This window comes from Phoca vitulina, unplaced genomic scaffold (genome assembly GCF_004348235.1).
Source record: "Phoca vitulina isolate PV1807 unplaced genomic scaffold, GSC_HSeal_1.0 scaffold27, whole genome shotgun sequence".
NCBI classification, from domain to species: domain Eukaryota; kingdom Metazoa; phylum Chordata; class Mammalia; order Carnivora; family Phocidae; genus Phoca; species Phoca vitulina.
This window is the reverse complement of record NW_022589730.1, coordinates 23,366,588-23,432,747: the sequence shown is the minus strand read 5'-3', so window position 1 is coordinate 23,432,747 and position 66,160 is coordinate 23,366,588. Positions and strand designations below refer to the sequence as shown.

At 44.4% G+C, this 66,160-nt stretch overlaps 1 protein-coding gene across 3 annotated transcripts; it reads right to left on the bottom strand.

The window, feature by feature from the left end:
- Positions 1 to 17,037: 17,037 nt before the first annotated feature.
- Positions 17,038 to 48,830, bottom strand: MRO (maestro). Of its 3 annotated transcripts, XM_032422810.1 has the most exons (9): positions 48,714 to 48,830; positions 39,405 to 39,536; positions 34,917 to 35,026; positions 28,272 to 28,374; positions 26,315 to 26,461; positions 25,077 to 25,259; positions 22,435 to 22,590; positions 21,514 to 21,621; positions 19,954 to 21,154 (listed from the first exon to the last, which is right to left on the bottom strand). In XM_032422810.1, exons 4-9 carry the CDS (start codon positions 28,368 to 28,370, stop codon positions 21,101 to 21,103), a joined length of 747 nt encoding a protein of 248 aa, XP_032278701.1. In that variant the 5' UTR covers positions 28,371 to 28,374; positions 34,917 to 35,026; positions 39,405 to 39,536; positions 48,714 to 48,830; the 3' UTR covers positions 19,954 to 21,100. The 3 variants fall into 3 exon arrangements, with proteins under 3 accessions (XP_032278702.1, XP_032278701.1, XP_032278700.1); XM_032422811.1 differs by lacking the exons at positions 19,954 to 21,154; positions 39,405 to 39,536; positions 48,714 to 48,830 and adding exons at positions 17,038 to 18,941; positions 35,304 to 35,441; XM_032422809.1 differs by lacking the exons at positions 39,405 to 39,536; positions 48,714 to 48,830 and adding an exon at positions 35,304 to 35,441.
- Between the last annotated feature and the right edge of the window lie 17,330 nt (positions 48,831 to 66,160).

The following is a 66,160-nucleotide window of genomic DNA, read 5'->3' as shown; positions in this document are numbered from 1 at the left end:
AAGAAAGAAAGAAAGAAAGAAAGAAAGAAAGAAAGAAAGAAAGAAAGAAAGAAAGAAAGAAAGAAAGAAAGAAAAAGAGAACAGAATATCCCAGGACGTGGGACACCCACAGAAGGTGCAGTATTTCCCGGCCACAGCAACTCAAAGGGGAAAGAGAAGTTCCTGGAGACAGAAATACTTGTTGAACAGTACTAATGACCTTTTGCAGGAGGTTAATTTTTAAAAACAATCTGCATGGGTCGCCTGGGTGCCTCAGTCAGTTAAGCAGCTGCCTTCGGCTCAGGTCATGATCCCAGGGTCCTGGGATCGAGCCCCACGTTGGGGGTTCCTTGCTCAGTGGGGAGTCTGCTTCTCCCTCTCCCTCTGCCCTATCCCCTGCTCATGTTCTCTCTCTCTCTCTCTCTCATTCTTGCTCTCTATCTCAAATAAATAAACAAAATCTTAAAAAAATAAAAATAAAAACAATCTGCATGTCCCAAAATGTCTTTCTTGAATTTCATAATCAATAGTGTCTGGGCCCAGAACTCCGGGTTGGAAACAATTTTCTCCCAGAATTTTGAGGGGAAAGTTCTCGAGTGTCCTGCAGCTTCAAGCTTCAGAGAAGGTTCAGGCTAGTCGACGCTCTGCAGCTGGCCTGTTGTTGCTGGGTTTTTTTCTCCTTCTTTCACTGGTAGTTTATAGGATTTTCTTTTATCCCTGCTGTTATAATATTTTACAGTGGCATGCCTTCATATGGATCCCCCCTCCCCCATTGATCATCTAGGCTCTTGCTGAGCACTTTTAATCTGACACTTACTTACTCCCCTTCTGGTCAATATTATTGCACTATTGGATAAGTCCCTTCTTCCTGTTCTCTCGGATCTCTCTTTCTAGAGTGGCTATTAGATGTCAGCCTCCTGGAAGGGTCCTTTATTTTATCTTTACTTCCTCATTGCTCTTTTGTTGCCGTACTTTCTAGGACACTTTCCAACTTCATCATCCCATCATTTGACATAATTTTAGTTTTATTTCCAAGATTTTTTTCTTAACTGATTCTTCCCATAATGTTGCATTCTGTGCCATTCTGTGCCATTCTGTATGCAGATTTTTCCTTAGGCTCTCTCTTCTTTCTGGGACCTCGCCCTCCAATGTGTCTTGGTAAATCACCTCATGACAATGCCATTTTCCCATTGTGCTCCAGGGGAATTGGGTGCCTGGTTATTAGTTACACTCACCCCACCTCTGTGAGGACAAAGTTACAGCATCTCTTCTCTTATCTCCTACACCCCATTATTCCAGCCTTTTAGGCTGTTCCACACTCAAGAGAATTGGAGCCAGAACCCCACTCAGCCAAAATTCCTGATCACTGCATTGAGAACAGAAAGATCAGTCAATTAACCAATCAATATTTTAAAAAAACAGAACAAAAAATAACTCTTTAAAATGCACACTCTTTTTCTTTCCTTGTGTGTCTTGAAAAAATTCAATGTTCCTGGGGCGCCTGGCTGGCTCAGCTGGAAGAGCATGTGACACTTGATCTCGGGGTCATGAGTTCAAGCCCCACATTGACTGTAGAGATTACTTAAATAAATAAAACCTCAAAAAATTCAGTTTCCCTAACCGTAGATTAAATCATTCAAGTATTTATTGAACATCAGGCCCTTGTTTGGGTACCCAAGATACAACATTGAAAAAAAGTGACAAAGTCTCTGTCCTCCATTCTAAGGAGGGGAGATAGACAATAAACAGTGTAATATGCAGAAGATGGCAAATATTAGACAAAAATAAAGAAGGCAGTGAGGCTCGAAAGTGCTGGCAACTGGAGATAGGAGGTGCTGTTTTACTTTAAGTGGTCTGTCTTCCTAATCAGGTCATCTTGAGGAAGAGAAGGTGCAGCTCCGTGGGAAGGTGGGGCACAGTATTCCAGGCCGAGGGGACAGCAAGTACAAAAGCCCCAAGGTAGCAGTGTGCTAAGCATTCAAGGACACGCAGTGGGTCTATAAGCCCAGGGATGTGCTCCAGTGTCTGGAAAGCCATGCCAAATTATCTGTTACTAGAAGGGACCAGGTTCTAGTTATAATAGTCACGAACACTTTCAGCCTCCAAAAGATGGTGCAAGATATTTCTTTATCACTCCCATTAACTCACCTCTCAGTCCAAAGGGATAATCTTAGACAGAGGAAGGGGCAGGATGGGGAAAGAGAGGAGTGGCGGACAGGTAAGGTAGTGCCTTGACATGGTTTTATGAAGACTAGGTTATAAAGAATTTGGAAGAACCACTGTGAAGGGGCGCCTGGGTGGCTCAGTCGTTAAGTGTCTGCCTTTGGCTCAGGTCATGATCCAGGGGTCCTGGGATCGAGCCCCGCATCGGGCTCCCTGCTCTTCGGGAAGCCTGCTTCTCCCTCTCCCACTCCCCCTGCTTGTGTTCCTTCTCTCGCTGTATCTCTTTGTCAAATAAATAAATAAATAAATAAAATCTTTAAAAAGAAAAAAAAAGAACCACTGTGAAAACAAGGTTGTGAGATATTTGGTGATGAGTGGCACTCGTTCTCACCTATCTCCAACAACCAAGGTGAGAGTTCTACCCCTCAGCCAAGGGCCCTCACTCAGACCCCCACCAGCTTGTTCTTAATTAAAGTAGAGCCTGACTAGGAACACCTGGGTGGCTCAGTTGGTTGAGCGTCCTATTCTTTGTTTTGGCTCAGGTCATGACCTCAGGGTCATGGGATTGAGCCCTGTGGGCTCTGTACTCAGTGGGCAGTCTGCTTGAGATTCTCTCCCTCTCCCTCTGCCCATCCCCCCAGTCATGCTCACTCGCTCTCTCTAAAATAAATAAATTAAAAAAATTTTTTTAAATATTTTATTTATTTATTTGACAGTGAGAGAAAGCACAAGTAGGCAGAGTGGCAGGCAGAGGGAGAGAGAGAAGCAGGCTCTCCACTGAGCAGAGAGCCTAATGCGGGGCTCCATCCCAGGACCCTGGCCGAAGGCAGCCGCTTAACCAACTGACCCACCCAGGCGCCCCAATAAATAAATCTTGAAAAAAAAAAAAAAGTAGAACCTATGTCTCTAGAAAGAGCAAATCTCACCTTAGTACTATCTTCTCTGTATTGGAGTTCTAACCAATCCCTTGACCTCTTGGGCCCTGTGTGGCCCTGCCTGCTTCAGTTGACTTCCTTAGACTTACCTGTTGCCTATAAAACCACTTACATTGCCCTTCCAGCTTTGTCGGTTTTCTGAAATCCTGGACTTTCCTCCCAGACCTGTGGTAGCAGCCAGACCTCTCGTGCCAATGAGGATGTTTTTTGTTGCAAATAACTGAAAATGCAATGCACATTCTCTTAAACTCTAGGGGAATTTATAAGCTTCTATAACTAGAACACCCCAAGGTAGAAGGATTTCAGACGTGGTTTGATCAGGATTAGGCTCTAATTATCTGTTACTCTCTTAGCCATGTTCGCCTTGATGTGTCAGTTTCATTGCAGACTGGCTTCTTTCATGAAAACAAGATGGCAGCCACCATTTTGGGCTTCAGATATGTATACCACATTGTGGAAAGCAAAAAGATCATCAAAGTCCAGACTCTCCACAGAAGTCCCAAGAAGCATTCTGATGAGAGTGACTTCCCCAGTCAAAACCAATTCCTCTGGCCAGTGGGGAGGAACGTTCAGAAGAGTTCAGAAGAGCTTAGCCCAGAACCATCTGGATCCTCAGTGGAAATTGAGACTATTGGGAAGAGTGAAGGAGGACCTAGAAGCCAGAGAGACAACCAGAAATGTTCCAGTATAGTTCACTCCTTGGCTACCTGATCTCAGTTTATGTCTTTCTTCTCATAAGCATACTTTCTGATAAGCTCAGGTCATATGCTGTATGCTCAGTCCCTCCCCAAAAGAATGAGCCAGTTGCTTCATCCACCTCCAAATCCAGGATGTCTGAGAGATAAACAATCCTCCAAGAGACCTCGGTGGAGGGTCAATGAACAAAGGCCAAAGAATAAGCAACCTACCCCAGCATGGCCAAAACCCAGTGGTGAATGAGAACAGGATAACTGCCATACAAACTCCCATGTGGAAAAGGGAGAAAGGTAAACCACACATGGGGCCCACTGGAATAGAAATAGCAGGGACTCCCTAGCAGCCCACTGTGGCTGCCCTCAGTTCTGCTTCCTGAAGATTTCCCTTGAAGCTTGTCTTTCATGCCCACCTGAGAAGTGGTCATGGGATTCTTTGGCGATAAAACTTCCTTAAAATGTAACAGACCTCCGGCCCATTTCTAGTCAATCCCATATGCTCATAACTCAAAACCAGAGTTCTTGGCTAGTTTTAATATTATGATCTAGAATTGGGCCTGGAGTTGGCCTGGATGTTCTGTTCATCCACATGGCCCTAGGTTTAAAAAAAGCCCACCTTTCCAGAAACAAATGTAACATTGTGGGTCAACTATACTTCAATACAAACAAATAAATAAAATGATAAAAATAAAGGCAGCCCACTTTTGTAAGTCAAACCTGTAAGCTGGGGCGACCAGGCTAGGAAATTATAATTCTTCCCTGCAGCCTGCTTCTGAGCTTATATTTTCACGATAATGGAGACTTTACCCTTTGTCTGGTGGAAAGCCATTAACAGGAGTTGCCTATATGAAGTCTGTGGAATCAGCATAAATAAGTCTCTATTTTAGAAAGAGGAATATAAAATCAGAAGCCTAGGTATCTTTAAAATGAGATAAGCTTTTCATTAAAAGAGAAACGTGAAACGCATCGTTTGAATCCAAAAGTTCTTTGTTATTTCGTGTAATAAATCCCTTCTGGAAAAAGGAGTTAGAAGATAGAGAATATTTACAGCCCAGGGAGCCAGAAGAAAAAACAATTTGCTTGCTAATCAGATCGACACAAGGTCTCAAGAAAGACAATTGAATTATGCTCTGTTCAAATGACACACATTTCTTTTTGTGTTTTCCTATAATTCAAAACAAAAAGAAAAGAACTCTGGCTAGCGAACTGTTTTATTCCAGGATCATTGTTTACCCATCTGAAACATAAGTCTAACATTTGCATCAATGTCAAGATTTGTAAAACACAATTTAGGTAATTATAGAGAATCAAAATACGGCTCATGCAAAGCATAGTGCTAATAGTTTTCTATAGCTGCAAAACAAATACACCAAAACTCAATACCTTAAAACATCATCCATTTATTACCTCCCAATTTCTATGGGTCAGAAGTCCAGACACAGCTTAATGGGATCCTCTGCTTGGGGTCACAAGGCTGTAATCAATGCATTAACTGGGCTGCATTCTCATAGAGGCTCAGTTGGGGCAGAATTTGTTTGCACGTTCATTCTGCTGTTGAGCTATATGACTGAAGACCCAGACTTTTGCTTGCTGTCCACTGGAGGCCACCCTCATATGCTAGAGGCCTTCTGCAATTCCTTGCCTCTCCAACATGGCCTCATACTTCATCAAGCCAGCAACGAGAGTCTCTCAACACCTTTGCCACGTTCTATTGGCTAAAAGCAAATCACATGTCCTGCCCACACTCAAGGAAAGTACACATTAGATTGACAGACTATGGAGCATTAGGAGTCAGGAAAACCAGGTTGAAAGCCCAGCCATACCACTTTCTAGCTCTGTGTTCTTGGACAAATAGTTGAATCTCTCTTAACCTCAGCTTACTTATGTATAAAATGGGCTAATTATATTCATACACGAGTAAGGATGTTCTCCATTGCAGGCAAGAGAAGACCAATTAAAAGTAATAAACAAGTATTTATTTTCTTACAACAAGAACTCTAGAGATGAGGCAGTTTCAGGGTTAATCTTACCTTTCAACATCTTCAGACAAAATTTTTTTTTCTGTTGAGATTTTTTTTTTTTTAAGTAGGCTCCACGCCCAAAGTGGAGCAGACACAGAGCTTAAACACCACCCTGAGATCAAGACCCGAGCTGAAGTCAAGAGTCTGACACTTAACCAACTGAGCCACCCAGGTGCCCTGCTGTTGAGATTTTTAAATTTTTTTAATTGAACTGTTTCTTTCTTTTTTTTTTTTAAAGATTTTATTTATTTATTTTGACAGAAACAGACACAGCGAGAGAGGGAACACAAGCAGCGGGAGTGGGAGAGGGAGAAGCAGGCTTCCCACAGAGCAGGGAGCCTTCCCAGGACCCTGGGATCATGACCTGAGCCGAAGGCAGACGCTTAACGCCACCCAGGCTCCCCTAATTGAACTATTTCTTAGAGCAGTTTTAAGTTTACAAAAGAACTGAAGTTCCCACATACTCCCTTTTCTCCCCTTCAGTCTCTCCCATTATTAAACTCCTACGGTATACAAATGAAACCAGCACGTGAAATAATGCTCACCACCAGTTGTCATTAGGGAAATATAATCAGAGCCACAACAGAATGCCACTTCACCCCCACTAGGACAGATATAATAATAATATTACCGATAATAACAATAATAATACAAAAAGGACAAATGTTGATGAAGATATGGAGAAATTGAGACTCTCATATATTGTTGGTAAGAATGTAAAATGGTAAGAATGTAAAATGGTAAGCCGCTATGGAAAATAGCTGGGCAATTCCTCCAAAAGTTAAACAGAGAATTACCGGGTTAACTCAGCAACTGCACTCCTAGGTATATACCCAAAAGATTGAAAGCAGGGACTCAGATACTTGTACACCAACGTTCATCGCAGCATTATTCACAAGGGCCAAAAGATGGAAACAACCTAAATATTCATCAACAGATGAATGGGTAAACCAACTATGGTACTCCCATGCAATGGAATACTATCCAGCCATAAAAAAGAATGAAGCCCTAGTGCAGGCTTGTTGAGAGTTTAGCTAAACCACGCCACGGTATTGCAGCCTTGACACGCATTTTGTTTGGCCAGGCATCCTTCGGGGACCTCAGACCGACACTAGCCCCTTCATGCAAGCCCATGCAGTTGATAGCCTGCGGAGACACGAGAACATGAAAGTTCCCGATAGGATTTCTGCAATAGGCTTTGGGATCAGCAGTCTCTCCTGCCTCCGAGTGCCCATGTGCCTTATGCAGCTCTTAGATGAGATCCCCATGGGGCTCACCAAAACCATGCTTTGGGGGGTTAAACTGAGCAATCCAGCCCTAGCTTAGGAACCCCAAAGCCCTCCACCCATAGACCCTAACAGAGGCTCAGGTCATGCCCTTCTCTGCACTCTGCCTTGACCTCCTCGCGTGGCCCCTGGAGGCATGCTGTGTACTTCCTCCAGGACCTGTGAGTAATAAACTGCTCTACTTCAGTTTCTCCTGTGGTGTCGAAATAGGGCTCACCATGGGCATCCTGGGCTCCACTTAACAGATGTTAACTTCACAAAATCGTAACAGTGCTACAGCATTGATGAACCTCAAAAACACTATGCTGAGCAGAAGAAGCCAGACACAAAAGACCATATGTGTGTGTGTGTGTGTATATATATATATATGGCACGATTCTATTTATATAAAATGTCCAATTAGGTAAATCCATAGAGACAGAAAATAGATTAGTGGTTGCCCAGGGCTGAGAGGGAGGGGAAATGGGAGTGGCTGCTTAAATGGTATAAGGCTCTCCATCACCGGGATGAAAGTTCTGGAGCTAGATAGTGGGGGTGATTATATAACGTGGTGCATGTACTGAATGTCACAGGACTGTACACTTGGAAATGATCTCAACGGTGAGTTCCATGTTATATGAGTATTACCACTAAAAAACCAACAAAGGGAAAGGGGCTCTGCCGACAGAGGGAAAGCAGCCAGCCCCAGAAAACAGGGAGAGGTGCTTTCCGGGGGGGCGGTCCAGGTCTAGGGGGGAGGGTGCGCGCACAGGGCAGGGGTACCCATCAGTCCTGAGGTGCACCTGTGGCTCCCACATAACAAGGCAGAGTGACCCTCAGACAGTTACCAACCAAGCACATCAACAGCCTTCAAAAGAGTCTTCTTGAAAGTCTGGAGACATGAAAGAAAGACATTTCCTGCCGGTGCTGTGAAGAGCGATACCTCCCCCGCCCCCACCCCCCCAACTGCGGCAGAAGAACAAAACCTTTCAAATAGCCTGGAAATCCTAAACCATTCTTTGCCCTGATGGAAGAATGGCTCTTACAGGGTCAAAGGCAGGATGTTGTCGCCCTCCTCTGGTCACTGAGCAGCTTTGGTTTCCTCCCCCTGCCTAAGGGGGGGCGGGCCACCGCTGGCTGGAGCGGAGCGGGCTGGGCAGCCTCCCCTTGCTGTGTGTGCAGAGCTGGGTCCTGAGATGTTCTGGGAGCTGAACTACCAGGGGCCGTGAAGGTAGCACTCCCCCTTGCTGTCCTCCCCCCACTTCACACACACACTGGTGTTCCTATACCCTCCGTCCTCCCACGCAGCAGGCTCCTGGGTCTCAGCCTGCCCCCCTCTCCCACATGACCCCGCAGACACCCATGTTCCTCTGCTCACTGCTTGAAAGACAAGTTCATGCCCTTTTCCATGTGTATTGCTGGTCTCTTCCGAGAACCTGAGGAAATTGCAAAGATATAACGCTCCCAATTTATAGTGCCCGCCTTCCTCCTTTGCAAGCAATACATTGGGCTTCTGCCCCCCAGCTTTCGGTTCTGAGGAGGAAACCCTCCAACACCCTGTCCTACAATCATCCCAGGGCCAGATGGACTCCTCACCAAGAAGGTTCCTCTCCCCTGGCGGGTGGTAAAGATCAGACTGGGCAAAAGCTGTCCCCTTGTCTCGGGTGGTCTAATTTCATCCACGAAGACCTAACGGGGTGCTGTCCAGTTCACCAGAACGTCCACCCTCCCTCCTGGATCAGAGAGGGCCTGGCCTTTATGTAGATAAAGAGCTGCCTGCTCAGGGTGCCTGGAGAGATCTTCAATACCTTGCCCACCCAAAGATAGTTCCCTTACTAGCTGACCACTTCATCTCGATGTGTCCATAAGTCATCAGAAAGATGCCCCGTCTCACAACTAAGAGAAATGCAAAATAAAATTGCACGGAGATGTCATTTTTTACTACGAGACTGGCAGAGATCAAAAAGTCTGATAATTCAGGGTGCCTGGGTGGCTCAGTCGTTAAGCATCTGCCTTCGGCTCAGGTCATGATCCCAGGGTCCTGGGATCGAGCCCCGCATCGGGCTCCCTGCTGGGCGGGAAGCCTGCTTCTCCCTCTCCCACTCTCCCTGCTTGTGTTCCTGCTCTCGCTGTCTCTCTCTCTCTGTCAAATAAATAAATAAAATATTTTTTTTAAAAAGTCTGATAATTCATCATGTCAGTGAGCAAGTGGACAAACCCAGACACTTCCCTATCCGTTGCACACGAGGGTGCCCATTGGTACAGCCTCTACAAAGAGTAACTTGCCAATACCTGTCAAAATTTTAAATGCACGGATGCTTTCACCCAACAATTCAACTTCCAAGTATTTATTCTATAGATGTACTTGTACATGGATGCAATGACAAGGATGTGTATTGCAACACAGTTTGTAGTAACAGAAGAGGAAGGAAATCCTCGATGTTCATCATTAGGATACTGGTTAAATAAATCATAGTACAACCACCCACAGAACACCATGAATTTCTTTTGGTAATGAGGCTGTTTACTATGTTCTAAGGGGAAAATATCTTCAAGGTTTGTTGTTAGGTAAAAAAGGTAGTGGGTCGTACAGTGTAATGTTTCCATTTGAACAGAAGTATGTAGATTTATACAGATATTTATTCATATGTGTTTATAGATGCATAGAATATGCCTGGAAGGATAGTCAATAAACTGGTGATATGATTTTTATGGGAAAGAGAATGAGGGTATAAGGAAAAGAAAGTCACATTTTACTCAATACTCCCTTTTCTAAATTGTAGTAAAATGCACATAATATAAAATTTACCATTTTAACCATTTTTTAAGCATACAGTTCAGTGGTGTTAAGTGCATTCACATTGTTGAGCAACATCACCACCATCCATCTCCAGGACTTCTTCATCTTCCCAAACTGAAGTTCTCTCCCCATTAAACACTGGCTCCCCATTTCCCTCTCTCCCCAGACCCAGGCAACCCTTAGGAACTTGACTACTCTAGGTCCCTCACATAAATGGAATGATACAGTATTTGTCTTTTTGTTTCTGGTTTATTTCACTTCAGCGATACCTTTTCATATCTTTAAAAGCACCAGAAGAGCTTTTTAAAAAACACTGATCCCTGGGGGCACCTGGGTGGCTCAGTCGTTAAGCGTCTGCCTTCAGCTCAGGTCCTGATCCCAGGGTCCTGGGATCGAGCCCCGCGTAGGGCTCCTTGCTCAGCAGGAAGCCTGCTTCTCCCTCTCCTGCTCCCCCTGCTTGTGTTCCCTCTCTTGCTGTGTGTCTCTCTGTCAAATAAATAAATAAAATCTTTAAAAAAAAAAAACAACACTGGTCTTCCCCCTAGAAAGTCTGACTTCATAGATCTGTGGTGCAGCCGGTCACCTGAGTTTTTAAGACACTCCAGGTGATTCTAATGTTTGGTCAGGCAGAGCATGCTCCTAAACCACATCAGACTCACCTGAGATGCTCCCAGACTCCCAAGTCCCACCTCTGACCTACTCATTCAGAATTTTCAGGAATATGCCGTTTTAACCAACTCTGAGCGACTCCAAGCTGCCATCCTGGTGCTGAGAAGCTTCCGCCCACATCACACTGTGCCCGGGACCCTAGGAACTCAGCATGCAGCCTGGACCCAGCAGCAGGGATTGACGTGCATGGGGACTGTCCCGCCCTGGGTACTGTGGAAACAGAATGGTGAAAATATACTATCTAAGAAGAGGAAGCTGAGAGAAGTTCCTACCCTTTTTCATAGTGAGAATGATCATTTTCACATGTGCCTGTGATAGACTAGATTCTGAAATGATCCTATTTGGGGACCGAGGTTATAGGAGCAGACATTCCATTTCTTGTAACCTCCTCAGAGCGGGAGCCTCGGGCAGATCTAAGCAGCCCTGCTGACAGCCTCCACCTGCCTGAGGGTGGAGAGAGACATGGGAATAAATGCATCACCCAGAACACTGACCCATACAATCTCTGCCCACTCCTGTGCCCCTTCCCAGGGACAGTTGCTGCTCCAGGGGAAGCTAAGGGAAGACAAAAGGGGGTGGTGGTCTCATTCCTCCCTCCGCCCCACTCCTCCACTAACCGCCTCCCATGCACCGCCCCCACATTGGCCAGTTAGTAGCTATTTACTTTCTAGTCCCATCTCAGCCCTTGGAGGCAGGGTGACCCTGACTGTCCCAGCTTAACCCTGAAAGTCCTCTGACCCAGGAAACCCCTTTGTCCCAGGCAGAATGGGGTGATTGGTCACTCTGGGGGACACCACCAAGATGGCGAACCTGTGACGGGTAAGAGAATAATGTATTGTAGAGACGGGTAAGAAGAGAATAATGTCCTGTAATAACACCTCCCCTGATTTAAGATCAGCAAAATGAGCCCCAGTGACTCGTCCAAGGTGACAGAGCTGTTGCCAGGGGCAGTGATGCCCCAGCCTGGCTCTTCAACACCCAGGGGCCAAAATGACCTAGTTGGTATTTCTCCAGAGGCAGAGGGACAGATTAATTGAGTTTTCGGACCTCTCCTTGCCCTCCCAGCCGAGGAGGGCCACCGGGAGCCACGCTACAACGGTCTCCTCCAGGTTCAGGAATTTTCGCCTCTGCCAATGGCTTACTTCCTTCTGTCACTTCCTCCCTCCTTGCTGGCCTCATAAGTTATCGTACAGGAGGCTGCTGGTTAACCCAAACCCACTCGATACCCATCAGAGCAACCCTTACTCTTAGAGCGAGCAGGCGACCATCCCCAAATGTGCTTTCTGGGGAATCCCTGGTTCAAAAACCTCGCCTACCTGCCTGGCTTGTAAAACACATACTAGAGCAGCATTGTCCAAGTGAAAGAGAAGGTGAGCCGCAAATGCAAACCACATAGATCATTTTCAATTTCCCAGAAGCCATATTAAGAGACACTAAAAAGAAGCAAATGAAATTTATTTCAAAAAATATCTTTTACTTACCTCAATATATCTAAAATATTGTCACTGAAAGTGTAATCAGTATGAAACATTGAGAGGAGATAGTTTACATTCTTTTTTTCATATTAGGTGTTTGAAATCCAGGATGTCTTACGTGTACAGCACATCTTAATTCAGATGAACCATATTTATGTAATTTTTTTAAAGATTTTATTTATTTATTTGGGAGAGAGAGAGAGAGCATAAGCGGGGGCAGGGCAGGGGCAGAGGGAAAGAGAGAAGCAGGCTCCCAGCAGGGAGCCCAATATGGGGCTTGATCCCAGGACCCTGGGATCCTGACCTGAGCCGAAGGCAGACGCTTAACTGACTGAGCCAGCCAGGCGCCCCTCAGATGAACCATATTTAAAGTATCCAGTAGTCATATGTGGCTGGTGGCTACCATATTGGATGGCACATACTGGAGGCCCAGGACACAATGCAAATATCCCTGGGAAGAGTACTACCAACAACCACTGCTCATGGGTTGTTGATCCAACAAGTCTGACTCCTTGGAGGTCAGAGAGAACAGGGTCCTCACAAAATAGGACGTGGAATGATTAGTTACTGATTGTAGCAGAGAGAAGTCAAGGCTAGGACAAGAAAAGCAAATTCAAATTCATATGGGGCTGCTGCGACCCCTGATGCTGAGCAGGGGACCCACGCTACAAATTCTCTGGCTGGCTCTGGGGTCTAAGACAGCAGGCTAAGGGGCTGCAAGGGGTATTTATATACAGGCCCGAGGGCCCCTGGTGAGCAGGACTTGGAGAAGAAGGAAGGAAGAAGGGGTGTTGTGGAGCCATACAGAGAAGTGAGGAGTGCTTCACGCATGCCTTCCCCTCCCCGCCCCCCCCCCAGTTCAGCTGAGGCTGCCTGCTGACATGTCCGTTAGCCATAATCCCGCCCAGAGGAACATTCCAGAGCAGCCATTACGCCATGGAAGCAGAATCCATCAGGCAGCGCTTCCAAGTGCAGGTCTAGGAAAAGATGGGCAGATCTTAATAGAGGACACCTTCTTGAAGAGACCAAAAGAACGCAAAGGACCTGGCTGATCTCTAAGGGCCCTGAATCCTTAAGACTGTAATGATGGATCAGAGAAGGGATTGATCAATCCCTAGAGCCCAAAGGTTAGTTGTCAAATCTCAAGTGCCTCAGGAAAAAAAGAAAAAAAAAATAGAAGAAAAAGAACCCTGGCTATATTGGGCTCGCTGTTGTGGTGGGATGGAGGTGGTTTATAAACAGCTCCATTGGACTTTCTAGCACACTTTGAAATCAAGGTTCTTTGGTAAGTAGTATGTACTTGGAAGAGTTTTTCTCTCTGCAGTTGCCCAAACATACTTTCTATGTGTGCGCACACACACAAACACACACACACACACACACCGCACAGGTTTATGGAATTAATGGCATTTGGCAATGTTGAAGTGTCAGAGAAGTCAGGCAAAGCAATGCTTCAATCTGGTTAGAAATGACAGTCTGCGAGCACGAGGGGCGGGGAACAGTGATCCTGATTGACCACACTTGCAGATTCTGGGCCCCCGGCTAATACAAGCCACGCTATTGGATAGTTTTGGAAAGGGCAGGGCTGCAGGAGGTACTCGGAGTTCTTGAGGCAGCTTTCAAACCTGCTGTAAGAGGTGACGGGCTACAGCTAATAACCCAGCAGAAAAGTGTGAAGGCTCAGCTGAATAATTAATGTTCCCTGACGGAGCTTACCTCAAGTGAAAGGGCCGTATTCAAAAGAACAAGGAAGGGTGCCTGGTGGGCCCTTGGGGGTGGCTATGTTCATCATGTGGAGGGAGGAGTTAAGCTTTGAGGTCAGAAATAATTTCCATCACCTCACCACACATACCCAGCAGGAAAATCCCAACCTCACCAACCCCTCCCTTACGGTAAGCGACATATGATGCCTTGCCCGCCATGTTTTCCTACAAGACACCACATATCGCTAAGCTGTATGTATTCCACTCAGTGGAGCCAGGGAAGGGCCAGAAGGAGAGTGGGTGAGTGAGCCAGAAACGAGGCAAGGGGGTTGTCAGTTTGGGTTTTTGTTGTTGTTGTTGTTGTTTATTTTTAATGGTTGTTTTATGCCCACCCGTGAAAAAAACATCTACTGACTGTTGCTTTCATTAGTTGAGAGAGATCACCATTAATGATCTCTTACTAAAGAACTCTGAGGGGGAGAGAAACCCTGAAGCTGAGCCCTCTGCCGTGGTCTGCCTGCCACGGGCCACACTACAGGCTTCAGCTCTAGAAGCACTTAGAAGCAGAGAGGGTAAGACCTGGGCGCCCCTTAAAGAGAACATAACCCATCCTCCCCCGCTCCCCAGACTCCTGCCCACTCTAGTCTGAGAAAGGTCTTCCTTGAAGCCAGGTGGGGACAGTCCTGAGCCAACATTGGGGAAACCAGAAGATACCAGGCTTTGATTTCTCAGGCAGACTTCATTTATTGACATATAAGTTTAAATCAGATTTAATAAAAAGTCATGTGAAATCCAAAATGCTGGGCCTGCCTTTCCTTTTCTTGGAAAAGGTAAGAACAAGGAGGTTAACCAAGAGTTATGTTGAAGTATAAACACAGATCCAGGTAGGGCAAAGGTCTTTTAAGATTAAACAGACTTAACTGTGCATAATCCATTATCTTCATGATAAAATCCTTTCTTTGTTTACTGATAGTTAATGAGAAGCAATACTTTTTGTAAGATAGGTTAACCATCTAAACAAGTAACCCCCGTTTAATATAGGAAATTGTGTTTGCTCTCTTAAGTCATAAAATTTGTGTTTATGAAATTGAATCTGCTCACTAAAGTCATAAAATGAGCTCATTAGCTTTGAGTGCATTTAATCCAGGACTCTGCACATTCATTATGTAGATTTTCTTGCTGGTCAGAAAATCTCAGATCCCTGGGTTTACTCTCCTCAGGCTTATAAAGGCCTAGTAAATAAACTGTCACTCGGCCAGTTTTAAATCCAAACAGATCAAAATTTTCATTTCTCCCTAACAGAGTCATAAATATCTTGAGTTCAATGTGAGGCCATTATTAGAGTAGTCCAAAGAAAGAGTGCCAGGTTTTCCACAATTTTTGAATGTTACTCCTCATACCTTATCAAAAAAGTTTGGTGTAACTAAATTATATAAAATAGATACATGTAGACTTGTAAAGTGATCCGAACTCACATTGTGACGGGGTACTTGTTATCTGGAGAAGCATCCTGATATAGAACAATGTATTATACCTAATTTTACTGTTTTCATATTTTTAAGATTTTTAATATTGATTGTGTTTTGCTTCTAAATCGGGGTCTGTGTTAATACTGAACTTCCTTCTTCCCATTCGTTCCCTTGTAAAAATAGGCCTCACTGAGGAGTGGCTACCACGTACATAAGCACACCTCATCACGGGCTAACACGGCACAGTTTACACCCACTGCCTGGCTTCACTGTCCCAGGATCTTGTGTGGTAGCTTCTTCCTCCCTTTTACAGATGCAAACCCTGAGGCTCGGAGAGGTTACATGACTTGATGAAGATAACTGGCGCAAAGCCAGGTCTTCTGACACCAGCTCACGCGTCCTTCCAGCACACGTGACGTCACCTTTGGGACTGAGCTTCTTTCCTTCTCCAAGGAAGCTACACCTGCCGATGCAGTCGGTCCATGCGAGCGTGTCAAAAAGCATTGGATTTCGGATCGTATTTTCGCCCAGGCAGAGGCACGTGCCTGGAGCAGCGTGGCTCAGGAAATGACGTTTTAACTCTCTGATCTACGTTTCTGAAAAACACTGTCTTCTTGCGGGGAGACATTTGGGCCATTACCTGGTTAACATTTGCAAAATGCTGCAGGAAATTCATTAGCTTGAAAGGAACATGATTACAGAAATCACACTCAGAAACAGAAGGTGGGGTGTTAATTATTAACAAGAGATCGCCCAAAAGATACAACACAGAATTATTAACGGAGCCACTGGGGCTGTTTGGACGGAATGAACAGAGCCCATTTAAGCCAGCTCTGGAGCATAAAAAGGCACTACTCCTGCTCTGAACCCTCATGACACCCCTGTAAGAGCCCACTAGGAAAGAACAGCTTGCTCTTCTCAGTCAGTTATGATTCTCGTTCTTATTAAAATGCATCGGACCATTCTAAAGCCGACCACGAGGTTCCAGTGTCATGCTTGGTCAAGGGACTGGTATTTGTGACTCCATAAATTCAATCATTCTTTATTGAACACCCGTGGTGGGCAAGGCTCAACGCTACAGTCCTGAGGACCTGGGGAGGAATAAGAGGCAGAGCTGACCCTAGGACTACAATCATTCATTGGGGAGGATCAAGATGACACTCCGATCCCATACTGAAAGCCAGAATGGACCTCGCTGGAGACCTGGGCAGCACCAAGAAGAGAAGAAACAGGACCTGGAGAGCTGATTGGGGGTCAGGAGCAAAATTAACTAACATTTCCTGAGCATCTTCCATGTGCCAAGCACTATGCAAAGTGTTCGATGTTACACAATTGAATCTTTGTAGCACACCAATGCTATGGGTGGGATTATTACGTCCATTTCACTGATCAGCAAACTGAGGTTTGCAGGCTGCCTTACCCAAGGTTATACCAGTAAGTGGCAAAGCCAGATTCACAACGAGGAGGGCTTGACTCCAAGCCCCATCTTCCCGATTGCTCTGCTCTACCTCTGAAAAAGAAGGACACTTGGAATCAGCCCAGGGAATGGTGGATAGAAACAAGCAAATGGAGGGTGAAGCATTCCAGGTAGGAGGAATTTAGGAAGAGCCAAGGGAAATCGTAAGTTGGTGTCCATTATGAAGAATCTTATATGTCAGGCTTGGGAGTCTGCTTAACTTGATAATTTTAAGGGGCCTTTGCGATATCAAACCATCTCTCTTCAGTAAACTGGGATGTATTGAGTTTCTCTAGAACCCAAGGGTTTTCTAAGAGTGTTTAACACATAAATAAAAACAGGAACAGAAGACTCATTCTACTATGGTCATACGAAAAGAACATAAATTCAGTAATATAAATACACTGATAATCAACCATAAGTCATTTTATTTGTCATCAATAGGCTAAAACAAGAATGTCACAAAAGGACAAAGGCAAACATGTACTACCAAGAGTGAGCAATAACCATCCCAGGCTTTCTGAAGCATACCACTTTACATACCGATAAACATTTCATTTTTATTTTAAAGAGCATTTTTGCATGTGTTCTATGATTACAAAAGTAATACATGCTTATGGCAGAAAACTTGGAAAATGCAGAAAAGCACAAATACGTATTTGCCTCATTTCCAGCACTATCTGCTCGCTGTCCCCACACAGCTACTGTTTCTCTCTTTGTAAAACGCACTTGTGCTTTTTGTAACTCAACTCTATGGAGTGGAATTCCACTGGATTCTGTTTACAGCGAGTACCAGTACTGATTACCTCTTAGATTTTCCACGTCCTTCTTTGTCTTTCTCTCCTTTCTCCTTCCCTTTAAGAAAGGCCCATCGTGTGGGCAACGGGAAAGCGGGGACCAAGTTTTATGTGGATCTCTACCCTGAGCACTTAGCATGGTAGCACCTGAACATCCCTTTTTCTTTCTTTAATTCACTCAACTGGTGCATATCTAGAGTTTAAAAGTAAGAAATGTCAAAGCCTTACCTTTAGATTAGCAAATGAACAGGCATCTTATGGGGAAAGGGGTACTTAAAGTACACAAGCATAAAAGTCACCTGCAGATTGGTTATAAGGAGAGAAATGATGGCCCTCATTTGACAAAATGGGCTTCTCCCAAGGAGGAGTAGCTTCAGATGACTTCCTGATTTTTTTCTCCCCAATCCACATTTATTTACTAAGCACTTACTGAGTATCTTTGAGGTCATGTGACAGATACAAAGCTATACAAGGTAAGATCCTTCCTTCAGCAGCTTCACTCGAACGGGGGTGGGGGGTGGGGGGGAAGACATGTAGGTTAAAATCTTGCAAATGAGATAAAACATGGTGAGTGGCATAAGACTGCTAGAATGTTCTGGGAATTCAGAGATACGAGCTCTTTCCTGATTGAGGGGATCCCTTAGAGAAGGGATAAGATATACACCTGAAATGTGTGTCTGGGTGTGCCTGTGAGTATGCATGGCTGGGCGGGAGGGAATTCAAAGCAAAAGGAACAGACTGAGCAAAGGCAAAGGAGCATAAGAGACCAAGAAGTGTTTAAAGAAGAGAGAGGAGCCAAGCTTGGCTAAAGCAAAAAGAGTAACAGAAGAAAAAGCTGGCAAGGAAGAGTGTGAGCCCATGGCTGAGAGCCCAGAGTAGCAAACTAGTTTGGACTCTGTTCCCGCTACAATTTGCAACTATTTAGTCATTCAGCAAATGTTTCTGGATCATCTGCTATGTGCTGGGTCCTGTGATACACCCAGTGAGATAGAAAAAGGAAAACAAGGAGGAAAACAAGGACGAAAACAAGGCAGCGCTTGTGGTCCAAAAGCAAGGCATCCCTTGCTCTCACCACGGAATTCCATCATAGTATAACTTTCTAGAAATAAAGTTTAAACTCAAGGAGGACTTATTAAGAGCAAAACAAAACTGGCCAAATGACAAAATTAATGATAAGGAACCTCTTTTGGTTACTTATTGCTGAGTGACAAACTATCCCAGAAGTTAGTGATTTAAAACAACAATCATTTGATTAACTTGCTTACAATTTTGCCATTTGGGATGGGCTTCATGGGGACAGCTGGCGTCAGCTGTGTCGCTTGCGCAGCCAGGGTCTGGCTGGAACGGCCAACTTGCGTCACGTGTCTGGACCTCAGAGTTCATTGTGGATTGGGCCCCTCAGCTCTCCTCCACATGGCATTCCATGCAGTTAGCTTGGTCTTCCCTCCGAAATGGTGATCTCAGACATTCTTCTTTGTTCCTGGTAACCTGGCTTCTTACATGGCGGCTGGCTTCACCTGAAGCACAAAACAGGAAGCTGCCAGGGCTCTTAAAGAGTAGCCTACAATTGGCATAGTGGTATTTTCCGCACATTCTCATGGTTAACGTGGGTCACAAAGCCAGCCCAGGGGCAACGGGAGAGGTCTACACAAGGGCATGGATATCAGGAGGCATGATTCACTGGAGGCCCCCCAAGTAACAGTCTACCACAAATCTTAAAGTCAACTCAATAGCATCTTCCACAATTTTATTCAACTAAGGGGCATGAAGTACATAGATGGTTCTACTCCAGAGCACATAACCTGCCTGCCCCACTCCACCTCTGCATTTTTTGAACGCTGGTAAAATGCAATTGTTTCTCAGGCCACTCACTGATCCCTTACTAGAACTGCCTCAGATTCTAAAGGGACCTTGCAAAAGAGTTTCAAACAGGCCAACATCTGGGAAGGGGGAGAGGGCTCTCAGCTCAGAACCATCCCACCTGCTCCAGAGCCTGGGTCACTCCCCAGAGCCCCTGGGTCATGTACCCCAGCTTCAAAACAGGAAGAAAGAAAACCCATTCATGCCTGGTTCCTGCTCCGCCTTCTGCCATCTGCCACATTCTTGTCTCTCCTAGGAGACAACCCCCTCATCTCTGTTACACAGTCCTATCTCTGGAGAGCTTAAGCAGAAGATGGAGTTCCCAGTTTTCAGAATGACATTAAGATCTCTCTGCAGCATTTATGACCCTCTTGTGTTTTCCATTTCCCAAACTGGACACAGTCGTCCCATATGGCCTGAATGCCAAGTTTGGTGATAATATCAGAATTTCTATAAGAGAAGCTTGGGAGGCAAACTGGTTAGAGGGAAGGTGGGAAGGACTGAGGTTTTTCTCGAAAAAAATTTTTTTAAAGATTTTATTTATTTATTTGACAGAGAGAGACACAGCGAGAGAGGGAACACAAGCAGGGGGAGAAGGAGAGGGAGAAGCAGGCCTCCCGCTGAGCAGGGAGCCCGACGTGGGACTCGATCCCAGGACCCTGGGATCATGACCTGAGCCGAAGGCAGACGCTTAATGACTGAGCCACCCAGGCGCCCTTTCTTGCAATTTTTTACATGATCCACGTGACCCCTCATAGAACTAGAATTGATCACCAAAAAATTGATATAATTAGCCAAGCGGTGACAAGTAAAAATATATACTTAGATCACAAATTAAATTAATAAAAATGTGTATTTAGTACATATAAAAGCAAAAGGTAATTGAGTTGAATAGAGCAGAAGCTGAGGGGTTTTTAATTTTTTTTTTTATGTTTCTAGCTATCTGTCAATTACTCCACATTGAAGCAGAATCACATGGTGATTGAATATAGGCTCCAGAAGTCAGACTGTCTGGGCTGGAATTCCGGCTCCATCACTCACCGGGTCATCTGGGGCAAGCTAGTTAATTTCCCTGTGCCTTAGTTTTCTCACCTGGAAAATGAGGATAATAATAGTATCTTTCTTATAGGGTTGTTGTAAGTATTAAATAATACTTGCAAAGCGCTTAGTGTCCAATAAACATTTTCCATAAATGTTACTTATTATTACATACATTACTATTACCCTGAGGTTTTTCAGCACATGCTTTACAGATTTTTCTTTCTCTTTATTAATTTGTGTTTGGAATGATCTTGGAGGCAATGACTGCTGAAGATTATGAGAAGCTAAAGATACTCTCCAAACCCCCTTCTTGGTCCCTTGGCCAACTTTAAATAGGTCCTGCCAATAAAAGGTATCCATAACAAATCGCAAAGTATCAATGGCAGATTAAAAAAAAAACAACAACAACTTAAGGTAATATTCTCCTAAACCTCAGAAATTAAAAATAAAATAAAAAATAAAAGGTAACAGATGAACTTAAGGAAAAAGCTGAGCAATAAGCACTGAATCTACCTATGCTTTCAATGTTTTAAACAAAGCATGTACCTTCTCATCAAATGTGTATGGGGAGGAAAAGAGATACATAAAAGCAATTTAGAATTTACTTTGGATAGAATCATACAATTCCATGCAATTGCCATCAATTGTTCTCCCAGCATCCCGTTTTCTATTACAATCCCAAGAGGCAAGCAGAAGCATCCGAGGAGTTAAAAGGGGGGGAATATCAGCCCCCCAGCAAGGTGCTCACTGGAACAATTTCCCTGCTGCTCTGTGTTTACAGAATCTTATTTGCATAGAAGAACTGCAGGAGCTCTGGATGATAGTAGCTCTGAAAGAAATCAGCAAAAGCGCACGTGAGGGACGGGTTCCACACACCTCCTTGACTCTACAACGAGTAGACAGTTGTCAAAGGCAGAGCGTGAGGACTGTCAATCTTCAGATTCTCAGAGGTGGAGATCATGGCCTGCGTTCATCTAATGATCTACACTGGAAGTGCCAATAGATTTTGTGCATAATCCTCCGGGCATTCTGTCATTGACATTGCATGATGGGTCACTTACAATCGAAACACAATTGGCCTGAGGCATTTTACAGGGAGTAACTCCCTCGTGTGGCTTGCCACCTTCTGGGTTGGCACCAGGAGGGCAGGGACCTCTGGGAGAATTCTCTACACCCTCTCTCACTCACCAGCTGCCGGCAGAGTTTAGGGTTCCTTTGATCTTCTTCAGTCTGGAAGCTGTTTTCCTTTCTTTCTTTCAGATATGGAGAACAGGCTCGAAATGTTGTCTTGCAAGCCTGAGAAAAATAGTATTACCATCTTATTGTAAAAAACGTTAGAGAGTTCTAGAATCCAAGCAAGGAAGAGCATTGCACCCTATCTGTGGCCTGGGGGCCCCTGAGGGTATGAAAGTAACTTCCAGAAAGTTTGAAGACGTCAACCTTAAAGGATTTTGCTTCTAAAATGGCCAGGTCTATAAGTTGGGGCTGGTAGGGAGAGCATCACTTTATAGTTTACCACTGGTTATTGTCCCATCAAAAGTAGTTCTGAATTCCTAAATTCCCAAATTCTCTCTGTCTCTGTCTCTCTCTCGTGGGCACTAATTTAAAAAAGACAAGTGGTTTGGTGGAACCTCTTGCTCCCAGTGGTTTTGAAAGCCTGACATCGATCCAACTCTGTTAGGACATGTTTTCTCTAAGAATAAAACAAAAGCTCTGTAGGGGATTGAGAAGCCAGGGGTGGGAAATCTACACAGTGACAGAAGCTAAGTGGCATGAGTTCATGTCCTCATTATGTGGGCTACTGCCCCACAGATTAAACCCGTGCCTCTCTGGCCCCCACGCTCCAGTAACCTGAATTTATCTACCATTGGCAGGCACTGATCGGGCAGGTGGGGCAGGAGCAAATGGAAAATAGCACGCTTGCTCAGAGAGAGATGACACACCGGCAGGCACCTTTCCAAGGATTCCTGTGGATACACTGCCGAGCGTCCCTAACGAAACTGGCAAGAACAGAGAGTCTAGTGGCTCATCACAACAGGGCACAGCCGCAGGCCCCTTTAGGAATGGCCCAGAGCTCTCATGCAGTCGGTGGGAGAGTCAAAGACTTACCTTGGCAACCTGGGGATTTCTGTCCTGTAAATGTATCAGGAGGGAATCTTGAGTCTGCTTGACCTGACTGGTGAAAAATGTCTTCCATTTCCGCCCAGCATAGGCTGCCAATTGCCCAAACAAGACGAAGGCTGAATATCTCAGGTTGTCATTCTCCTGTGGGTCCCCGGTGAACAAAACAACAAAACCCAGGTCATTACCAAAAGGCCACTGCATCAGAGAACATCACAGTCATCGTTCTTTGTTGCATGGTAGGGGGTGGTTCACCAGATCCAGTCTAAAGCACTTAGCTGCCTGAGGTGGGGGACAGAGAGGAGACGGGCTGAGTCTTCAACAACCATCTTCTTCAGAGGACAAGACAATTAGACGGGGGATCACTGTGCTAATCCCAGCTTCCCAGCTCTGTTCTTTATTATTCAATGTCTTGGAGATAGAATATGTTTGTATGGTTCAAAATTCAAAATAACCAAATCGTTTTATTAACAAAAGTAAGTCTCTTTCCTACCCCTTTCTGCCTGCCACTCAATTTCTCTCCCATGAATGAACAAAGTTATACATATTGTGTGTATCCCTCCAAAAAAATTAAGACGAAAAAGAATAAAACATGTATTATATAGTCCTTTCTCACATTTTTACACAAATGGAAGCACACCATCCCACTGTTATGTACTTTGATTTTTCACCAATCTATCTGGGAGCTCTTTCCATGTCACTACCTAAAGGAATTTGGGGTGGCTGCACTATAATTCATTCGACCCATCTCCTGTTGATTATTCACAGAGTTTCTACAAGGGCATGTCTCTTCACTTCTGGTCTGAGTTTCTCCTTCTGTAGTAGAAATAACAATTGTTTCTTCCCTGACACCCTGCGATCTCTCCCTGCTTTTAGTACGGTTGGCTGATTTGTCTCTGAATGTGTCTCAGTGGGTTCAGTCCTTTCTTGTTCTCCAAGGTGAGAGGTCTGGTCCAGGTATCTCCCTTTCCTGATGAGGAGACCAAGGCTCAGGGCATTTCAGAGACTTGTGGGAGTCACACTGTCTGGTGACCATGAACCAGGGTAGCACCCAGTCTCCTGACTGTTGGTGAAGGGATTTTAGATCAGTGTTTCCTGGTCCCCTGAAATGTCCAGGCAAACCAGAAGGAACAGAGCTGGGCTGGGCCTCTTCAGGGGCAAGGAGCACCTAGAACTGGGGGTCACAGACACTCAGCAAGACCAAAGACCACTGATTGTTTCATGAACTATTGAAAAATATTTTTTAGCACATGGGACACTTACACAAATTGCTTTAGTGTTGCACTTTCTTCACTGTTCTACCAATGTGTGTGTGTGTGTGTGTGTGTGTGTGTGTGTGTGTGTGTGTAATTCAATTCAATGGTACCCTACCGCTACAAGAGGTACAAGACACATAAAATGGGTGCCTGGCCTGCTAGGGGCCTGACAATCATCTGACAGGGAACACATCCCCAGGCGAGCACAGCATACGACAGCAGTCAGGGTGCCATGCTAGATATACACCGTCAGGAAACAACTCTCCATGACTATTTCCAGGTTACTATATACAACCAGGGCTTTCTGGTCAAAAATTACAGTCCATCTGGGTATAAAAAAGTGATTGTATGGCAAACAAGTCCTGGAAATTAAGATAGCACCTGCAGGGAGATCTAGACATCTTCCTGGAGATATTTGTTTACATTCCAGGGAGGTAAAGTAGAGACCAGAGATGACTGGTTTGCATTCCAGAGCAAAGGTCTCTCTGTCTCTCTGAGTGTGAGGAGAGGCAAATGGGCCAGAAGCCCCTATGTAAACTCCAAGTTTCATAATTTCAAGATTTCTTTTCCTCTCGTGTGGCGCAGGTCCATCTGGGGAATTCGGTGTGGGCAACTCTCGTAAGGTGCTTTGTGAGTAAATAAAAGGTCTGTTTCCTGTTCTACAGGTATTATCTCTCTGTTAGAGGGTGTGTGTGTGTGTGTGTGTGTGTGTGTGTGTGTGTGTGTGTGTAACTGCAGCAGGCTAGCTGGTTAGCTTGGAAGGAAGGTATCTCAGAGTCCCCACAGTTTCAGAGCAAACAACGTATCAGTGCACTTTTTTCTTAGCCTGCCTTGTCACATGGCAGTGAAGAGCACAGGTCCTATAGTCAGAAAGCCTGGGCTCATATCCATCCTCTCACAGGCTCTGTGAATCTCGGGCAAGTCCCCTAAACTCTCTGTGCTTGGTTTCCTCCTTCATAAAGTGAAGATAATAGTAGTGCCGACGTCACAGGGTTATTGAGAAGATTCTATGAGATAACCCATGAAAACTGCCTAGCACCGTGCCTGGCTCGCTAAACACTAAGTACTGTTATTGTCACATTCATAACAAAGTACTGAATACATGAGGGCGCTGTTACCAGCATCTTCACTATCATCTCCATCACCACCTTCATCATCGGTATATATATATTCACTTCTCTATAACAACAAAAACTCCTCCTTCTTTATATGTCTTCCATAACCCCCAGTATGATACTAGCCTCTCAATGATTTCTTAATAAATAAGTGAATAATACAGACCATGTTCTCTGAGCCACACGCCACCCAGGGCTCACATTTCTCATCCCACTTCAACTTTAATAACCCAGAATTCTTCTGAATTGTCTCACTTACGTCATCTAACAAAGTCCTGGTCTGAAGAGTGATGTCTACGAAGAAAGAGCCCAGACTTTTCCCCTGGATCTTGCCCAAGATGATGGTCAGAGTCTTCATGCTCTCGTGGATAACTTCAGCACTCACAGGGTCATACAGTCCACGCACCAGCAGATCTAGGACAATTTTCTTATACTTTCTCACCTGTTAACACAGTTTGAAAAGCATGAGTAGTCCAGAAATTGTTCCCCGTGCGTTGAAGAGCAATCCTACTTCTAATCTTCCAATAACCTAGGACTTGGACTGAGAGCGTGGCAGCAACAAATCTCATTAAAATAACAAATGCTTCCATTAACCTGACCCAAGAGCCAGCTCAGTCTTGGAAGAGGAACAGAAAGAGCAATCTGGAGCTGGTCTATGAGCAGATGAGGCCGGAAGGGCACGTCAAGGAGTGCGGTGGGCTGGATGATCTAGACATCTGGGGCATAGCGGATACTTTTATCGGGGATGAGATGAAATGGTCACTGAAGTCAACAGATGCTAAAAGCAGAGGTGGGGAAAACATCTTTTACTAAACAGGCATAAATTATTCAAAAATCAATTAAATTCACCCAAGAGGGTGATGTCCAGGGGTGTGTTAATCCCATCTGCAGCTCTGTTTCCCAAGGCTGATAATACTGAGGTGTGATGACCCCCAAATAACCCCAAATGAGTCACACCCTTGTACAGTCTCTTTCTATTGAGCGTGGAAAGAACCAGTGACTTTGCTTCTAGTCTCTAGAATATGACGACAGTGATGGGATATCATTCCCATGGTTACATTATATTACGTAAGAGTCCACCTGAGCAGACATGAGTGGTAGAGGCTCTCCTGTTGGCCTTGAAGAAGAAAGCTCACATGCTCTAAGAGAACAGCCTCAAGGAGCGGAGCTGGCCAGTCAGCAAGAGAGCAGGGACCTCGGTCCTACAACTGGAAGGAGCCGTGTTCTTCCAACGGCCACAGAAGCTTAGAAGAGGAGCCTAGGCTTCAGAAAGGAATGCAGTCTGACCCACACCTTGATGGTAGCCTTGTGAGATCCTGAACAGAGGACCTGGCCATGCCGTACCTAAACCCCTAACCCAAGGAAACTTCAAGAGGATGGATGCTAGGTCTGTGGTGATCTGTCACACAGCAACAGATAACTGGGACATGAAGCACTGTCTCCCAGTCCGAGACTCCAGGCCATGAGGGCTGGCCAGGTGCCACTTTTCCCTCCTACCTTGTCCGGGGTCTCACAGGCCATGGTTCCCAGGCCTCTCATTGCCATGTGACGCTTTTTAGCGTTGGGGTCCTGGGCTCTTTCTGCCAAGTTGGAGAACACATTCTTCAGAGACTCCCGCTTCTGGAACCTCAGTGTCCAAGAGACCTGGGTAGTAAGTCAAAAATGTATTGATTTGGGGGCGCCTGGGTGGCTCAGATGGTTAAGCGTCTGCTTTCGGCTCAGGTCATGATCCCAGGGTCCTGAGATCGAGTCCCGCATCGGGCTCCCGGCTCAGCGGGGAGCCTGCTTCTCCCTCTGCCTCTCTCTCTCTGTCTCTTATGAATAAATAAATAAAATCTTTAAAAAAAATGTATTGATTTGGGGACTGTTCAGAGTCATACCCATCCCAACCCCAATCCCTCCCTCTAAAGAAAATCCTGTGTGGCCTGCTCAACTTAGCCCATCTTTCTCCACCTAAAGACACCCGATTTTTGCTGGAAATACATTAGTTTGATCTACACAATGAAGAAAATGGATGGAAGAGGAAAGAGGTAGAGACAAATAATGCAGGGTTGGTGTTGAGGTAGGTTGGGGGAAGTATGGGGACAGGTGCTCTAGGATCACTGCGGGTGTGCTAGAGCTCAGAAGAAAGGGGGCTTCAGGGGCGCCTGGGTGGCTCAGTCAGTTAAGCATCTGTCTTGGGCTCAGGTCATGATGCTTGGGTCCCGGGATCCAGCCCCGCATTGGGTTCCCCACCCACCGCTTGTGCTCTTTCGCACTCTCTCTCTCTCTCTGTGTCAAATAAATAAATAAAATCATTTAAAAAAAAAAAGAAAGAAAGGGGGCTTTAGACAGTTGATGTGAGCTGAGACCAGGGATCCTTCACAGGACAACAAATGCTCGGCTGCTTCCATCTCAAAGAAAAGCATTTCCCCAACTCTTCTTTTTTTTTTAAGATTTTTATTTATTTATTTGACAGAGAGAGACACAGCGAGAGAGAGAACACAAGCAGGGGGAGTGGGAGAGGGAGCAGCAGGCTTCCCGCCGAGCGGGGAGCCCGATGCGGGGCTCGAACCCAGGACCCTGGGATCATGACCTGAGCCGAAGGCAGACGCTTAACAACTGAGCCACCCAGGCGCCCCTCCCCAACTCTTCTTACTCCTCCAGCTTTTCCCCACTTTTCTGCTCTACCTTGTAGCTAAACACCTTAAAAGATGTGTCTATACTGGTTTTCTCCAATTTGTCTCTCCGTTATCTCTTGAACCTTCTGCAGTCAGGTTGATGTGGCCAAATCCAAGGGTTAATTCTCAGTACTTGTCTTCATCAACCTCTCGACAGCATTTGACCCAACTAGCAAACCACATCTTCAAACATCTCAGGGCACCTAAAGGATGTCCCACCAGAATGCATACATCTGAGCAACTAAGATTAGGAAAAGAAACGCGTAAGTAATGCAAATTGGGAAACCCCGTGTGGCCAATGCAGGAAGCTACTTCAGGGACTGAACTCTCACTGCAGGGTAAGGGCCGGGTTACCTCTGTCGTGAGCCTATGAGACGAGGCAGGCCGCAGTGTTCTGTGCTTCACACGACACAGCAACATGTGCCAACATCAGAACCAAGACAATGCAGGATCCAGACAAGATCCAGGAAAAAACCACCTCCTCACCATCCTGGGGAGTGAGGGGCTGCAGACTGGACCCACAGTCCTATTCGGTATTTGGATGATCACCAGGTCTCACCATTATTTCTCAGTATGCATTGCAGTTCATTCTATACTTTTATGATTAAGTTAGCAGCAAGCCAAATTCCTCCCATCTTATCTTGCTATCCTATAAACATTCGGTCCGTGTTATAAGAAGTGTCATTAAGCTTTTTTCAGAACACCTCAGTGGAGCCACCACAACTAATGCAGACCAGGCGCTGTTACATGTGGTTGTTGGGAGGGACCTTGGTTTATAATATTTTGTGACAGACCTTGGAAAAGAAAGACATCATTGACGTCCTTTTCTTCTTGGGCTGGGTGGTGGGGATGGGCAGGGGCTGGCCCAGGATTCCTCTCTGTGTTTGATCCATGGAACTAAAAGAAAACAGAATCGTCATGTGAGCCACAAACCTTCTGCCAAGCCTTGTCACCAACAAGCAGTGTCATACAAAACACTGTGCCAGGGTAAGAACATAAAGAAGCAACATCCCAGAGGCCTGTCCTTTAGGAGCCTGTCCCCTTGATGAGGAGATGGAACAGTCCCATCAAAAGATAAAAAGCAGGAGGAAATGCAGCAGGGGCATCCAGATGGTCTGTCCCGTGGTTCCCATTCCATCCAAGAGCCTTCTTGTACCAGAATCACCAAAGAAATGAAATAAAGATTCTAGGCCCCACCCACACAGATTCTCATGAGTTAAAGTAAAATGTAGCCTGAAACTCTGTGTTTTTAAAAGATGCCCAGGAATGTAAATTGGTACTGCATTTTAGAGGGGATCTTGATGTCATCTCCTCTAATTGTGAAATGCACATATCTTTCAGCCATTCTTGCGTCCCAAGGGATACACTGGTACATCATCTACTCAAAGACATACGGATAGGATAGGCCCTACCACTTTGTAATGAACAATCTAATGTCCTTTAATAGTTGTAACTAGTTATTTAATATAAATAAGTTAGACCTATCTATTACAACTACGCAACTATAGATGACCACAATGTTGTAATTAAAAAGAATATTGGGCAAAAAAAAAAAAAACCCCACTAAAAAATACTTTAAAAAAAAGAGAAAAATCTATATAGATAATATATGTTAATAAACATAATTTTTTGGAAGGAAAAAAAGAATTTTGGGCAGATCTACCTATGCTAAAATGATCTCCAAAACATGCTGTTGAGTGAAAAGTGAAGATTAGTATGTTACTGTTAGTATGAGAAAGGGAAATATATATGTACATATATGCTTGCACGTGCGTAGAACAGGGAAGAATACCCAAGAAATTTTAATAAAAACTGCCTGTGGGGTAGAAATCTGAGCAACCAGGGTGAGAAGAACACTTACTTTTTCATACTTTTTTAAATATCTACAGTTTTGTAATTTCACCACATGTATATATTATTTAAAATATATATTATAAATAAATATAGCTCACAAAGTATTTCTGATCTACAGCCCGAGTTGAGGTACACTAGTATAAACTAGTATAAACGAGCCTGAACTAGTAGAAGTCTGAACTAGGATACTAGAATCCACTGCCAGATCCAAAGTCATGAAGACTTCCCCCTATGTTTTCTTCCAAGATTTTTTACAGTTTTAGCTCTTATATTTAGACTGTTGATCCATTTTGAGTACATTTTTGAATGTGGTATGTGGTTAGGAGTCTAACTTCATCAGAACTATTGACTTTTGTTGTGGTTAAAAAAAATTTAGTAGGAGAAATGATAGGCAAGGAGCTGCATGGGTTCTCTGTCGCTAGCCACAGTAAAGTCACCTAAGGAACTTTCCATCTCCTGATGCCCTGGCCGTGCCTGAGACCAAGTCTATCACCATCTCTGGAGGTGAGCCCTGGCATCAAGTCATTTTAAAGCTCACCCAGGGGGCACCTGGGTGGCTCAGTCGTTAAGCGTCTGCCTTCGGCCCAGGTCATGATCTCAGGGTCCTGGGATCGAGTCCCACATCGGGCTCCCTGCTCAGTGGGAAGCCTGCTTCTCCCTCTCCCACTCTCCCTGCTTGTGTTCCCTCTCTTGCTGTGTCTCTCTCTCTGTCAAATAAATAAATTAAAAAAAAAAAAATCTTAAAAAAAAAAGCTCACCCAGTAATTCCACTGGACGGTCACTGAACCAGGGTGAGTACTGACCAGTCACCTCAGTTTGCCCTGCAATATGGTGACTTATAATAAATATATACTTGGTCTTTGTCCCTGTTCCTGGCACAGCGATCCTAAACCCGTTAGAATTTCCCAAGTGGTTACAGTGATCAAGGCGTCTTTTGTCATGTTAATGAGGCGACTTTCAGAAAGCCCTTTCTCACTAAGGGATGAAGCTGGTTGCCAGGGGAATGAGGGTTGGAAACTTCAGTCCCCTCGCCTCCTGTTGGGAGGCCAGAGGGGCTGGAGATGGAGTTCAACAACCAACGGTCAATGATTGAATCAATTGTGCCTAGGTAAAATGAAGCCTCGACAAAACCCCAAAAGGAGGTGGTTCAGAGAGCTTCCGGGTTGTTGAACACGTGGAGATCTGGGGAGAGTGGTACATTCAGGGCGTAGCAGCTCAATGCTCTTTCCCCATATGTCACCCTATGCATCTCCCATCTGGCTTTTCCTGAGTTATATCCTTTTATAATAAACCGGTGACTCAGTAAGTAAAATGTTTCTCTGATTTCTGTGAGCCATTCTGGCAAATTCCTCAAACCCAAGGAGGGGGCTGCGGGAACATCCAGTCTATAGCTGGTTGGTGACAACCCAGACTTGCTACTGACATCTAAAGGAAAGGGAGTGGGGACTGCCTTGTAGGTTGGAGCCCATAACCTGTGGATCTGACACTATCTCTAAGAAGATAGTGTCAAAACTGAACTGAATTATAGGACATCCAGTGGGTATCTGCTGAGAATTGGAGACTTGATTGGTGGTATGGGAAAAACACACACTGGAGCCTGGACCTGAGGGGTTTCCTGAGCTGTGGGATTTTGAGTGCTAAGACCAGGGACATCCCACGCAAACCTGGACATGCTGGCCACCCTACTTACTGTACTTGAATTGCAAACTTATTTAAACACAGGTGGCTGACACAACCCAGCTCTTAAACAGCTGTGCTTTGGAACATTTGACTCTGTTTGCCCTGGAGGTGCATCGGGATTTGGTTTCTCCACTGTCTTGCCTCTCCACCCCTGCTGGTTTCCATAATGCTCTCTTGGTCAGAAGACACTGGAGAGATCCATGAAAACACTTCTTCATCTCCAGCCCCTCGGCTCTATTTCTTCTTCATCTCTGGCCAGCAGAGCTCCCCCCACTACTGCAATGGGGATCTCAAATAAAAGCCCAGAAAAAAATCACCCCCACCAATTAGCAATATTTTCTTTGTTTGAATAAAGGCATTCCGTAAGTTTTACATTCCATTAAGCCAGTGGTTCTCACGCTGCACGTGTGCTAGAATCACCCCGAGGACTTGTTACAGCACAGACTCCCAGCCCCGATCCCCAGAGTTTCTGATTCTGTACGTCTGAAGCAGGGCCCCAGATCCACACCGGGGTGCTGCTGGTCTGGCGACCACACTTAGAAAACCACTGCTATTACTATGCCGGCCTTCTCCAGGAGGGATTTTAAAATTCACACTGAGGCCAAACATGCTTGGCTGTTTCCTTTGGGGTTTTCTGCACACAGCCTTCTGTTTCAGTAGAACCTGCCACTCGTTGGGTTGAATGCTCCTGATCAGAGTTGATGAGCACCTGGCTGTGGGTAGGGGAGCTTAAAAGAAGCGAAGTTGGTCAAGCTGGGGCTGCTTACTAAGGAGGCACAAGCCTCATTATAAAACAGCTTGTATCTCTGTTCTGAGGCATGAACATCACAGCAGAGGCTTCTCTCCATGGAGAAGGAAAGCAAAGCTGGTTCCCCGTTCATTATGCTGGACTTCTCTTGTAGGATTAGCACAGCAGGTAAGGGGTTCAGCCATCCAAAACATCTGCTCTGGGCTTCAGAAGCCAAGCATCCAGCCCTGTCACTTCTTCAGAGGCATGTGTAAAGTTTAAGGTCATGGAAGGCTCTCAAGCCGTGCTAAGTCCATGAGGGTTGAGTGCTCTGCGTGGTAGATTCAGAATGTGGTTAGGAACCCGCCCAGGGCTCCCCCTCTAGCTCACCACCTCTGCTAGCAAGCGCTTCCTACCGCCCCACGTCCCCAGTACCAGATGGAAACTAGGATCTAGTTCAATCGTACAGCTTGTCAGGGCTCATGTCCATTTCTGGTGTAGGAAAAACAAATCATTTCCCACAGCGCTGGCCAGGCCCCCGACATTAGAATCCCCTGTAGGGCTTGTTATAAACCCCTACCCCGTCGTTACTGGGTCACAATCGCAGAGCGCACAGGGCCTGAGCACTGCACTTTTTTTTTTACTGCTTCTCCAGTGGAACTTAAATAACTCCAGAATTGGCGTACTGCACGCTTTGGGAGAGACCCCAGAAGTCAGAGGAGCAGCTGGGGCCAAGAGGGTAAGAGAGGAGAGAGTCTTTGCAGAGGACATGGCATTGACAACATATGTCCGTGAAGCACCTTGAATTTCTTTCACGATAAAAATCACATTGAGCGGTACAGGTTATGATTTGTACACTCTTCTTGGATACTATTCTTAGATGAAAAGTTTCCTTAAAAGAGAAAACAAACATAGAAGTTACTCCTCACCTGGAGCTTTGTGGCTCTTGAGCTTACAGCTCCCACTACCTAGGGGCCCTCCTTCCTGCCTGTGGTGTCCTCCTCCCTTCTCTTTTCCAAAACTTAAGTCCTTTAGACCCAATCCAATCAAACAAAAGGACAGTTTCCATCTGTTGCCATGCAGGATCTCAGAGAGGAGCATTTTAAACACAGTCTATGCATTCAAAGATTTCTTAGGTGTCCTAACCCCAGCTGCAAGCCCACTCACCCCCACACTTTGCTTTGAGGGATTAGGTTTTTCTGGCAGGTTGATCAGGTCATCCCAGATGCCCAGACCGGTGTGACTGAGTCTGGGAGGCCACCTGGCCACTTTGAAGCCAAAGGCATGGCTCTGCTTACAGTTTCATTCATCCCTGTGTGCATTCTTCACCGTGTTCTGCTTCCTCTGGGAAGTCCTTCCTGGGTGTGCTAATAATGCCTTGTCCCCTGGTTTTCACCATTTCTGAGACCCTGGAGCTTGTCTTCATCACCATATTGTGATTCTACCTGGTCTTCCTGAACAGACATGGATTTAGGGTGACCTAGAAAACTGCTTTGTGCTTTAGGCTGACTCCCAAATACCTCTGTAAATTTAAATTCTTCTGACTGAAAATATTAGGTTTATAGTCAATAATCCTTTTACTTAGTGAAGCCAAAAGGTATATTATGAAGGCCAAAATTACAAAACACTTTGATCATTTCTGTAAAACAAGGGGAAGGAACTGTAGATTTCTTTTTTTTTAGGGGGAGAGGGGCAGAGGGAGAGGGAGAGAAAGAATCTCCAGCAGACTCCATGCCTAGCACGGAGCCTGACGCAGGGCTCGACCTCAGGATCCTGAGATCATGACCTGAGCTGAAATCAAGAGTTGTCTGCTTAACCGACTGAGCCACCCAGGTGCCCCAAAACTGTTAGATTTCTAAAAACCCTCCCAACACTACCTTATTAATCATCATAATAATATTAATAGCTACCCAGTATTGGGCACTGTGTATGCTAGGTACCCTATTTAGCACTTTGTACACATGCAGGAGACGCTGTTTCAGCTAAGCTCTGCTGAGCCAGCTTGCCAGGGGGACTGTATTCTCCAGGCCCTCCGTGAACTGCACCAACCGGTGCGTGTGGTTGATGGTGCCCACTCTCACTCCTCCTTTTATGCTGACCAAGAACCAGTTTCTGACACCTGTACTTGTTATCGTAACTGTGGCATTTAAACAGTTGAGAAATTGATGAAAAGTGAATATACCAAGAAAGGAAGTTGTTTCTATGAATGCAAAATGGAATGTTTTGGAAAGATCCAACAATGGGAAGCTGCTAAAAACTTGCTGTCTACTTAGAAACGGTGTGGACAGTACACGTTTGGAAAGAGTCTTCATGGAACCATAACTGGAATCTGAATGGCTGCCCAGAAGTGACTTTATACAGTTCTCCCCAGGTGCCTTTCAGCTCTCATTCCACTGAAAGAAACCAAAACCAGAACTCACAGATGATGTGTGTGCCTTATGTAAGACGCCTCAAGATCCACCAGCTCGTGGATCCATATTCAAAGAAAAGACCACAGCCCTACCTTAAAGACCGGGAAAGTCCATAATTGAGAGTAAAATATTTGAGGCGCGCAGCCTCTTCTCTGATTCTCTGCTTTAACCACCTTCTTCCATTAGCTCTCTCAAATCCAGGCCCAGTCTTCCAAATAAGAGGCTCTTCTTGTGTTGGATTTAATCTTCACAGTAATCTTGAGAGGTCAGTTTAATTATGTCCATTTTAGCAAAGAGGGAGATGATGCTGAGAGCAATCAATGTAAACGACTCAAGTCAAATCGCTAGTAACAAACGGCAGAGCGGAGGTCCAGCATCTGTACTTGTGTGTGCAGAATATCACTGTGTGCAAGGCGATGTCCAGTCCCCAGAAAGCGCCCTGCGTGCTCACCAGGGAAGGACACGCTGTGTCCACGCTTCGGTTTGAAGCACCAATATCTCGCCTTCAGTCCCCCTCCCCCCTTCCTAAAGCTCTCTGATGCCTGGATACAATGATCTATAATCCATCTCTTGGGTAGAGGTGGACTGACATAGTTTGTGAAGAGAAGAAAGACTGGCTTCACGGCCAGCATTGCCCACTTCAGTTTTACAAAGAGGACGTCAATTGCCCCTGATGTCAGCGACCCGAGTGACAGTCCCAAACCGCCCGGGAAACCCCCGATCGACCTGGGCCTCCCCCTGCCGCTGTCCCGGCAGCCGGCCCTTACCTGCGCCCGTCACGTGGTCAGCTGCGGCAGGTGCGGCTGGAGCCCGGGTCCCAGATCCGCTGTGGTCGCCAGGTGGGATGACTAGGCTCAATTTTCCCAGCCCTGAATTCCTAACGTAGAAGGGAAATGAGAAGGTGAAACAGGATCTGTTCAGGATAACGGGTCCACGCAGAGTGTTGGAAAGTGAGATTCCCAGGGGAAAAAAAATCAAAGTTTAGATGACCGTATTGGGGTGGGGGAGGGAATTGCGCTCGAATACCGACGAGATTGTTCTCAGTGGTTGCAAGCCTCACTTGTGTCCTTTACTTCCCCAAACTGTGCTGAGGTGTCGTTCCCCCTTCCCCTTGCTGTGTTTTCCCCTTATTCTTCCCTCGGCCCGAGTCTCACCCACACTTCGTGAAGCAAGGGCTGCAATTCCGAGGCTCTTCCCCTGCACCAAATGAAGGGCTCTGCCCAGCGCGGTTCCCCCGTGACGCCACTAGATGGCAGCATCACTCAATGGACGGGTTCCAGGCTCCCCGGGCAGCTGCCGCCGCAAGGCTTCCTTCCCTAATCCGGTTCCAGCAGTATTTAATCTAAGGATGGGACACTGCGTTCCAGGCCAAGCAGCTTCTCTGTGACTGATTGGTGCACCAACAGCTACAGCTTTTAACGCTGACGCCCCTTTCTGCTCAACAAACACCATCGGTGCTGAAAGGACCGACTTAAACTCCCAACAAAACTGTGGATTTATTGGTAAAACAAAACAAAACAAAAAACTGGGAATAATTAATTGTACTTGCCAATTTGGAGGCCTCTCTTCCTCCCCTCACTCTTCCCTCCCTGGACTTCCCATAAATCCATTTACATTAATTATTGTCTGGCCTTGTGTTTGGCAAAGTGGGCAATATGTCCTAAGACAAAAGAAGTCACATTTTCAAAGCTCTCGGAGTTCATTGTTATGCTGAAAAATGTTTACTGGATATGTTTACGTGCCAAACATTGAAGTAAATATTACATAGACCATCTCGTTTAATTCTTTTTTTAATTTTATTTTATTATGTTATGTTAATCACCATTCATTACATCATTAGTTTTTGATGTAGTGTTCCATGATTCGTTGTTTGCGTATAACAATCTCGTTTGATTCTTACCACAAACCTAAGATAAGTACTCTTATTATGATCCCCGTATTAAGGATGGGGAAACTGAGGCACCGGGAGATGACCTTGTCGAGCGTCATGCAGTTAATTGGTGGCAGAGTCAGAATTCAACCACAGGCTAATGTCGGGGCTCAGACTCTTAGCCACAATGCTGTGTGGTGGGAAACTTTGGGAAACACGATTAGGACACACACAATGTAACCAGAGAAGTAGGTCAGAGTGGAAGGGTGAAAGAAAAAGTAGAGGGAAAGAAAAGTGATGCTTCTGAGAAAGCAAGAAGGGTGAAGCTAACACAAAACCCTCTCTGGCCTGGGCCCACCGGGCCCCCATGGTGACCTCTGATAATGCAATTTCAACAGTGACAGAGAAAGGAAGCCACCGCACTAACCTCTAGGAAGAGGAAATTGAGATGTCTTGACGGAAAAAGAAGGCAATAAATAGACTGGAAGAGACAGCAAGGTCAAGCAAAGGCGTTCCGGTGTTCTTGTGTGCTTTTTAGAATAGAATGGAGGCTGGGCGCATTTGAAAGCTGTTGCAAGGGAGACCTGGCTCGTGCAAGTACTGGAAAGTGGAAGAGGAAGAGGGAAAAAAACAAACAAACCCAGGGGAGGGCAGTCCAGGACACAGGGGCAAGGGTGAGCTCTGAAGAGGAGGGATAGAGAGGCCCCCTTTTTGTCTGAAACTGGGAGGCAGCCACAGAGATGGAGATACATTAACACACAAATGAGAAAGATGAGCAAGTTTAATTCTTCCAAATGAGCCTTAATCTTCTCAGTAAAACCAGAGTTGGGTCATCTACCAGGAGTGGGAATAAGACTTGGGACGACATTTTCTTATGGTGAACTAATCCATAGAGTGCTCAGAATGACCAAAAAGCGGATAAAATCAAACCAGGCAACGGAGGTGGCTGGAGAAGGGAAATCTGCACTGCAAGTGTGCGGATTCCCTGCCAAATCTCGCCCCGGAACGAGAACTGAAATTTACCCACTGTCTGGACAGGAACACAGCTGGCACGATGCATGACCCCTTATATTTAAAGTTTCTTTTCTATTCAGTTTTTAAAACATTTGACAGATAAATACTGTCTTCCTCACTTGCCAAATGGGAAAATTAAAGTGCAGACAAGTTCTCCCCGTTTGGCTTAAAGCCACAGAGAAGATCACGGGCAGAACCAGAACTGGTGCCCAGGAAACTCACTGATCTGACTCCAGCTCTATTAAACACTTCCCACAAAGGGCACAGGCAGAGCCAACAGCCCCAGAGAATTCCAGACACAGCACAAACTTGGGAAGATTCCACATTAGGACATGATGCCCAACAGAGCTAAGCTTCTCCTAGCCTGGCCTTAGGACACAGCACCGTTCTTCTGGGAATTAGAGAGAGGACGTTTCTTTGATAATTTGATTGCAACATATTGATGTACTGATGACACGATGTCCTTCCCACGCCATCATTATTTAATTTTATTGTTTAACAACTCCATTTTCATTCTCAATTAATATTTCCTCATCTGCAAAAGTACATTACTAAGGCTGATGTAACTAAAAAAAAGCAAAGAGGATAATTACTTGGTCTGCATTACTGATGAAAAGGGCAACAGGCGGAACTAAATCAATCAACAACAGTCCACTTTCCCTTTAGACTTGGGAAATGAGGACAAATAGTCACCAATCTAATGGTTTTTCTCCAGTGTGAGCATTTTCAGAGTTCCCTCCTTCTGTGATGGTGCATTGTCTAGGTGGGAAGCTTGTCTAAAAGGGATGGTTTTCCATTTCCTCCCTCTCATGTTCTTTTAGGAAATCCCTCCAGCTCAGGCCAAACCCCCTCTTGATTTTCACTTCCAAAAAGAAATAAAATCAGCTGCCTGCTCAGTCACAAATTGAGAATACCCACTTCTCGTCCATCCATTGTTCATTCTTCAAATGTTTATGGAGATCCTACTGTCAACAAGGCACAGTGCTTTCCAGGTGGTACAACACTCAGACTGTGCTCTCCGGGAGAACCAACCGAGAGAGGAGTTGAGACCTGGTCTGGTGTGTCTACAGGAAACTTTAAGTGCCATAGACGGGAGCTGACAAGGAGCATGGAGTCAAAGGCCAGTCCATCAGGATGTCCTTTGTAAAGGAAGGAGCATCTGCACCAGGGCTTACCGGAAACAGAGGTTAGCAGAGGGAGACGGGGAAGAAAGGCATTCTAGGGGGCAGGTGCGGCATGGGTTTGGAGCCCAGATGGATGACCCAGGTGAGCCAGGGAACCTCACGCTTTCCATATTCTTCCAGAAGCCACCTACAGCAATGGCGGAGCCCAGAGCTCCCTGCTGCAAGCCGACACCCCTTGGGAGGCTCTTCTCGAACTTCAGCACTGTTGGCTTCCCACTCTACTACCTATCTGTTTTGCTTTCATATAAAAGCCATGGTCTTTTTGTCTCAAATCTTTGACTAAAGTAGATGCCATAGGGAGAAGCAGCAAGTTCATTCCTCGGCTTCAAATACGCTCTAGCAAAGGGAAGCAGGAGCCTCCTGATACCCAGATGGGGGAAGTGGAGTGAAGTCTCTCCAGTTTGACAACCTCTAAGAGCAGAAAGTTGCTGTCGGCCATTTGCTTGTCTAACCCACTGTCTGGCTGTCCTGCTTCTGTTTTCCTGACTTTATTACTTGACAGGCATTATTAGTACCGGAATGCAAGAACAAGTTCAAATTCTTCCTTACGTAGCCTGAGATGATCTCTGAAAATGGTTCTCGACTCACTTGACCAGGAAAACCCAATCATGCAAATCAAGAGGTTCAAATCTGTGTTTACTTTAAGAACATCCATGAAATAGCCCAGAGCATCAAAGTATGCATATCTGAAAAGCCACCAAGTCTCTGAAAGATGTCACATTACAGAAGCAGTGCATGCCCAGTGCATCATTACAATGGTGGAGGACTCGGGCCAAACAATGGGGCTATACAAAGGGTCAGTGGAAGAGAGTGCTGAGTTTTTGCAGCACATGCTTAAAAATGCAGAGGGTAATGCTGAATTTAAGAATTTAGATGTTGAGGGGAGCTTGGGTGGCTCAGTCGGTTAAGCGTCTGCCTTCAGTTCAGGTCATGATCTCAGGGTCCCAGGATCGAGCCCTGCATCAGGCTCCCTGCTCAGTGGGGAGTCTGCTTCTCCCTCTGCCTCTGCCCCTCCCCCCTCTCATTTTCTCTCTCTCTCTCTCTCTCTCAAATAAATAAATAAAATCTTTTAAAAAAAACTAAATGTACATAAACATCTTCCAACCTAGGTTAAATCTACAGCAATCAAAGAACTATAGAGTTTAATGGAAGCGGTCGAATACAGAAAACGTTCTGTGCGGTCTTACCTGAGCTAGGCCGTGAGCCGCGCGGCAAGGCAGGCTTCTCACAGCTCATACTGACGAAAGGTGAATGTAACTAATCCCAGGAACGTCGCTCTCCTTTAAACAAGCGTGGGGCCGGCCAAGCTGCATTTTGTCCTTGAATATGAAACATAGAATGAGTTTGAGTTTTATCACAAGAGGGAAATACATAATAAGACCTTTTTAAGCTATCTACCCCCTAATAATTGCTAGAGATACATTTCAGGCCATGCTGTTTTGCAAACTTTGAAGGTTCTTACGTTAGTTTCCTACTTTTCAAGGGCCCCGTGAGAAAGCTACGTGTACTTATTGGTGAAGGGAATTGGAACAACAGTACCACGAGAGGCCAAATCCACTCCACCAGTAAGACTGTGCGTCACTTTGTCCCTGCTCTTAACAGCCCAAAGCATTCTTGAGCTGAAGGCAGACACTTAACAACTGAGCCATCCAGGCACCCCAACAGCCCAAAGCATTCTTATGCTATGTGTCATGTTGTCCTCGCAGTCCTGGGGGGCGGGGGGTCATTCCCATGCCTCCTTGACAAGTAGGGAAACCGAGAGGCAGGCAGAGTGAGTGGGGCTTGCCCGGAAGTCTCAAAGCCAGTTGGTGGGACTGGAGACTCCACGTTCAGCTTCCTCTCCTGCTTTGACCAGCTAGCCGTTCTGTGGATTTGGCCACTCACCTCTACAGGCCACTCTTATTCTCTGTGACCTTCCTTCCAGGAGAATTTCCTTCCCTTCCTCCCATCCCTTTCTTCTCCACCCTCTTCCCCACCTTCCTTGTGTCCATTTTCTGTTTGTTGTGGACATTGCTTAGGATATTCCTTCTTCTTAAACTTGACAGTCTCGGGATTGTATTTACATTTACGGTAGAATCCCACTGAGCGACAAAAGTGTCAGCATTTTATGACACAATTTCAGACACAATTTTACCAACAGAACAATGTGCCCATGTCCAAAAGTGTTTGAAAATGTGTGCTTCTGTCATTAGAAATCCAGTCTATTATTGGGACAGTTGACTTCCTTGATAGGATGGCTTTTCTATAGCCCACGAACTTCAATAATCCTGTCGTCGATCCCATGATCCCAGCCTCTCACTACAAGTCCATCACAGCTAATTGTGCCTTTCCCAGTATTGCTCATTTAATTCCTCCAGAAAACAAGAGAAGACAGTTTTATCAACACATGTATATTCAGGAATCAACTCTGTGGGCCTTAGGTCTCCAGCGGCTTCCTCTCTCTCCCACTGATCTCTGTTCCATTAAGAGACTATACATTAGATTGTCCCCAGAAAGGAAAGGAAAGTAGGTAATAAGCAAATCACCTAATACCCACCCAGATATTTTTTGGTAGTTTTTTTTTAAAAAAAGATTTCCTTTATGTATTTGAGAGAGAGAGAGAGACATCATGAGAAGGGCGAAGAAGTAGAGGGAGGACCAGACTCCCCGCTAAGCAGGGAGCCGGATGTGGGACTTGATCCCAGGACCCTGGAATCATGACCTGAGCCAAAGACACTTAACCGACTGAGCCACCCAGGCACCCTTTTGGGGTAGCTTTTAAGTATTCCTGTTCTCATTCTTTCTTATAATTTCAAGTAAATAAACATTGACCATGGCTTAAAACAACACAGCAAGTTTTTGATCTTAGAATCCACTGCTATCTCCGTCAAAACTGATGCCTATTAGTACAACCGTTTTGGAGGGAAGTTGACAATATCTATCAAAAGTCCTCGTGCATATGCCATTTGACATAGTAGTTCTGTTGATAGCCATTTAGCCCCGGGGGCTGTGGTGATTTCATGCAAATTAGAAAAAGGAACTCCTTCCTTAAGACATTTTATGCTATCTGCCAGAAAATTATCATAATAAGTACTTAAAGTTATGATGTCTAAAAAGTGACTGTTGCCCACATAGATGAAGTGCTTTGTGCAGTGTACAACCTATGCAACTGTATATGTGAGATCCAGTTACCTTATGAATACATACGAAGGATGACATCGATATATATGTAAAAAGGTATTCATAGAAACATTATTTGTAATAGCAAAAAATTGTTGCAGATGTCCATCAGCAGGGGACAGGTTAAATAAATATATTAGGGTACCTTTATATAATGGAATACGAGGGAGCAGTATAAAAAAATAGAGTAGACCTATGTATGCTGATTCAAAGAGATATTTGAGGTATATTATTAAGTGAAAAAAGTAAGGTGCAGAGAATATATTAATAATTCAATGTATGTGAATGTCTTTTGAGAAAAAAATTGGCTGTATCAGCAATTTTTTTTCAAAAGACATTTTTTCTCAAAATACATTCAAGAAATCATTAACAGGAGTCTTCGAGGAGAAGAGTAACTGGGCAAGAGAGAAAGCTTTTAGTTCAAATGTATACTTTTCTGCATTGTTTGAATTTTCTTACCAAAAGCATTTATTACTTTCGGTTTAAAAAATCAACAGGGATAATCAGACTAGAAAGTTACTAATCTTTTTTTTTTCTTGCATTTTTAACCATCAAAAAAATCTAAAAAAAATTTTTTTACATTTTTTTTAAATTGAAGTTAGTTAACATACAGTGTAGTATTGGTTTCAGGAGTAGAACTTAGTGATTCATCCCTTACATATAACACCCGGTGCTATCCCAACAAGTGCCCTCCTTAGCCCTCCAGCAACCTCAATTTGTTTTCTATATTTAAGAGTCTTATGGTTTGCCTCCCTCTCTGTTTTTATCTTGTTTTATTTTAAGAAATGTTTTTTAATTGCTGTGCACATCTCCCAACAGAATACATTAAAAAAAATAAACTGCAGTTTCTTGGTTTTGGTGTTTGAGAGGTTTTTTGTTTGTTGTTGTTGTTGGTGGTGGTGGGTTTTTTTTGTTGTAGTTGTTGTTTTTTGGTTTTGTTTGTTTCTGGCAAAGGGGCTGAGGAGGGGAAGGAGGAAGGCTGGTGGAGAAGCAGGGAAGCAGAGCCCTCTCCGTGCTCTTGCTCTCTAAGGGCCCTTCCATCTTTCAGTTCTTGTTTGAAATTTGTTTCTATTAGACAACTAATATATTTAATCATAAAACAAGAGTATCATGAATCTCACCTTTTATTGATTCAGGCCCAGTTGAGTGTAAACTCAGTGCTTCCAGAGTTGCCCAGGGATCTGTTAGTAAGCTACTCATCGTGTGCTTCCTTCATCATATGGGACTAAGTGGGCGTAGAATGAGATTAACTGTCTTTCTTTGGTTTTGATCCTTAGAGAAAAGAGAATTCTAGCTTTCTATTTGTTCCTGAAATTTTAAACCTATTAGAATAAAAGTAAAGCTGACTTCATTGTCACAAATTTTATGTTAAGAATCTACTCCCCCAAATGGATATTGATTTAGGCTGCACATACATTATTCTAAAAAAAAAAAAAGGATGAAAAGAAAGATTTCGTCTTTGATGAGCAGAAATAACATTTAATATAATTAAGTAACATAGCAATCTCAAACCTAACAATACAGTGACTTTGATATCTTAAAAAAAAAAAAAGAACTATTTGTATTTCTTAAGAAAAAAATTCCTTTCAGGAACGGATGTAGGAGGAGAGCACGCTGAAATGTTATAAATTTTGCAGAATATTTCTTACTTTGGGGCTTTGTATTTTGAATCATGTATTTGTTCTAGTGTCGGGGGTACGAGACCTTGATTCTGATTACAAGTTATACATATTTTGATGATGAGTTACACACGTTCTTGTTTCTCTACACGTTGGGAAATAGGTTTTAAATACTGAGCTGATTCCAGGGCAGGGTCTTCTCTTACTACTGATGTAAGAAATACCCTTTTATACCTTGCTGCGTTTCTGTTTGGAGACTGATTATTTCGAGCCCCAGTATTTATCTGCTTACCACGTTTGCCTTGGTTGCCCTATGTCACTAACCAAGTGTTTATTCATTCAATAAACATTTATTGAGAGTCTCCTCAGTGCCAGGCTCTCAGCCCAGCACTAGGGCATAAGGGAATGTAAAGGTAACTATATGGATAAAAATATATGATCCCTGCCCTCAGAGAGGTCACAAGCTGCCAGGCCATGGGCTCTTATGTCCAATGTCCATTATGAGTACAATCAGTATAATCAGGGCCAGGGCTAAAGGAAGGGGAGAGAGACGTGGGACAAAATTTTAGGAGACTCTCCCTCTCGGGGGTCTACAGATGCAGGTAGGCACCTGAGAGGGAGGGCCTCAGCAAATTTTGAGCTCTAGGGTTCCTGGTTTCACCCTCGTCTGGTCTTCCAGCCCTATAGCCCGGCCACCTGGCTGCCTGACCTTCCCACATGGCCTCTTCTTCTCCTCCCCTGCCCTTCTCCCAACTTACTGACACAGTCGCCCTCCACTCAGCTCCTTTCACTTCCCTGAAAATGTCTACCCTCAGTGTCTGTTTTTCATGCCTAGCGCTAAGCAACCCTCCCTCTAAGCCATCCTGGTCTGGTTCAAACCCCACACCGAAAGTCTGCCCCAGACCCAAGAACCTGATCCATTTCTTCCCACGCACATGCATTCCCACTATGGCCTTTATCACCGACCAATTTGTATTCCAATTATTACATAGGAACCCACCTCCCCAACCCTGGGTTGTGAGTCTTTGTGGAGTATCACTCCAAACCTGTGGCACCCCGCACAGTGTTTACACAGGGTGGGTTAGGTCCTAGTCCCCTCAGGCGGCTAGAACAAGTGACCACAGACTGGGGGGTGCTTAACAACAAACATACATTTTGCACAATTCTGAAGGCTGGAAGTCCAAGATCAAGGCGCCAGGGGATGCAGTGTCCGGTGAGGGCCGGCTTCCTGGTTTGCGGATGGCTGTCTTGCGGTGTGCTCACATAGAGGAGGGCAGAGGGAGCGCGCTCCCAGCCTGTCTCTTCTTGCAAAGGCACGAATCCTAATCCTGACGGCTCCGCTCTCAGGACCTCGTCACCTCCCAAAGGCATTTAGGGATAGGGTTTCAACGTAGGAATTCTGCGGGGGGCAGGGGGGGGGGGACACAAACAGTCCATAGCGTGGGCTTTTAACAAATGATTCTCCCATTTATCTGAATCTTTACAATCTTCAGCACGTTTTTTGGTGTTTCTTTTACTTTAACAAAAGCCAACATTGGGGGCGCCTGGGTGGCTCAGTTGGTTAAGCGACTGCCTTCAGCTCAGGTCATGATCCTGGAGTCCCAGGATCGAGTCCCACATCGGGCTCCCCGCTCAGTGGGGCGTCTGCTTCTCCCTCTGACCCTCTCCCCTCTCATGCTCTCTCTCACTCTCTCTCTCTCAAATAAATAAATAAAATCTTTAAAAAAAAAAAAGCCAACATTGGTTGGAGGCATTCACGATACTCAAATTTAACTCTACAGAAGCAAAATAGGAATTACGATGAGTTTGTTTGCTTAAAAAAAAAAAAAGGCCTTTTTTTTTGGTATTTCCCAGCAGCTAATCAAACGCAACAGGAGCTTAAGTAAATGGACATTTAATTTAGTGCTAATTTCATTTGTGCGTAGGGAGGCCCTGGGGTGGGGGGGGGATAGTGGTTACATTGTTATGACAATAGGCTTTCTCTTCACTGCATACAAGATAGTCACTGGGTAAAGACAGCCACTCCTTGGGCAACAGCACTTCTGCATGGCTTGATAGTGGATTACACTGGGGACCCGGTTCAAGTTGGGCAACCCAATGACAGCAAGATCTTCTCTTTACTGAGCATGATAGTGTGGTGTAGGATAGAACTGGACATGGCCAATTTTATAAGCAGCGTTCCCCATGTATTACTAAGGCACACCACTTCATCAGGGTAGGAAACTGCAACCCTACACACACACACACACACACACAGTGGTCATCCAAGTGTACAGTTATGATGGTGTCCTGGAGGAGTTAGTGGCCTGGGACCCTTAGCATAATTTTACTCGTGGCATTTGCTTTATACAAGGCCATGGAAGAGATTATCTATCAAAACTATCCCAGTATCAACCCCACCCTGAGCATTTGTGAAATCCATTTTGGAACTGATTCAATGGCCAAAGCTTGAATTTGCCCAATCATTGGAACTAGGGAGTAGCCATTCCCTCTTCTTGCTGTTTCCTAGAAAGGACCTGTTGTGTGAGACGTTTGCCTTCATGGTGTGATTTGACAAAGCAGCTTAGAGTTATAGCAACTCTGGTAAAATATTTCAAGTAAACAAATTCAAAATACTGAATGAAAAACCCTTGTCTTTCTTGGAAGATCTTAGCAAAGCCCTTTGTGATGTGTTTCTTCTACTTCCTCCTTGCACATGCAGGCATCACCCCCCTCTACCTCAAATGTGTAAAAATCAGAATGAGCACCGCATGCTAAATGTGGAACACAGCAGGGTTTTCTGGTCCACGGTGACTTTACTGCTATAATCCAAATAGTCACTGTCAACCAGGAACGTCTCAAACTTGGAAGTCCTGGCATACATTCAGGAGATGTGACTTGAAATGCAGCGATGTTGTAGCTGGAGGGTAAATGAAGAGAAACTCACATGGCTCAGTGTCTGGGCTTCTGGATACCTGGGCAGACACTGAAATTCTGTCAGATCAATGAGATTTTAAAATTAGTTAATGGGGAGTTAGTTGTGTTAAAGGAAATATAAATGAAGAATCATTGATTCTTATCTGCTTCTAAGTGTTGACTTTAGGGCTTTCTAAAAGTACGGAGGTTCCACAAAAAATTAAAAATAGAATGACTATATGATCCAACAATTTCACATCTGGGTGTTTATCTGAAGGAAAAAGGAAACCTTGCCATTTACAACAACATGGTTGGACCTTAAGGCCATGATGCCAAGTAAAAAAAAATCAGACAGAGAAAGACAAATACTGTATCCTTTCACTTCTATGCAGAATCTGAAAAAACAGACTCATAGTAACAGAGACAGAGTGGTGGTTGTCAGAGTTGGGGGGGGCGGCTAGGGAAAACAGGTGAAGGTAGTGAAAAAAAGAATATTTTATGATTCATGAAAATTATAAGAAACTCAAATTTCAGTGTCCACAAATAAAGTTGGATTGGAACACCAAATAATCAATCAAGCCAGCCAGCCAGCCAGCCAGCCAGCCAGCTAGTTCTTTGAGCCTCAGATTCCCTAAATACAGACCTGGACCACGAGAAAGTGGTGAAGGGGCATCTATATAGATGTTACTCATTTGAACTGGTAATGGTGGGAAGAAGAATGGCTCGCCCTCTGTCTTGGATGTTGTCTCTGCCACCACACATTCTATTACTCTTTGCCTCAGTGGGTTCAGAACCCAAAGTTAGGGTTATCATGAAATTACCAGATTGAGAGCGAATGCCGGGTACAGATCAACTGCCACCATGTAAAGCATCCCAATTGTTGCTAATTCATTCTTGGAGATCTCCTACAAAGGTTTGCAAAAATTCCAGAATTGCCTTGCTTCAACCTTGAGCATGTGTTTCTTTGTAATATTGTCACTTCATTGCTTTGGGTTGAGTAAACAATTTTGAGGAAAATTTTTGAATGCATACCTTGGACATAATGTGATTTATATGCATACGTATACCATATAGATGAAAGATGAAGCCTCTGCTGTTGAGAAGTTTATAGATTCAAGAATCAAAACGAATTTCTCTGACTTCATTCTCTGTGCACTTCACATTATCCCTCAACGTGACTCCAACTAATCCTCCAGAATCTTCCAGAACTTTTCAAGATCAAGTTCAGGATCCTCATACTGATGACCAAAACTTTCCAGACTCTGCCCCATTTTATCTCTCCAACCTTATCACCATGGCCTGTTTTCTGCACTCATTCCATCTCCCCCCAGACCTACTCCTACTCTGGGCAGCCCAGGGGTCTCCCCGGCACTCTAATCCCATTTGTTTTATTCAACCTCCCTGTCATGGTTCATTCATTAAAGATCATCATCACAACGGCACCAGTCAACAAGGCTTTACGTAAGAGATGGTTCTTAAATTCTTAAAATCGGATGAAAGCCGATTTTAAAGATTTCCTGTGGTGTCCTGAGCTAATTAGCTTCTGTCTCTTCACTTTAGATATGCTCATTTTTATCCAGATAGTATATTTTTGTATGTAGTAAAACTTAATTGACGCTCATAATTTGGAACTTACGGAGACAAGGGTGAATCTGAAGTTTGACTTTTACCATTGACAAATAGCAGCAATTAATATACAAGCAAATTTAAAGGGGAGGGGGTTTAAATATCTTAAAAGCTCAAATATTTTTTGAGCACCTTCAAGTATGTCTGGTATACCCTTTACCAAAAAATAACTGGTGTACTATTAAGAAACAAATCTTATCTACTTATTAAAGCAAGATTCATAAGGTAATCTGCTAAGACTTTTATTACCTTCATTGAAGTATACCATACGTACTTTTTTTTTTAAGATTTTATTTATTTATTTGACAGAGAGCGACACAGCGAGAGAGGGAACGCAAGCAGGGGGAGTGGGAGAGGGAGAAGCAGGCTTCCCGCCGAGCAGGGACCCTGATGCGGGGCTCATGACCTGAGCCGAAGGCAGACGCCCCACATAATTCTAAGTAATCAAAATCCATTTCCTTTACATATTTTTTAATTGAACTTTTTCCTCTAATTTAGATCCCCTTCAATTTAGTGCAAAATGAATAAAATTTTATTCATTTGGAGATCATTAAAATAATTCTTTATGCCTAATTCCTGGCTCTAAAATTTTCTGTGTGACCTTGGGCCAGTTATTTTAGTAGCTGTAAAGCTCAGGTTGGATCAGCCATGAAATAGAAAAAATAATACCTCTTGTGAGATTTGTGAGGATTACATGTGAAGACATGTGGTGTAGAGCCAGGCCAGTGGCAAACACAGTAAACATCGGTTCCTTTTTCCATGAGTCTTTTGTTTTTTCACTGTGCATTTTAGTGATTCTTAAAGGATGACCTGTGTGTATTTTTGGATTGATCTGTGGGTACTATATTTTTATTTCAGGCATAAATGAATTACTTTTGCAAATCCCAAATTCCCTTATTAGCATTTCATTAAAATAAATACAACTTTTTTTCCATCTGTTCTGCTAAGTGTTTTTGATAGGACTAAGAAGGTCTGGTCATTGATGTATCCCTTATCAATAGGCCACATAAATTAGGAACGCTTTTAGCTGTAAGTAACACTATATCCAATCCTCTGTGTCTGGAACAAACAAGAGTTATTTTTGTTTCATTTTGTTTGTTTTGCATGACACAAACATTCAGATAGGGGTTATTAGCATTGGTTCAGTGGTTAAGGCGTGCCATCAAGGACCTCAGTCCATTTCATTTTTGTACTTACTCTGCCATTGTCATTACACCAGTCCTTCATCGGCTTGTCTGGGCCTGTGACCACATCTCCACGTATCATTCCGCATCCAAGGTTGGATGAATGGGAAAGAGTGGCACCAGCCACATCTTTCTCTTCATCAGAGAAACAAAATCCTTACCAGAAGAGCCTCAGTATACTTCCTCTATCTATTTTTGGCCCAAACTAGTCACACGGACACTTCTTTCAACTGCAACAGAGGCAAGAAAGTCAAGTATGTGGAAAGGAAAGATGGATTACATAATTTCCTTAGGCCAAAAAATAAATCATCAACAGGACCAAGGCAGATCATCCCCAGGAACAACATCAAGAATTTTTTTAGCAAAGAAGGAGAGGGGTGGATATGACATTGGTAACAGGGTCTGACGCATGGTCATGTGTAGGGCTGTTAATCGCTGCTCTCTGCCTTTTGTCACCCATATTTTTCATCAGGTATAGACCTCTCAGATACATCTAATCATTAAGATGAAACTTGTATAAATCTCAAACTTTCGCTATGTTTGCTTTATCTATTAAAAAAAAAACCCACAATTCCTTAAAGAGAGAAAGCTGGATTAGATGATTTCTTGGGATTTCTCACAGATCTGAGATCTATGATTCAAAATTCCATAAAAGAACTGTAAGTGTACTGTGTATGCTTCTTATATAAGAATACTTGTGGGGTACCTGGGTGGCTCAGTAGGTTAAGCCTTCTGACTCTTGATTTCAGCTCAGGTCATGATCTCAGGGTCATGAGATTGAGCCCAGAGTCCGGCTCTGCACTCAGAGGGGAGTTTGCTTGAGATTCTCCCTCTGCCCCCCCCACCCACATGCACACATGTGCACTCTTTCTTAAATAAATAAATCTTTAAAAAAAAGAATACTTGTACCATGACCTCATTCTGACCTTATCCAAATTATGATCAGTTAGAATTTCAAGTTCTTTTTCAGAAAGTCCACTCTCTTTTTGCAGCTTATTTTTCTTCAGTAAGTTAACTAATCTGTATTTTTTCCTATTAATACCTTTACAACCAATCTGAACTAGCATCATTCAATGATTCCAACAACATATACAAAGCACTTACTTTGTGTCCCACTCTGGGAATATAAAGATGGAGAAGAAACCATTGTTTGTCCACCAACAGTTTATAGTCTGGGACAGAGACAGATTTGTAAGCCAACAATGTAGAAGGAAGAGGATTTCACAGGTGCTATGAAAGAAATGATAGATGTGAAAGGGAAAGGCAGGAATGATCAGCTCTTAGTGGGGTAGAGTCAAAACTCTAAGACTATAAGTCATTAATGTCAATCAGAGATCTTCTCCAGAACCAGCATTTTCGGAATCGATACTATTTTCAGGGGGTTCATTCAGATGTTAACAACTGCATAAGTTACAAGCTTTTTAATTAAAGATTTGTTGGTAGGGGACAGTCTTTCTGTTTTCAAGGATGACAGATTTGTTGTTCATCATTCCTGTCATGATCTATTTTGTGGGAAGACAGACAAAGGAAAAAAATTTATTTCCCAGTTTCCTGGGATATTTCCTGGGAAATCACTCACTTTTTTTTTTTTTTTTGCCTATTGGACACTTGGCTCCTGCAACATACACTTGTATATGACACTAGGAAGTGAGGAGGCATCTCCTGTGATCACCAGCATCTGAACTCACCCTCTCAACTTTTAGCTCAATGAAGATGAGATTAGAAATTCAGTAACTTTAGGGGCGCCTGGGTGGCTCAGTCGGGTAAGTGTCTGCCTTCGGCTCCGGTCATGATCCTGGAGTCCTGGGATTGAGTCCCGCATCAGGCTCCCTGCTCAGTGGGGAGTCTGCTTTTCCCTCTGCCCTTCACCCTGCTCATGCTCTCTCTCTCTCTCAGATAAATAAATAAAATCTTAAAAAAAAATTCAGTAACTTCATGTAGCAACTAGTGTTTTTCCAAACTGCAGATTGTGACTCATTAAGAGGTCACAAAATCAATTCAGTGGGTCTTAAAAAAGGTAGAATATATATATAAAACAGAAAATATCAGAATGCATTTCACCTAGTAAGACAAGCTTTTGTTGCAGTTGTGGTGGGGGTGTGTGTGTGTGTGTGTGTATTGAGCCACAACATAAAATAGATTTCTTACTGTCTCCCAGTGAGAAAGTTAAAGACGCTGAACTATACTCTAGGCCCCATGAAGGCACTTATTAGCTATCTAACAGTATTTGTTGAATTGAACTGATTTGTATGGATTTGGATTGAACTGATTTGTGGATTTATTCAACAAATACTTTGAGACTAAATGCGTACCCTACACTGACTGTTGCCAACCCTCAGTTAAATTTTGTGAAAATGCAGGACATCAGTAGGCTCTCAAAGGTTAATCAGATTCCGTAAATGTTCTTTTTTAGGGATAAATTATTCCATTTACTGGGGGCACCTGGGTGGCTCAGTTGGTTAAGCATCAGATTCTTGATCTCAGTTCAGGTCTTGATCTCAGCTCAGATCTTAGCTCAAGCCCCATGGTGGGCTCCACGTTGGGCTCCATGCTGGGCGTGGAGCCTACTTAAAAAAACTATTCCTTTTACTGGGACTGCCTCATAATCTTTAATCTGGCTTAACCCCCACCTGCTGTATAAAATAGACCCTAAAGTCTCCAAATGATAGTCAAAAAAGATCTTATGAAAACAGGAGGTGCAAGGGGCCTTAGCAAACAGAGCCTTCAGATCCTCATCAGTCCAAACCCTTCCATCAAGATCAATCAGGGCCAGTCTGCACAGTGTCCTTGCCCCAGTCATAGATGATGTCACAGATTCCTGTCCCCAGTGTTCTATTTTCAGGCCTTGGGTGCAGAGTGCTTACCCTTTCTGGCTATGGTGACTCCCCACCCCACCAGCAGTGCCCTCAGAGGCTTTGCTCTTCCTGGAAGCCACATCCTCACTGTCCCCCTGTGGGCAGAGCCCCCGCTGCCCAGAGCCATCACAGTTCTCAGTGCTCAAGATGAGCCCCAAAGGGTCCTGTGCTGTGCCCAGGAGACTACAGCTTGCCAGATCTGGGCCCAGCACCATCTACTCTTCCATCTCCCTGCCTGCCTGTGGTAAATCCTCCTGCAGGTGCCCAAGGCCTCTGCCTGCCTTGGACAAGGAGGCCACCTTGTGGCAGAGGCATCAAGTGTTAAGAATGCAGTGCCAACTAAGACACAGCTTCCGACCTGACTGCCACCTGGTAGAGGGCATGGCACCATGATGATCCATAGACATGTGAGCAACCACGGGGTTGGGCAAGACTCTCAGAGCCTCTCCCATCCTCCCCACTCCAAAAGAGGTACACACCTGTGCCCCACCAAGAGGGACCAGGGCTCTAAGGTTTCACAGCTTCTGCCACAGCCTGTGTGAGTGCTTGCTGGAGCAGGGGCTTATCACATCCCCACTCTGCCCCTGAACGTCATATCACCATAAGCCCTGAAGCTTGGCTCAGTTAGCCTTAGACCATTGCATTCCTGAGCTCTCGGGCCCCCTGGCTCACAGGCAATGGGTGAATGCTTTCTCAGTAAACAATCAACACTCTGAAAGTCACCTTTTCATATGTCCTACACCAGATCCACCTTACACTGAAGATTAGTGGATCTATATGGGTGTATCTCAGCCTCGTTCCCAATCAAACCCTTGGCTGTGGGCTGGCTCTCCTTCCTCTGCTCTGCCTCAAATTCCCCAGACCCCCGGAGTCCCAGGGACCTCTGTGCCCATCTCTCATGTGAGCTCACTCCCATCTTGAGTCAGGAAAAGTGCATCCCAGTCAACAGGCAGCCGCGGGAGAATTGTCCAAGGAAACACAGCTTGCCCTTTCTTCCATCCCTTATAAATCCTCTCCAGAGGCTCATCACTGTAGATGTTGCCTGGTTTGTTTTGTGGAGAGTCCAGGCCTTCAAGGGAGGAGAACAGAGAGCAGGAGCAGTGGTGGCTTCCGTGGAATGGAACGCCTGAGCCTGCTACCAGGAAAGAATCTGCAGAAGGGTCCGTTTGGGTCCCCTTGGTGCCAAATCCAAACATCCCAGCAGTCCAGTGTCTGTTTCTCAGGGCAACCCAGAATTCCAGAACCTCAGTGTGGACCACTCATGGATGCAGCCACACAAAAATATTCTAGATGAAATAGAATCACTGAAACTCCCTTAAGGAGCTCCTCTCCAGAAAGTGAAGAGGATATTTTTGATCATTCCTGTGTGATCTGGAAGATCAATTACACTGCAGAATTTTCTTCTAATTAAAAAATTCAGCAACTGGCAAGGACTTTTTAAGCTGTCAGTTGTCTGGTTTGGGGCACTGCAGCAAAATGGTTAAAAACTTGTCCTTGGAATCTGATCTGGGGTCAAATCCCAGCTTTGCCACTTGACATCCCAATCACTCTTGGAGCCTCAGTTTCCCTGTCTATAAAATAGGGACAATACCACAGCCTGCCTCATTGGGCTGTAATGAGGACTGATCGAGAGGACCTATGCTGAGCGATGGCACCCGGGAGCTATACATGTTAACTATTGTTGTTACTATTAGTAGCACTTATGAGAATTGATGGAAGAGTTGGACAAGGTAATTAAGACGGAGACAAGTGATACAGAGCATATAGAGCTGGGTCCTTACTTCCCATATTCCCATGTATTCTACCTATTTGCTTGTCCACATAACAATGCATTTGAGCCACAGAACTGTGCACAGTGGAAAGAACATGCAATTCACACCCCTTTCTTAATCCTCTGGGATTTCCTATACCCCTTGGACACAGTTGGTCTTCAGAAAAGGCTTGTTAGATGATGGAATGAAAGAATAACTAAAAATGGCAGAAACACAGAGTTGGTTGGAAAAATGAAATTCCTCTGTTACTCACGTGCCAGGGGGCAACCTTAGCAGCTGTACTGTAAGCGAACTCTGTTGTATGCTGAAGTTTTCTCACTGTAGTAGATGTGATTTGGTTTCTGTTTACCCAAGTCTTCGTGGCAAGTGGTATTTTGATGCGGTCCACCAGATCCCTGGGTCCTCTGGGTTCTGTGTTATCTAACCTTGCTTCTAAACATTCTTCTGAACGGAAATCTTTTCTCAAATTATTGTACAGATAATATATGTGTGTGTGGGGGGCTCTGATTGGGTGGGGGCCGGCGCTGAGGGCGGTGAAAGAATTTACCCAAGGCAGAACAAAAAAAGATCAAAGTTTGCTGAATACACCACAAGGGAGCAGCAGGTGAGACAGCTAAGGAGAGACTGTGTGTGACAGGGCAGTGGTGAGGGGCCACAGTTAAGGGCGGACTGAGAGAAGTATAGGAACCTATGGAATTTTCCCTTCTATGGTAATTGTGCCTGGTTGTAAGTAGCCCTTTGGTTAGTTAGGGTCTCTGGCTATTTCAGGGTAGGTCACTTACTGAGCCTATTTGCATTCAGCTGGGTGGTCACTGGGGGCCCTTGTGCCTTGCTCAAGTTTCTATAGGTCAAGCCTGTTGCCTAAAAGCGGCTTCTACAACATAGTTACACACCAAAAATCGCAAGTCCGAATAAGCTAAACAAAAAATAAACCTAAAACACTCCAAATCCTACCACTAAATAATTCTTGTTAACATTTTGGATGTAGTCTTCTGATTTTTTTTTCAACAGCTTTCTTGAGATATAATAAACATATGGTATTAGCTTGCTAGGGCAATATGCTAGTCAGGGTTCTCCAGAGAAACAGAAACAACAGGGGTGTGTGTGTGTGTGTGTGTGTGTGTGTCCTGATCTCTTCTTATAAGGACACTGGTCATACTGGATTAGGGCCCGTCCTCATGATGTCATTTTAACTAAATTGCCCCTCTAAAGACTCTATCTCCAAATACAGTCACATTCTGAAAGTACTGGCCATTAAGGACTCAGCATATGCATTTTGACAGGGACATAATTCAGCCCATAACACCTACCATAAAATTCACTTATTTGAAGTGTACAGTTCAATGTTTTTAACATATTCAGAGTTGTACAACCATTACCAAAATCAAATTTAGAACATTTTCATCACCCCCAAAAGAAATCCCATACCCATTCACAGTCATTCCCCACTCCCTGCCACCAGCAGAGGGAGGATCTAAAGGTCTCTTCATAATTAAGGACATTGAAACCCAGAGATTAGTCCAAGGCTAGAATCCAGCTGAGAAAAACCAAAGGGCTTCCTCCAGGTAGGAATCTGAGACACTGATAGACAGTCACTTGCTCAGTTATACTAATTTTTTAAGTGCCAAAATAAGAATATCCCCAAGAATGTTTCCATCTGTCAGTAAATCTCATGGCTAAACCAACTGTATGATTGTGCTGCTAGATATTTGCTTCTTTTATTCTAGTTCATCAGCATGTTACCTGATATTTTAGCATAATGTTTATTACCCCTGAGTAGTAGGTGCAGAATGCCCTTCTCAGAGAGCGAAGAGCTATCCAAGTCAAAAGTGTTAGCTTTTCACCCATATACCTAAGGTTTAGCTCCTAACATGAATGTCAGCAAATAACTAGGATATTAATTGTTCAGAAATGCCTCCACAATATCCCCACTTGGAAGAGACAAACCAACTCATTTTACTTACATTATTTAGAAAAAACAATGTGAAATGTCAAGACAAAGTGTATCATGGGTTATATGGTTCCTGGGTTGAAAAAACAAAACACAAGGAGAGGGGGATTTCCTTTCTAGTTATGTGAGTCCCTAAATTGCTGGTTACTTTTGACTGTTTAGTTACTCTTACTTACTTTCACTTTCACTAAGGTGACTTCAAGCACAGTGTTCAACAGCTACCTTCAAACTTCTAGCCCCATAAATTGCAAGCATTATCACTGTGCAGTTTGAAGATGCCCACCCCGTATACGACAGTTCTATAAAATAAATAAACAAAACAAATTAGTAAAGTTAATTCTGGGGTGGTAGGGTTTCCCAAAAAAGAAAGCATTATAGGAGACAAAAGTTGCAAGATATGGAAAACACTGTTCACAGCTCAATGTGGTGGGGTAGACGCTGGTAAAAGTGAAAGCGGGTGCCTTTCAACCAAGCTAGTGTCTTTTTTGTGGAACCTAGTTTACTAGATTTAAGGGCCTCAAAAAAACTAGAAATAATATATTCTGCATTGTCATAAAAGCAGCTATGTGGTTTTTTTTGTCCTTCTTTAACTATTTTAGAACATTTAAGACACATCAAAGGGTTATAGGATTACGTAGTAAACCTAGAATCGCCTGTGGTTTGAAGGCTGAACGGAGCCCAATTATCAGAGTCAAATGCCTACCGGTGAGAGAGAAGTATCATCACACTCTGGCTTTACTTGGCAGTGTGAGGATATTCCAGGCCTAAAATCTGGGAACAGGCCCAATATCTCTTCAGTCAAAAGTCAGAGCACAGTCAAAGTTGTTGTTACGGCCCTGTTCCAATTCATGGGCCTTCTGGCTTCACAAGACAGTACACACCCAAATTTCCAGCTCTTCATGTCCAAGAATAGAACTAGAGATGTGAACCACCCTCATTCTAGAAAGAGACATGGATGCTGCAAAGTTACCTGCCTCCACCCCGGCTTTATGCCTCTCCTGCCAGCCAAAACAAATGCATACCTTGTCGACTCCTGACCGAGGCAGTCCAAAAGAATAATGCACAGTCTACAAAGATCATTTTGCTTCTCTATGATGCAATTACCTATTACTAATAAGATTAAAAAAAGAAGCTACCATTAACAGCGTGTATTGGCTTTCAGAAGAATTCACTGACATACAGGATCCTGAAAGTACAGCCAGATTCACACCACGGAGAAGCAAACAGTACTAGGACCCAAACAGGTAGAGCAAGGTGGAGGCTTGCTTCCCAACTCCTCTGTCTTGTCTAATGCTATCACCAGTTCTCAGTCACTTAAAATTCCAAAACTTGGGGCATCTTTGACTCACTCTTCTTGTCTCCCTTTTCCCCTAAGTCATCAATTTCTAGGCACTATTTCCTTGAAAAGTCTCATGTCCTCCCTTCTGTCCTCAGCCAGGGCAGGTGCTCAGTAATCACATGCTGATTATGACAAACCTTACCCTTGGGTCCTCTCCATCCCATCTGCTTCATACACCACTGACAGATGCCCCTGAAATGCCGTCTTCACTGAGTCATTCCACAGTGCAAACACATAGAATGGCAGCCCTCTGGCACCTCCAACATCATCTATAACCCACCACTGAGATTTCTGCATTAGACTTTCACCGCCTAGATGACAAGGATGGTCTTACTGATCCCCACTGTAAACTGGCACAGTGTGTAACACAGAGGAGGCAAGAAGTAAATTCCAACCAAACGAAGCCCACGAAACAGGTCATATCACCCATTTCAAAATAATTATTAGGGCAGACTAGTTAATGAGTGGTATGAATGTTTTGCTTTTGTACAGGTGGGAAAGCATGGGAAGGGCATTTTGACAGGTCAATGCTTTGCCTAATCTTATAAGCTCTTGAGACCTTCCTTGAGTGCAGAACAATAAAGCACAGTTATTTCATGAGTACTTATAAATAGCAGCACAGGGGCGCCTGGGTGGCTCAGTCGTTAAGTGTCTGCCTTTGGCTCAGGTCATGATCCCAGTGTCCTAGGATCGAGCCCCGTATCGGGCTCCCTGCTCAGTGGGGAGCCTGCTTCTCCCTCTGCCACTCCCCCTGCTTGTGTTCCCTCTCTTTGTCAAATAAATAAAATCTTTAATAAATAAATAAATAAATAGCAGCACACTCAGAGGAATCAATGTCAAAAATTTCTTAAAGTTTACTATACATAATTTGAGGTTATTGTAAATACCCCATCTGATAAGAGCTCATTGACTTTATTTTTTTTTTTATCACGAGCACTTACACACAGATCAGAAACACTATAAATAGGGCTACTTGAAAATATAAAAATACAAGGACAAGTGACTTTGGGCGAGCCACTGGATGTTTCTGAGCCTCAGATTCCTCATGTAAAATGAGAAGGTTGCACAAAGCAGATGATTTCCGTGTTCCCTCCAATTCTTATTTTATTCTGTATACAAAACAAACAAGCAAACAACAACAACAACAAACCCTCTGCTCCTTAAAGCAGCAAGTTTATTTGTTTGAGCATTTAGTCTTACGATTTCATAGGCCAGTAAAATTCCCTTGTCTCTAGTGTTTTTCTATGGACTCTTCATAAGGTTAAGAGCCTTTTATTTTGACAAGGAGGAAGTTTTTTTATTTTTAAAACCCCATCCTACCAACTATTACCATCATGTCATTTTAACTTGCCATTTTAAGACCAGCAATTTAATCTCTGGATAAAAGATAATCCTTGTGCTTAATACCAAATTCATTGCAGCCTCCATATTTTTCTCATTCCACCACAGACTAGTGACAACTTTGTCACAGACTGATATCTGTTGTCATCCAGACTTATCACTTTGATTCCTCTGTGTGACCTAGGTTGTAATAAATCTAACTTCCCCACCTGCAACATAGGGATATGAGTAAATCCACCATTTTATCATTCTTATGGATGATAAAATCTAAAATTTCAGCATTGGAAGGTATATTAAATAGAAGTAAGGGTAATTGGGTCCATCTATCCATCAGAAAGATATTTACATTCTTTGTACTACATCGCCATCAGATAGTTATCCAAACTGACAGCTGACAACTAGGCAGTTCTTTGCTTGTACTATGCTTTAAAATTCTTATTTTAAAATAAGCATTTTAAAGCTTCCCTTTTACAAATCCCTTATCTGTGATTTATCCACTCTGAAATGAGACTGAGAAACATGAATGTGGTTAAGTGTATACATTTGACATAATACAGATAAAATGCCCCATTTTTGCATGTTTAAATTGTCTCCATTTTTCAAAGGCTCATCGCAAATGTCCCCTCCTCCAGGAAGTCTTCCCCATCTCTCCTGTCAGAAACAATCTTTTGAACTTCCTCCAGAGTGTTCAACCATGTCTTATGGTACTACTTTCCAGTTTCTTCTACGTTTGTGTTATGGTAAAATATGTGAAAGTCTTTTTTTTTTTTAAAGATTTTATTTATTTATTTGACAGAGAGAAACACAGCAAGAGAGGGAACACAAGCAGGGGGAGTGGGAGAGGGAGAAGCAGGCTCCCCGCTGAGCAGAGAGCCCGATGTGGGGCTCGATCCCAGGACCCAGGGATCATGACCTGAGCTGAAGGCAGACGCTTAACGACTGAGCCACCCAGGCGCCCAAATATGTGAAAGTCTTATTTCCTCTATTTGATGGCTAAGTCCTTGGTGTCAAGAACTATGTCTTTGAATGTTCATGTAAAGCCAAACACATTTAGCAGAGTATCCTGCAAGAAACAGATTCTCTGTAAATTGAGGGAAGAATGAAGCAAAGGAAGAAGGAAAAGAAGTCTTTTATATACAGGGGAGGTCTTCCTACATGGAAAAGACCTTTAAGGGAATATTCAAGACAAAGGGAAAATGAAAACAAAAGTGATCTGAGTTAAAAGCCAGCCCATCAATGAAAGGGATTACGTCTAAACAAACAGGGAGCAGAGGTTGGGGTTGGGGCGGGGGGGGGCCTGTCTGGGAACATGATATCGTTATGGGTGATACTTCATAGCCTGACTTTCCTTCTTCCCTCACCTGTTGCTCTCAAGTCCACTTGCTGAATGAGTACTTGCTGCCCTTAAAGAAGTCAGAGGTAGCAATATGCAATAACCACAGGCAGGCTTAAACTCTAACAAGACAGATTAATTCCTTCCCTAGAATGTAAGCACCATCTCTCTGAGAGCAATCAACTGACTGAAGCAGAAACTTTTCTCCACTGCAAATGCACACATTTGTTCCTACAACGAAATCACTGGAACATCTTGTTCAGCCAAATTACTTCCTTATCAAGGAAACCTAGGCCACTATTCATGATACCAGGTTGTTCCTCCCCAACCCGGGACACTGTCTTGACAAATCAACTTAGCCTGAGTCAGCAGGGGCATTGGGCAAACTCTCTGTCTCTGACTGGATGAGAAGTCATGTCCCTCACGTAATGCCCCTCCAACCACCACTCCCAACCCAGAGCTTATTTTCCTTTGTCCCTAGCTTGGTTTCAACCCCTGAGCCCATCAGTCCAGGTCTGGCTCCCCATGACTAGACTGTCCTCCTAGAGCCAGCACCTCAAACTCAAGTTGCCCATAATGGAACCCATCACCTCTTCACAAACCAAGTATGCTCTTCTTCCTGGTTTCTCAGTCCTTGCTAAACATACCTATGCCCAGGTCAGGAAGTCTCACAGATCTTTCCATGACCCAGCCCCCAAGGCTCTTTCTTTCCTGGGCTTACTCAGAGGCTGGAATCTCTTATCTTTGCTGCAAACTCCAGGGATGAAGCCAGGGTTCCCCTCCTCATTCCAGGGTTGTCACCAAAGCCAAAATTAAGTCAAAGAAAACTGAATCATTTTTCCTAGGAAGGGTTTTATAGCTATTCCCATGGCACCGGAAACATTAGTTCACTGTAAGTAAACAACACATAGTTTATAGAATTCAAAAGGTCATAGTCTAAAGGGGCTTCCAGTCTCTGTTTCCAAAAGCAAAGCTCCCCAGACCTCACCACTCCCCTTCCTTCCGGCCTGACCTTCAGCCCAGGAGTGTGCAGAATAGATGAGCTGCCCTCTCTCAAGCAGGCAGTTTGTATTTCCAAGACTCTCCTGTTTCTGGGACTCTGCTTGACCAAAAAAGATCACTTTCCATTTTCTTAACATCTTTTTTTTAAAACCAATTAGTCCTAAATCTTTAGAATAACTCTTCCCTCTTTCTCTCAAAATTGTAAGGCTCTATTCTCTATCCCTTCCTTTCTGTTCCCATCCCATTGTCCTGGGTTTGGCCCTCTTCATGGTTTAACTAGTCTAGGCTCTCACTCTACCCTCTTAACTGGTCCCCTGATTTCTGGTATCACTCTAGAATGATACTTCTAAAGCACACTTTGATCATGTCACTACTCTTACTCCCTCCCCCAAATTTCCAGTAACTCTCTATTGCTCACAGAGCAGAGACAAAATTACTTGGCATGGTAGTCAAAGCTTCCACGTTTCCTCCCAACCTGCCAGTCTAGTCTTACATTTTCATGCTCTAAATTCCTGCCAATGGAACAAGCTCTAAGATTTTAAACCACCTCTGTGTGGAATGCATGTCTACCTATTACAACCCTAGCAATCATCCACACAAAAACCTGCACACGGATGTTTATAGCAGCTTTATTCATAATTGCCCAAACTTGGAAGGAACCAAGACGTTCTTCAGTAGGTGACTGGGTAAATAAACTGGTACATCCAGACAATGGAACACTATCTAGCAATAAAAAGAAACGAACTATCAAGCCATGAAAAGCATGGAAGAAACTTAAACGCATGTTACTAAGTGAAAGAAGCCAATCTGAAAAGGCCACATGCTGTATGATTCCAACTTTGGAAACCATAAAAAGATCTGTGGTTGCCAAGACTGGGGGAGGGGCGGGGTGAGCAGGATGAATTGTCAAGAGCACAGAGAATTTTTAGGGCAGCAAAAATACTCTGTATGGTACTATAATGGGGGATACATGTTAGTTATTGTCTGAGTCCATAGAATGTCCACACCAAGCATGAACCCTAACGTAAACTACGGATCTCGGATGCTGGTGATGTGTTGATATAGATGTAGGCTCATTGACCGTAACAAGTGTACCATGCTGGTGGACAAAGTTGATAATGGCAGAGACTGTGCAGGTGAAGGGATTGGCATATACTGGTACTCTTTGTACCTTCCTCTCAATTCTGCTGTGAACCTAAAACTGCTCTTTTTTTTTTTTTTTTTAAGATTTTATTTATTTGAGAGAGAGCAAGAGAGCAAGAGAGAGCACAAGTAGGGAGAAGAGGGAGGAGCAAGCTCTCCACTGAGCAGGGAGCCCAATGCGGGGCTCGATCCAGGACCCCGGGATCATGACCTGAGCCGAAGGTAGACACTTAACCATCTCAGACACCCTAAAACTGCTCTAAAAAAAATAAAATCTATTAAAAACAAACAAAAACCTTTAGCTATCTTTCAGGCTATCTTTTATCTGAAGGCTCAGATAAAATGATACCTGCTACACAAACCTTCCTAACTTTTTCCTGTCTGAAATGCTCTCCCTGGACTCCGTGGGCCCATGGCACTCCCACATGCCTCCTCCCGAGCACTTGTCACCTCTCACTTAGTATTACAGCAATTAGTGTATGCATTCTATCTTCTCTGTCAAATATAAACTCCATAAGGTCAAGGAAAGTGTATTGATTTTTATATCCCTTTCAATGCCTCACACATTCCCTTATATAAATTTACTTAATATTTGTTAAATCCATCAATACACGATTGGTGATTTTAGTCAACAGCTTTTGTTTATAGGTAGATAGCTTCAACTTCAACTTACCACCTTTTTTAATTTATGTACATTTAGCCAGGAAATTATGTTAATCATTTCTTATGTAATCATACCCTCAGTCCAGAGGTTAATCCATATGGGGATGGACTTTAATTACAAATCCAAGTGAGTTCTATTCCAGATAACTGTGTAGTGCCTACTTAACACTCTACATAAGAACCAACTGCTTTGTATTCCTTGTGTGTCAGGGGAGGGAAGGAAACCAGATGGGTGAGGAACACAGTCAAAGTCCCCAGCAAATGAGGGCAGAGATTAGATATAGAACATTGCAAAGTTGAGGAAACGGTTTGTGTTGAGTCCCCGGGGTATGATTCTCTGAGCAGTTGGTGAGTCATTCATGAAGATGCTGATTAATACACAATGAGATTTGGTCAGCTTTGCACACACAATGCCAAAGAGAGCTAGCTCGTGGGCAGATGGCCAGCCTATCAGTGTGGTAGGTGGAAGGGTGAGTTCCGGCCCAACAGTCAAGACACCTGGGTTTTAGCTGGTCTTGCCCACTGTGGGTCCTCAGAGGACTCATTCACTCACTTGTCCAAGTCTCACTGCACCTCCAGAGAATGGTTAGGACATCAGACTTAGGGAACCATAAGGCTCTTTCTAGCTCTAAGGCTGTGGTTTGTAGGCATTCATTCACTCACTGAGTTGACATTCTGAGTGCCTTTGTTGCATCCCTGGGAGGTAAAAAAAAAAAAAAAAAAAAGAGCCTGGAGCCCAAATGGGGAGGGAAAAACTAACACACCTGAAAAAGAAAATTAATATCTAGGTTGGGAATAAAATAGGAAAGGAATAAAATGAGGTCAACTCATGGAGAGTCTGGGGAGTCAGGCTGTGAAATCCTACCTTGATATAGGAAAGAGATAAAGGAGGGAGAAGAGGACAGAGGACATCGGACTTTGGATTTTACAGAACCTCCCTTATCTCATCTGAGCCTCACAGGAAGTACCCTAGGGGTTGGGTTAGATACAGGGACAGTGAGCAGGTTCACTAGAGGTGAATAAAATATTTCAGAACCCCCAACAATAATGTCCCAGCTACAAATCTTGATAGGGGATAAATTCTAGGCCCCCTTCTGGACTAATAGGCTCCAGAAATTCATACTGGCTTTTCACTAGCCCTGGTGAAAACTGGCTTTTCACTGCACCTCCCCAGATTCCAGCAGACAAAGAACATAAAATGAGATAAATAACATGTTTGCTAGACTCTTGATTTAAAGTTCACTGCTTCCTTCCACGACCCTGACATGGGGGCATAATATGATAACAGTGCTGTTTTTGAGAGGTAAGTTAGGCAGCCATTTGTAAGAATGGTGAGCACTGGAAGAGGAGGGAGACAAAAACGTGACCAGTTAGTAGGGGTGACAATTCGTAAGGGCCGGGGAAGGCATTGTAAAGAGCAGGGATTGGGTCTTTCTTGGTGATGTATTCAATGTAGGGGGCGAAGGAAAAATCGTATTCAGGTTCCATTGTTATCTATTGAGTATTTATTAGATTTCTAATTATAAACACTTGGGTGCTTTCACATGCCCATTTAATTTGGTCTTCAGAGCAACCATGCAGAGATAAGTTCTATAAGAGATATTGAGAGAATCACTTGCGGTCTCTGGCTAATAAATGCCAGGGCAGAATTTGAATCCGACTCTCCTAACCCCCAGTCCCATGTTTCCTTCATGACACTATGGATCTAGAGAGATGTGACATTTACAGAAATGGCACAGTTGAGAGGAGTGGCCCACGGAAGGGAAGTATGCTGGGTTTGATGTTGGACCCACAAATATGAGCCATACTGACACATCCATCAGGTTAGAGATGTTCTCTACTGACTTGGCTCAGTCTGGCCTTCCATACCAACTCATAAATGCAGCCCCTCCACAGGGCCTGTGACCCTTGGTGCATTTCTCCCCCTGTATCGTACCAATCCTACCATCTCAGACAAATGCTCCACCCCCCCACCCCGCTTTCTGCCTGTGACTCCCCAGGCTCCCCGGCTTCCAGTTCTCTCATTCCCATTACAAACACCTTTGACCTTTTGGAAACATCAGCCCCTTGATCTTTTTCTTTTCTTTAACCTTTTATTAGTTCTTCTAGGTTTCTCCATCTCCCCAAACCACTCTAGACTCCGTGGCTGATCACGTAAAGCCCGCCCTTGCCAGCACCTCTGATTCCCCTGCACCCCTTCCTTCTGTAGTGTTTCTCAGACAACACCCCAGGCTTGGCTCAGTATTATCACCCACCTTCCTGCGTAGCTAGCTGCCGGAGAAAAATCTCTCAGTCTTGCAGAGAATGCTTACAGATCTGTGATCTCCAAACTCACCTGGGCCCTCAGTACTTCCCTCCATCCTCTCCCTGCTCAGGGTCCCTGTTGCCTCCTACAGTGTAGAGAAAACCTCCAGATCATCACGTGTGCTCTCCCCGTTTCCCTGCTATCTGTACATGTATCAGTTCGTACCCCTCCTCCCTGCTTGTCCTCCCACAACAGAGGATCTGCCACCCCTTCCGCCCAAGGCCAGACCCCATCCTCCTCTGCTCCCTCAGGGCTCTGCTTCTTCACAGCACCATAGGTCACCTCTCCTCCTCTGTGGGCCCCTTTCTTTCAGCTTCTAAACATTCTCCACCTTCTCCTCCTTGACCTCCCTTGACCTCACTGTTCTCTTAGCCTTTGTCCAACTTCTCTGCCCCTGCTTGTCCAAACTTCCCAGAAGAGAATCAGCCTCTACTTCCTCACCTCACACTTGCTCCTCAACCTACAGCAGTTAGACTTGCGCTTCCAACTAGCTCCTAAAGCTACACTCGTATGAGCTTAAATGCCCTCCTAACTGATACGTATGATTTTTATTTTCCTGGAGCTCTCTGCTCTACTTTTTTTATTGCAGTGAAATACACACACACAACATAGAATTTACAGTCTTAACTATCTTCAAGTGTGAGTCTAAGAGTGTCAAGTATATTCACATTGTTACGTAACCACCTTACAAAACTGAAACTCTGTGCTGCACCCTCAGTCCCTGGCAACCGCCTTCCACTTTCTGGTTTCTATGACTTTGACTACTCTAGATACCCTTTTGTCTTTTTGTGACTGGCTTATTTCACTCAGTATAATGTCCTTAAGTTTCATCCATGCTGTCGCATGTGCCAGCATGTCCTTCCTCACTAAAGCTGAACCATAACCCACTGTATGGATGGGCCACATTCTGTGTATTCATTCACCTGTTAATGGACACTTGTGTGCTATGAACACAGGTGTACAAAACCACCTGGGGACCCTGTTTTCAATTCTTTCAGATACATACCCAGAAGCAGTATTTCTGGATATCATCTGCTCCATTTTTAAAAAAATTTATCATTTCCTCCTTCCTGAAGCTCTCTGCTACACTGTTTCCATGACACACTGTCCTCATTCTCTCTCCCAGTTCTGTTTGTGGCCTTCCTTCTCCTACCTTCTCCATCTCCTTCCAAGGTCTCCCTCTGCCTGCCCGAGGGGTCTGTGTCAGTCAGCATCCAACTAGAAAAACAGAAACCACCTTCCAAAGAGAGGGTGCTAGGGAGACTGTTGGCTCCGTAGACATTGGGAAGCTGAAAGAGTAAGAAGGGGAATGTTGAGGTAGCCCAGATCAGTAACTGTGGGGTCAGTCACTGCCTGCTCCTACCGCAGGGCTGGGGAACAAAGGAAGGGGTGAGGATGACCCTCACCACCAACGCTGGTGACTAGAAGTTCTCAGGAAGCCCCTGCTCTGCTGCACGGTACTTGGACCCTCGCGTGTGGCGCTCAGCCTGTTGAAGCTGGTAGCTCCAAGTGAGGCACCTTGGCTGGCGCTGGGAGTGAATGAAGAAGCCTGAGACTGGCGCTGTGGCCATCTTCTGTGACTTGAGTGACAATGATAACAATTAGAAGCAGGAAGAAAGTCCATTCTGTCCTCCTCATGCTTTCCTGTTTCCCCTTCGTGGTTCTGTGGGCAGAAGCCAGTGGGGATCCCCCCGGCAAGGGAGACTGGGGAGAAAGCAGCTTGCCACTCTGGCCGTGGCCTCTGAGAGCACAGTAG

Bases quoted from the DNA above. Each gene is read 5' to 3' on its own strand.
- MRO (XM_032422810.1), bottom strand. From the start codon at position 28,370: ATGGATCAAACACAGAGAGGAATCCTGGGCCAGCCCCTGCCCATCCCC. The intron at 22,591-25,076 runs GTAAGTGAGACA...GGGGACCCACAG, and splicing joins CCAGGACTTTGTTAGATGAC to GAGAATGACAACCTGAGATA. The intron at 21,622-22,434 runs GTAAGTCTTTGA...TATTTTTCTCAG, and splicing joins GAAATCCCCAGGTTGCCAAG to GCTTGCAAGACAACATTTCG.